The 72,089-nt window shown below is 32.0% G+C and overlaps 2 long non-coding RNA genes across 2 annotated transcripts; both read left to right on the top strand.

Moving 5' to 3' along the window:
• The first annotated feature begins 20,247 nt into the window (after nucleotides 1-20,247).
• On the top strand, nucleotides 20,248-29,728 carry LOC131621930 (uncharacterized). The gene is made up of 2 exons (XR_009289702.1): nucleotides 20,248-20,354; nucleotides 29,529-29,728. It is a non-coding gene; the product is annotated as an uncharacterized LOC131621930 (long non-coding RNA).
• Nucleotides 29,729-32,128: 2,400 nt separating this feature from the next.
• On the top strand, nucleotides 32,129-40,307 carry LOC131621931 (uncharacterized). The gene is made up of 2 exons (XR_009289703.1): nucleotides 32,129-32,235; nucleotides 40,108-40,307. It is a non-coding gene; the product is annotated as an uncharacterized LOC131621931 (long non-coding RNA).
• The last annotated feature ends 31,782 nt before the right edge of the window (nucleotides 40,308-72,089 follow it).

The raw sequence follows: 72,089 nt of genomic DNA on the forward strand, positions 1-72,089 counted from the left end.
AATCAACTATCAACTATCTACCCAATACTATAATGTTGCCCAATCTTACTAATATACCCTTCCTTCAAATATTTTTTACACTAACAAAAGGCTATCTAAGTAATTAACAAAATAAATATTGCTCAATGCCATTTGTGTGCTTCTCATTGGTCACTTCTAAAAAGTTTTGTACTTCCATTTCACTTTTGAGCACATTTCGTTTCCCTCCAATTGATAGATACCCACTCCTTTGCAAAACAGAGCTTCATCGTTTGCACTATGTCAAACAGGCCAACACTTGTCACTTTATCATTGGCCACATTGCTCATTTGAAAATTATCCCTCTCTTCTTCCTCCTCACTTTCGTTCTCTCTCTCTCTCTCTCTCTCTCTCTCTCTCTCTCATCTTCTTGTTTCCTTGAAACCCTAGAATCACAAAAAACAAACCCTAAACTCCTCTCTCTATTCTGATTCATATCTAGAAACATGGAAGAAGGATATCATTCCTCTCGCCGTCGCCACCATCGTGTATTCTGTCATCGTCTCATCGTGCCACCACCAATGGTTTTGCCGGCGTCATCTCTTCTCGCCACCACCACCGTTTTTGGCGCCGTCATCTCTTCTCGCCACCACCACTGTTTTTGTCCCTGGTTTTTGAAAAACCCTCTCTCTCTACGCTCTGCAGGTCTTCTTTAATCAAAGGGTTTCTTCATTCTTTAGCATGTTTTTGTTTGTTGGTTTTACTAGATTCATGTTTCACTGAGTTTAATTTATTATTTCCCCTCTCTCACATTTTATTGCAATTTGTTTTGAAAATATTTAGGGTTTTCGAAAATCTTATGGAAATGAAGTAGGTGCACAATTGAAGAGATATACCATGGATTAGAGATCGAAGAGATAAAGATTTCACTGTTGAATGGAAGGTTTTGTCTTAGTTCCTCTCTCAGTACAAGCTCACGGGTAGAAAATATGGATGATGGTCTCTTAGCTTTAACTTGATCTGGTTCCTTTTAGATTAACTTCACCTTTCTTCTTCTAACATATGGTTTTCTCTCTTGATAAACCTGTTATGTTTTATCAACTTTAGCTTTCTATCTCGCAGCAAAACCTCAGCCATTCTCAAGGTATTGTCTCTTTGTCTCTCTCTGTTACCCTAACTTTTTTAGCAGACTTTGATTGAATCTATGAAATAAAATCGTTTGTTTATCAATGTTGAAGAAAGATAAAGTTGAAAAACATAAACTTTGTTCATCTGCTACTTTGATGTTTCAGTTTAAGAACCATAAACTTTTTTCAACTTCTATTGTGTTTTCATTTCAAAACTTAAGAGTTCATATGGTTTGTTTTATATTAATCTAAGTTTTGGAAGTGGAAAAACCTAACCTTTTCATATGGTTTGTTTTATTCATTTAGTATAAGTGAATATCTTTTGAACTAAGTAACTCCCCGTCACATTTTAGTTACATTTGAACTATTGAGAACAATAGTTTCATATATACAGTATGTTCTACAAATTTTTTCGCATTAATTCATATTTCCCCTACATGTTTTTGGTGTGTCATGGTTGTCTGTTTGTGTTTTTGCCGCTTTTGTTTGCAATTCTGGATCTAATAAACGGTACTAATGAAGCTATATATTGTATTAACACTATAATATTCATTACTATAGTCAAAGAATTATTGTTGAGAAAACACTTAAAAGCACTTAATCAAATTAATGACGATACCAAATGTTAGTTTGTACCTTAGCTGTTGTGAATTTACCATTGATTTGATTTTATTGCAGTTTGAAAAAGCACTTAATCAAATTAACGACGATTCCAAATCGAATCTTGAATTTACCATTGATGCCATTTTTTTGGGCATGGCACTGAGTGCTTGGAATGGTTAATTTTTTCTAAACATGTGTTGCATTTGACTTAGATTTATGTATGTGACAATGGACAGGAACTGGAGGTTCTATGGAACTAAAGTGCCCACAAAATCAGAATCTGGTTCGGATATTTTCAGCAAGCGGGAAGTTATACAGAAACTGCGGCAACAATTGAAGAGAAGAGACGATATGATGCTAGAAATGCAAGATCAAATGGCTGAATTGCAAAATTCACTCTATGCTCAGCTGGGGCTTTCTTCTCATTTACAATTGTAGGTTGAAGCTGCAAACAAGGACCTATTTGACTCAGAGAGATCCAACAGCTAAGGAAAGCAATTGCAGATCACTAAGTTAGATATGTTCCTCATGACTAATCTCCCACAGGCACAACTTGGTTTGTGCAGTGTGGTGAACCTGAATACTTTTCATTTACAGTGTCTTCCCTCATGTTTAATCCCTAAAGTATATACATATAATAAATAGTCTCCTAAATATATGAAATTGGTGATGTTAATCTCTTGCATCTTAATAGTATGGAAGACATTTTATCATTTTCAAAGTAGTTAAATTAACAGATCCTAGAAGACATATATCAATTTGGATTGATTCTACTTGAACTTATCATTTTCAAAGTGGTTACATCTTCTATGGAAGTTGAGGTGCTGATGTATGAGGTATATACATAAAACATGATATAACATTCTTACTTAGATATTTAATATTATGGTATTTACATGTTTGAATTTTATCATGTTTTTAGCTTGAGAGAGGTTTATGTGAATTTGCATCACCGAACGCGCTGAGGAGTGCTATCGATCCTTCGCTCCACGGAACTTATGCACATGAATCATTGAAGACTGCAGTTCTGATCACCATCAACTGTCTCAGCAAGGTTTCCGGTGATCGACCTTCTATAGAATATATTCTCTGGAATCTGCAGTACTCCATGCCAGTTCAAGAAGGAAGGTCCAGCAAAGCCTCAACATGAATATGTATATACTTTCTGCCTATATATTTGTTTGTTGCAGTTTGTAAGATATTTGCTAAGATACATTTTCTTGAGTAAGGCCATAGGGAACTTTTATGGTGAATGTTTAAAATATTTGTTCCCTGCACTTTTGTTTGTTTGTCTCTATTATTGCTCCTTTAGAGAAGAGCCGCATAACTCTCTAACAGCTCTTCTATCACTGCTACAAAATTTAAAGATATGATTTTCTTAATCCTTTTGTGTTGCCTCTTTGAAAAATATAGATAACTTGAGCATTGTTGATCTTGTGTCTTTACTTCAAATTTAAAATTAACTGTTATCTTAAGTGCTGCTTGGGTAACATCGTTTTCCCATTTCAGCTGAAAACTTCTGGAGAAGCAGTGCAATGAACAATTGGTTCAGAGTTATTAGTATTATAAATAAGAAGCGAAACGCACTTACTAGCATGTTATTGGTCAAAGGGTTTCTGACAAGAGGGAGAGAAGAGATAAAAGTAGTGACCAAAGCAGCAAAAGAAAGAAAATATTGAGTCTGATAGTGGGAAAATATTTGTTCCCTGCACTTTTGTTTGTTTGTCTCTATTATTGCTCCTTTAGAGAAGAGCCGCATAACTCTCTAACAGCTCTTCTATCACTGCTACAAAATTTAAAGATATGATTTTCTTAATCCTTTTGTGTTGCCTCTTTGAAAAATATAGATAACTTGAGCATTGTTGATCTTGTGTCTTTACTTCAAATTTAAAATTAACTGTTATCTTAAGTGCTGCTTGGGTAACATCGTTTTCCCATTTCAGCTGAAAACTTCTGGAGAAGCAGTGCAATGAACAATTGGTTCAGAGTTATTAGTATTATAAATAAGAAGCGAAACGCACTTACTAGCATGTTATTGGTCAAAGGGTTTCTGACAAGAGGGAGAGAAGAGATAAAAGTAGTGACCAAAGCAGCAAAAGAAAGAAAATATTGAGTCTGATAGTGATTGTATTGTAGAAGAAAATATTGAGTTTTATTTCTAAATGTCTGATACTTGCTGCCAGTATTTAATGAGTTTAATGAGTGACAATGTCTTCCGAGTACCTGGTACCTACTGCATGTGCACTCAATGATGAATGAAATTTTTCTATGTTGCCTATCTTTTTGTTAGTTACGTTGCTTGATATGATATAGCATTTATTATTGTTCTCTTAAATTTAATTATTTGGTCTTAGTGATTTCCTTTATTTATTAAAAATTTATTTTGTGGTGCTCATGAATTTTGTTGAGTAAAACTTGGCCTTCTAATTAATGAGCTTCTATTTTTTTTTTTCCAGGTTGATCATTTTGTGGCAGAGAGTTTTGGTGGAGAAAGAAGAGCATCCATTACACCTAAAATTTATACCACATGAGAGTTTGTTGTTCTTTTGAAGCTATAACATGTTTTGAAGCCTATTTTATGCTATAATGTTTAGGTAGACAAATTTCAGTGTGCAGGCTTATGAATTAACTGTGGTAAATATACATTGCAGAACCTAAACAAAGAATATATTTTAGAACGCAGAACTTATAAAGAAAAAACAAATTACATTTCTTTGTAGAATTATCTAGCGTGGATGATATTGCAGAATGACTAAAAGAATATAATTTAAATTGCCAAACTTTTCCTATTATCTGATATGAAATTCCCAATATATATTGAGTGAGATATAATACGTATATCATATCTATTCTAAGCATCATACCTAACATCATATCTTCTCATTTGATTTAATAAAAATGTCTATTAGAGGTGTCTTTCAATATTTATTTTGACAGTAATCATTATTTCTTACTACTACTCTAAAAATTAATTGTTAAAATTTACCAATAAAAGAGAGTTTTAGAGGTGTCTTTCAATACTTTGCAATTTTTTATGATTATTATTCATTTATAATTAAATTATGAGAAAATGGTTTATACACTGACAGTCTAAAATAATTTTACACTGTCAATCAATCACAATTCTGTATCAAAATAAATCACATTTTAATTTAAAAGTTCTTTTAATGACAAATTACTTTGTTAGCTTTCTATTGGATGACAGTGTAAAATAATTTTATACTGTCAATGCATATAAATTAAACTCTTAAATCATTCATTTTAAATTTACATGTTTCTAAATATATTTTGTACAATATTAAATAAATTTATATGTTATTCAGTTGTATTTTACGGGTCACTATCAACCGAATACATATTTTATTTATTTTTTCAAATGTTAAAATTCTTTTTATTCTCTTTCCGTCTCATGGGTCAATTTTTTTTTGTATAATTCTTTAATAATTAAGTAATTAATTTCAAATTTATTTATATTTAAATAATAATATACCATATCAATTACATGATAGTATAATGTATTTTTTAATTTTAATAACATTAAAAATGTATTTATCTCACATGTCACTAACAAGACAATATTTAATTTAGTTTATTCAATCATTATTTTAATTTAAGAGATCAAATCTTTATTTTTAAATATTAATTTTTTCTCCATCTCACAATTATATATTTTTTCTTTGTATATGATTATTTAATACTATCAAAAATTTTACATTTGTATTTTATACTATCAATGTATTATGATATTAAGATTCATTCATGTGTTATCATATTAACAAATATTTTGTTGTTATTTTTTTATTTCATGATTATTATTTGAAGATTTTAAATTACTACATTTTTTATATTTTTTATAGTTATTTACACAATATCATAATTCAATTACCCGTGCGGGAGCACGAGTCTCTTACTAGTTAATACTACTACAAACTGTACAATCATTAATCATGATAGCGGTTTGGGGTAGGTCAAGCACACCTCATAGGCTCATACATATTGGATAAAAGCTGACTACGTAGGGTTAAATGAAGTTTAACTTTTAAAAACGAATCATCGATTAAGAATATTTAATAATTTTTTTTTTAAAAAGAATTATTAACATTTTTTCGAAAAGCGCTATTATAAGTCCAATATCTAATAGCATTTTTAAAAAAGTGATATTATAACCCTTATCGGTTAAGAATATTTAATAGCACTTCTACAAAAGGTTGTTTTTGGACTCATAATTAAATTCAAGTTGAAATAGAAAATGACCGTCGGATCCCCCTCACCGGTAACGGTTACTCCACGGAGGTGTTCTCCTTCTGCGCAACCCAGTCTCTCACCTTCTTCTTCTCCTCCCTTATACAATCATGGACGTAAACACACTCTTTCCCGAAGCTAATGCACATTTGAAAGTGGACAAAAAAGTAACTCAACAAGCATTTTCAGAGAAAAACTTGAATGAAGCAAATCATGTGAAATCATTTGCAGCGGTGGTTTCCAACAATGTATGCGACATACCCTTAAGCCAACTTCCAACTCCTTGTCTTAAAGGAGACAGATTAGCCATTACCATTCCAGAAGAAGAATATAAGCTAGGGGTTGAGGCCTGTATGCACAATCTCCATGGAAAAGTCATTTGGTCTAAAGGAACTGCTCCGTTAACAATGACAAATCTAAGAACCAAACTTCTGGAGATTTGGCCTTCAATAGGAAAATGGGGAATAACTTCTCTTGGTAAAGGATTCTTTGAATTTTCCTTCTCTTCTCTAGAGGCTGTTCAACGTGTTAGGTCCATGGGTGCTTGGACAATCCCCGAAGGTGTTTTGAAGCTGTTTCCATGGACTAAGGACTTCATTTCATCAACTCTTAAGCAAACGTCTTCTCAGGTTTGGATAAGAATCCATGGTCTCTCTCAGGAGTATTGGAGACCGCGAATCTTATTTGCAATCGCAAGCAGTATAGGAACACTAATATGCATAGATTCAGCTTCGAATAAGTCAGCATTTGAGTGACCCTTTGGTCACTTTGTAAGAGTTCTTGTTGATCTTGACTTAACCAAGGAGTTTGTCTACAAAGTTCTGGTGGAAAGAGTGGGCTTCGCCTTCTTTGTTGATATTGAGTATGAAAAAGTTCCTGAATTCTGCACGTATTGCTCGTGTATTGGATATAATGTCACTACCTGCAAGAGGAAAGAATCAATTCTGAAAAGAGCAGAAAGTGATAAGAAGAACAACAAGAGCCAGGAATCTAAGGGGAAAAAAGTGATAGAAGTTGTGGATATTGAAGCCTCAAACGAAGAAACTCAGGGCAAAGGTCCTGTTGTAGGCAAGCCTATGGATGAGAACATTCATAATGAGGGAGAAACATCTAATCTAATGCAGCTTCAAAATGTTGCTATTAAAAGCAATGCAGTTGTGAATTTTGTTACAAGACCATCCCCTGAAGAGGATATTCACTCTGAAAGTGAATATATTGATGCTACCCAATTGGAAGAGCTGGTTCCTGAGACACAAATTGATGAGGCTCATAAAGAACAAATCACCAATTTCCTCATGGATTCTTGGGATAACATGGTGGAAAATGACAAGGATAATGATGTGGATCTACCTCAAGATAAAGACTTTCAACTAGTGACTTCTAAAAGAAGAAAGGGAAAGAAAGCTTTGACTCTGGCGCATACTAGACGAGTGTCTAGTCAACCAAACCCTCTGAAGTGAACTGCCTCTATTGGAATATTAGAGGAGTAGCTAATAAAGCTTCTAGAGTGGCCCTTAAGAAGCTGATAATTAATAATTCTCCAGATTTTTTTTATAGCAGAGCCTTGGATGAATTTTGACTCCTTTCCTAAAAGCTGGATTTCCAGGTTTGATCTAAAACTTTTCTCTTGTAACATTAGAAATAATCTCTTGCCTAATCTTTGGTGTTTTTGTAAAACACACTTGGATCCTGTTTTGATTGACATTGATGATCAACAAGTCTCCTTTATTATTAATAAAAATGGTATAGATTTTGGTTTTTCTGTTGTGTATGCTTCCACTAATTACATAAACAGAAGAAGGCTTTGGACTAAGCTTAGTAGTGTCACTAATCCAAATGTTCCTTGGACATTCATTGGTGATTTTAATGCTATTGTTAGTACTGATGAATATAGAGGTAGACACAATCCTTCTAAGATTCCTATTACTGATTTCTTTAACTGGTCTGCTAGTAATAATCTCATCCACCTCCCTACTTTAGGAAATCCTTTACCTGGTGTAATGGTAGGAGAGGTAGGCTTAGGACTAGAAAAAGATTGGATAGAGTCATCTGTAACCTGAATCTTTTGGACTTATGCAAGCATGTTGTTTGTCACACTCTCCCCAAGGTTAAGTCGGATCATTACCCTTTATTTACTCCATAAACTTAGAGAAAATTTCTTTCCATTCCAGCTTCAAGTTTCTTTCTATGTGGACTCTTCAAGAGGACTGCTATAAAATTATTGAAGAAGTTTGGAACACTAAAGTGTATGGCTGCCCCATGTATGTCCTGGACAAAAAGCTTAAGCTTCTTAAAGCCAAACTCAAAGATTGGAACAAGAATAAGTTTGGTAATGTGACTCTTAATGTCAATAGTGCTAGTAACACTCTGAAGGAGATTTAGAGGAATATAGGTATCAATGGTTACACTAATAGCCTTCAGGATAAAGAATCAAAGGCTCAACATGACCTTGAGACTGCCTAGAATTTATAAGAGGATTTCTGGAAAGAGAAATCTAGAATTAAATGGCAAGTTAAGGGGGATAGAAACACTAGCTTTTTCCATACCTATGCTAAAATTAGGAGAAAGACTAATCTTATTACTTCCATGGTTATTGAAAATGAAATTATCTCTGATCATGATAGATTAGAGAGACATACTGTTAATCATTTCCAAAAGCTGTTCAATAATGATAAGACTATGCAGGATAATGACTTACCTAGATTGGTCATTCCTAATTTGATTACTGATTCTATAAATGACTTGCTTACCATGACTCCTAGCATAAAAGAGATTCATCAGGCTGTTTATAATCTTAAAGTTGACTCTGCCCCTGGCCCTGATGGCTTTGGGGGAGTTTTCTTTCACACTTATTGGAACATCATTAAGATGGATGTTATTAATGGTGTGCTGCAGTTCTTCAATCAAGGTTGGCTCCTTCCTAACTTTAATGCTAATACCCTAGTTTTGATTCCTAAAGTGAAAGAAGCTAACTGTCTTGGGCAGTACAAGCCTATTGCTTTAGCAAACTTCAAATTTAAAATTATCTCTAAAATTTTAGCTGACAGATTATCCACTATTCTTTCTAATCTTATTTCTCCTGAGCAGAAGGGTTTTGTACCTGGTAGAAACATAAGAGAAGGCATTTGTTTAACTTCTGAAGCAATAAATATTTTGAATAATAAGTGCTTCAGTGGCAATGTAGCTCTGAAAATAGACATAGCTAAAGCATTTGATACTCTTAATTGGAACAGTCTTATTCATACCCTAAAATGCTTTGGTTTTAATGAAAATTTTTGCCAATGGATTCTTGCTATTATGCAGTCTGTAACCATGTCTATTAGTTTCAATGGTAAGCAAATAGGATACTTAAAATGCACTAATGGTGTGAGACAAGGAGATCCCTTGTCTCCCCTTTTGTTTTGCATTGCATAAGAAGTCCTAAGTAGAGGTATATCTAATCTTGTTAATACTAACAGTATAAACCTCATCAAAGCTAACAAGCACACTTTGGTTCCTTCACACACTTTATTTGCAGATGATATAATGATTTTTTGCAGAGGTGATACTAAGTCTCTTAAAGCTATTGTTGATCTTTTGAAGGACTATGAGAAGTTTTCTGGCCAGCACTGCAACATATCCAAATCTCTTATTTATGCTGGTGGAATGTCTAATGCAAGACATAGGAGCTTGGCAAATATTATTGGCTTCACCCTAGCTAATCCTCCTTTCATTTATCTAGGAGTCCCTATTTTTGTAGGAAAACCTAAGGCTGGCTATTTTATGTATATTGCAGATAACATAAGGCTCAAATTGGCTGCTTGGAAAGCTAAGAATCTCTCAATGGCTGGGAGAACTCAACTGGTGAAATCTGTTATTTTAAGCATGATGGTGCACTGTATGAGTATCTATGACTGGCCTGGCAGCTTAATCAAGAGGATTGAAGCCTGGATCTGGAATTTTATATGGAGTGGAAGCTTGGAGAAGAAGAAATTAGTTACTGTAGCTTAGAAGACCTGCTGCATGAAATTGAATGAAGGAGGATTGGGAATACATTCTCTCAAAGCTTTCAATTTAGCAACAAACATTCTTCTTTGCTGGAATTTTGAGAATGCTAATCATTGTTGGTCCAGTCTGCTCAAGAATAGAGTTAAGAGAAATGGAAAAATCATCAAGTATGCCATCAAATCATCAATATGGAAAGGAATCAAAGTTGTTCATAACACTGTGATGGATAACTGCATTTGGAGCATAGGTAATGGTAAAAGCATCAATTTTTGGCCGGATAATTGGACAGGGGAACCTCTTGCTACCAAGTTTCAAATCCTTGAAATATAGCATCATACTCTTAAGTCCAAAGTTTATGATTGGTGGAACAATTCTTCTTGGCAGATCAGCACTAACACTGAAATGGCTATTCCTTTCCTGCCTGCCATTGTCTCTAAGTTTTCCTTATCTGAAGATGATGTCCAAGATTTGTTTGCCTGGAAAAATTCTAAAAATGGCATACTCACTTTAAAAGAGGCTTACAATCATGTAACCAAGCCTAATCCTCTTTCTTCTTGGAAATCATTCCCTTGGGATATTAACACACCTCCTTCACATGCCATGGTTGTTTGGAGGTTCATCCATAATAAAGTCCCAACTGATGAAAACTTGCACACTAGAGGTTTTTACTTTCCTTCCATGTGCACTTTATGCTCAACTTGCTCTGAATCTTCTACTCATCTTTTTTTCGACTGTCAGTTTGCTAGCAAAGTTTGGAATTGGTTCTCTAGCTTTTTGAATCTGAATTTTAAGATTAAGGGCTTGGAGGATTGTAAAAGAGCTTTAACTCTCAACTGATCCCCTCAAGTGCAGGCTGTTTTAAATGCTAGTGTGGCTGGAATATTCTACCATATATGGACTGCCAGAAACCATGGAAGATTTGAGGGCAAAGCCACCTCTTGGAAATACTGTGTGTCCATGGTTAAAGCCCAAGCCAAGATTGTGGGAAACACTTCTTCTAAAGTCTCTAATGGAAACATTATGAATTTCTCTATTCTCAAGCAGTTGGATATCACAATTCATCCTAGCACCAATGCTAGAACTAAAGAGATCATTTGGTCTCCTCCACTGTTAGGATGGATCAAGTGCAATGTTGATGGTGCCTCTTTAGGTTCTCCTCGTTTGCTAAGTTGTGGATTGAAACGGATTGTAGTTTTGTTGTTAATGCTTGCAGTAACCATGCTTTAGTTCCTTGGATGCTTCGGTCTCGTTGGCTCTCGTGTTGGAACTATATTTCAAACATTGATTTTAGGATTTATCACAACTTTAGAGAAGGCAATTTTTGTGCGGACACCTTGGCTAGCATAGGTTTAAAAACCAAAACTTCATCTGAATTTTATTTTGTCCATGAAGATATCATGAGAAATTACTTACTAGACAAGAAAGGTACCCCTAAGCTTAGGCTTTGTCTTTAAGGAGTTTTGGTTTGGTCCCCCCTTGTGTTGTATTGTTGTCTCTCTTTTTGTTTAATGATATCTTTCTCTTTTTGTTAAAAAAAAGCACTTTTTTAAGCCCAATTAGAGACCAAATTAACTTTTAAAAACAAATCATCGATAATAAAAACAATTATATGTCATCCCAATTATTCATCAAAAAAGAATATAACAACCAAATACAATTCAAACACCAATAACATGTATGATGTAACGCCCGGAAATTTGATTATTCGCTTAATCTAGACGTTCGGAGTGTTTAGTGAAGTTTTCGTATTTTTGAGACGATTTAGTTGGTATTAATTCGGGATAGCGGATTGATATTTAATCATGAGTTTTGATATTTTCAGTATTAGAAACATTATTGGAATAATATTTGAAGTTTTGGGAATTTTCTGAGTAATTAAGATTAGACCGGAAATATGATATATTGGTCGAATTTGGATTGTTGGTGTTATTTAAGGGCACATTTGGAATTATTAAATTGAAGTCGGAAAATAATATTAAGAATAATATTATTTACAAGTCGGAATTTATTATATTGTTGGAATATTATTTAAAGGTGATATAATTGATTATTTGAGTTATATATTTTATTGGGCCTAAGTTGGTTTGTGAAAAATAGTGTGAAGGCCAAGCCCAATTGCAAAGAACAAACTAGGGTTTTAGAGAGGAGGAAGAGTAGTGTTGTTGTAACACCCCATAAAATTCTTTATTTAATTTAATTAAATTTTTATTAAATATTAGAATTAAGTGGAATTATTTTGGAATAGGGATGAAATAAGGCTAATGGGCCAGTGTTGTAAGTAGCAGTTGGGGGGTGTATCAGTTGCAAAAGCCCTTTTTCTAAAATAAAGTTATATTTTCATAAAAATAGAAAAGAGGAGTATTTTTGTGAAAAAAGAACCAAAAGGGAGCAGAGGAGATTGAACGTGAAATTGGGAGAAGAGCAAGTGCGAAGAGGAAGAGCATTCAAGAATTCGACATCGAGGTAAGGGGGGATTCTTCTCATTAACCTCTATTATGGGATGTATGAATGATTCGATGGAATTTGTATGTTAGGATTTCGAATCGGATTATATGTCGGGTTTGGGGTTTTGGGGTTTATAGAACTTTGATTCAATTTAGGTTGTGAATGATGATTGGTGATGAACAATGATGTTAAACATGATTAGAAGTATGTGAAAACGTGCATTTTATGTCGTATGTGTGGTTTATTCTGCTGAAATTCGTACTGGTATGATTTGAGAGTGTTTGGGAGGCATAGAATGCTGTTTTCTGCAGGTTGGGATTTCTGAAATCACCGGTTCGCGCCGCGTGCACAGGGTAGCGCCGCGAACAGGTGGACTGAATGGTAAGATGTTTTGATACGCACAGGTCGCGCCGCGTACCTGTGTTGGCGCCGCGAAGGCGTAACTTTTTCCTCGCGTCGCGCCGCGTGTAGGTGTTGGCGCCGCGAAGGCGTAACTTTTCCTCGTTTCGCGCCGCGTGTGGATGTTGGCGCCGCGTGCTGTGCTGTTTGGATTTTTTTGTTAAAGTTTAACGATGTATAACTTTTTAACTGTTAGTCTGTTTGATGTGCCGTTTCGAACATAGAGAGACTAATTCAGTGAGATATGCAATGAAACAGTGTTTGAGTTGTGACTCGAATTTGATCTAAACACTTGATTTGATTGGTTATGGTGGATTATGTCGTTATTGCATTGGTTGATGATTATGACTGTTCAGTTGTTTGGTGTTGATGATTAGCATGCGGTATGTGATGCATGCATTTCATAATCATGTTGTGGGCTGTATCCCTTATGGTGGTGGGACAGCGGTAGCTAATTCCCATTGTGTGGAATTGGTGAGAGAAGTAGCCGAATCTTTATGGTGGTGGATCGGTGAGATGGGTTATCCCATGTTTGGTACCACATGCATTTAGTTGCATTGCATTAGGTTGATGTGTATAATTGTAACATGAATGGAAGTTGTCCAATGTTATGATTTGTGTGTATTTGGCATGAATGTTGCTATATTATCTGAATATAATTGATTTGGGTGAATAATGTATGGATGAAGTTGCATTGTTTATATACCTATAACATTTGTTAATGCGAATGAAACTCACCCTTACTGTTGTTATTTTTCAGATTGAGGAGTAGCTTGTGTACTTGGTGAGGATTAGCTCGTCAAGTAGTTCGTTAGAGTCAGTTGGGTCAGTGTCATGCTCTGGTCGTGTAACACCGGGAACGTTATTTTAGAATTGGCTGATAAACTTCTGTTTTGTTTATGGTTTGTGGTTGAATTATGAGTCTTCGACTCCAGATGTTTGATTATTCAGTTGTTAAGGATATTCCGTTGTGTTAACATGCTACCTGAATAATTTTTGGTTTATCGTTCCTTTATGGCATGACATGAATATTGTTTATTTTGTTGGCGTTGTAATACTCTTCTTCATGTTTTACTCTGATTTTAATGTTAAATTCCGCGGGGTTTAGAAGGGTGTTACAATAGTGGTATCAGAGCATAGTCAGTCGTTTGAGTCAGAGTCTTAGTGTCGGTTAATCCTTCGTATACGACTAGTGTAAAGTTGACACTGTCGATACTTCTTGTTCTAATGAATATTGTCTGATATTTAGCAGAACAATGGCCGGAAGAGGGGGAAGAAATGACGACGCGATCGCTGAGGCTCTGGGCATGATTGCTGGTGTGTTGGGAGGGAATGCCAATGGAGCTGGTATTGGTGCTGACAGGCAGCTGAATAGCTTTCAGAGGAACAATCCTCCTTTGTTCAAAGGCACGCACGATCCCGAAGGCGCTCAGAAGTGGCTGAAGGAAATTGAAAGGATCTTCAGGGTGATCGATTGTGCTGAAAATCTGAAAGTGAGGTACGGGACTCACATGCTGTCTGAAGAAGCTGATGATTGGTGGATGGCTAGTAGAGATGAACTTGAATCTGCAGGTGTAGCGATTACTTGGGCTGTGTTCAAGAGAGAATTCTTGCGGAGGTACTTTCCTGAGGATGTTAGAGGCAGGAAAGAGATTGAATTTTTGGAGCTGACACAAGGTAACATGACTGTGCCAGAGTATGCGTCCAAGTTTGTGGAGCTAGCAAAGTATTATGTTCACTATAACAATGATGAAGCGAGCGAATTTTCGAAGTGTGTTAAGTTCGAGAATGGTCTCCGTGATGAAATTAAGCAGGGAATCAGGTACCAAAGGATTCGTCGGTTTGCTGATTTGGTAGATTGTAGTAGAATCTACGAAGAGGACAACCTGAAGCTGAAGTCATCTCACTCCCGTGAGTTAGTTGACAAGAAAGGGAAGAAGCCTATGGACCGTGGTAAACCATATGGTAGAGGTAATTATAAAGCTGGAAGTTGGAAGAAGCCTAGTGGGGGAGACTCTAGTGCTCCTGTTAAGTGCTTTAAGTGTGGGGAACCTGGACATCGTGTTCACGAGTGCAAGAGTGAAGAGAAGAAGTGCTACCGGTGTGGTAAAGCAGGCCACATTGCTGCTGACTGCAAAGGAAGGACTGTGACTTGTTATAACTGCGGTGAAGAGGGCCATATCAGTCCACAGTGTCCTAAGCCAAAGAAGAATCAAACTGGGGGTAAAGTTTTCGCTTTATCAGGTTCAGAGACTACTCCGGAGGATCGATTGATTAAAGGTACGTGTTTTATCCATGGCACTCCTTTAATTGCAATAATAGATACTGGAGCAACTCACTCGTTTATTTCATTGGATTGTGCTAAACGTCTGAACTTGGAAATATCTGATATTCATGGAAGTATGATCATTGACACTCCTGCGTCGGGTTCAGTGACTACTTCGTTTGCCTGTTTGAACTGTCCAATTGATATTTTTGGTAGAGAGTTCGGAATGGATTTAGTATGCCTTCCGTTGGAACAACTTGATGTCATCCTGGGTATGAATTGGTTGCAATTTAATCGGGTTCATATCAACTGTTTCACGAAGACAGTTATTTTTCCTGAAGATGTCAGAGTCGAGGATTTAGCAATGACTGCTAGACAAGTGGATGAAGCCATGAAGGGCGGGGCCGCCGTGTTTATGTTGATTGCATCCATGGAAGTGAAGAAGAAAGCGGTGAGTAGTGATTTACCAGTAGTATGTGAATTTCCAGAAGTTTTTCCAGAGGATGTAAGAGAGTTACCGCCAGAGAGGGAGGTAGAATTTGCTATTGAGTTAGTCCCTGGGACTAGTCCTGTGTCGATGGCGCCGTATCGTATGTCGGCATCTGAATTAGCAGAATTGAAGAGTCAACTGGAAGAGTTACTGGAAAGAGAATTCATTCGTCCTAGTGTGTCGCCGTGGGGTGCGCCGGTGTTGTTGGTAAAGAAGAAAGAAGGCTCTATGAGACTGTGTGTGGATTATAGACAGCTGAATAAAGTTACTATCAAGAATCGGTATCCATTACCGAGGATTGATGATTTAATGGATCAACTGGTTGGTGCGAGTGTGTTTAGCAAAATTGACTTGAGGTCGGGATATCATCAGATTCGGGTGAAGACGGACGATATTCAGAAAACAGCATTTAGAACAAGGTATGGTCATTACGAGTATACAGTGATGCCATTTGGAGTAACTAATGCGCCGGGGGTTTTCATGGAATATATGAATAGGATCTTCCATCCTTATTTGGATCAGTTTGTGGTGGTATTTATCGATGACATTCTAATATATTCCAAGAGTGAAGAAGAACATGCAGAGCATCTGAGAGTGGTATTAGAACTACTGAAGGAAAAGAAACTTTATGCGAAACTGTCAAAGTGTGAGTTCTGGCTAAGTGAAGTAAGCTTTCTTGGGCATGTAATTTCTAAAGATGGTATTGCCGTTGACCCAACGAAAGTAGAAGCAGTATCTCAATGGGAAGCTCCGAAGTCAGTTTCCGAAATCCGTAGTTTCCTTGGTCTTGCGGGCTACTATAGAAAGTTCATTGAAGGTTTCTCGAAGTTAGCGTTACCGTTAACTAAGTTGACTAGGAAGGGTCAAGCATTCATCTGGGATTCGAAATGTGAAGAAGGATTTCAAGAATTGAAAAGGAGATTGACTAGTGCACCGATCTTGATTTTGCCAAATCCGGCGGAATCTTTTGTTGTATATTGCGATGCTTCATTGTTGGGATTAGGAGGTGTACTAATGCAGAATCAACAGGTAGTCGCGTATGCGTCGAGGCAACTCAAAGTACATGAGAGAAACTATCCGACTCATGACTTAGAGTTGGCAGCAGTGGTATTTGTGTTGAAATTGTGGAGACACTATCTGTATGGTTCGAGGTTTGAGGTGTTTAGTGACCACAAGAGCCTGAAGTATTTATTTGATCAAAAAGAGTTGAATATGAGACAAAGAAGATGGTTAGAATTTCTCAAGGATTATGATTTTGAACTGAATTACCATCCGGGTAAAGCAAATGTTGTTGCCGATGCATTGAGTAGGAAGTCCTTGCATATATCTATGCTTATGGCGAGAGAGTTGGATTTAATTGAACAATTCCGAGATTTGAGTTTAGTATGCGAAGACACTTCTGTCAGTGTTAAGTTGGGCATGCTAAAGTTGACTAGTGGCATTCTGGAAGAGATTCGAGAAGGTCAGAAAGTTGATGTAGAGTTAGTGGATAAATTGACTCTAATTAACCAAGGCAAGGGAGGTGAATTCAGAATCGACGAGAATGGTATTATAAGGTTTGGTAGTCGTGTTTGTGTTCCTAATGTTTCTGAATTGAGGAAGAGTATTCTCGAAGAAGGACATCGTAGTGGATTGAGTATACATCCTGGTGCGACCAAGATGTATCATGACTTGAAGAAGCTGTTTTGGTGGCCTGGAATGAAGAAAGAAATAGCTGAATTCGTCTATGCTTGTTTAACTTGTCAGAAGTCGAAGGTTGAGCATCAGAAACCATATGGAGCTATGCAACCGTTATTTATTCCGGAATGGAAGTGGGATAGTATATCTATGGATTTTGTTTCTGGATTGCCGAGAACGGTGAAGAACTATGAAGCCATTTGGGTCATAGTGGATAGGTTGACTAAGTCTGCTCACTTTATACCAATGAGAATGGATTACTCAATGGAGAAGCTGGCTCAATTGTACATTGAGAAGATAGTGAGTTTACATGGTATTCCTTCGAGTATCGTGTCAGATAGAGATCCAAGGTTTACATCCAAATTTTGGGAAGGGTTGCAGAAGGCTTTGGGTACTAAGCTGAGATTGAGTTCTGCTTATCATCCGCAGACGGACGGACAGACAGAAAGAACTATCCAATCGCTAGAGGATTTATTGCGTGCTTGTGTGTTGGAAAGGAGTGGTACTTGGGATAGTTATCTACCCTTGATCGAATTTACCTATAATAATAGTTTTCACTCGAGCATTGGTATGGCTCCGTTTGAAGCTTTGTATGGTCGGAGATGTAGAACGCCTTTATGTTGGTATGAATCTGGCGAAAGTGCGGTGATTGGACCAGAGATTGTTCAAGAAACGACAGAAAAGATTAAGATGATTCAGGAGAAGATGAAGGCTTCTCAGAGTCGTCAGAAGAGTTATCATGACAAGAGACGGAGAACTCTCGAGTTTCTAGAAGGAGATCACGTGTTTATGAGAGTTACACCTATGACTGGTATCGGACGAGCTCTAAAGTCAAGGAAATTAACTCCGCGTTTTATTGGTCCGTTTCAGATTTCAGAAAGAGTGGGAGAGGTGGCGTATCGTATTGCGTTACCACCGACACTTGCGAATCTGCATGATGTATTCCATGTGTCGCAGTTGAGGAAATACATTGCTGATCCGTCACATGTTATCCAAGTGGATGATGTACAGGTAAAGGATAATCTGACAGTTGAAGCTTTGCCTACGAGGATTGAAGATCGGAAGGTGAAACAATTGCGTGGCAAGGAGATAGCGTTGGTCAGAGTAGCTTGGGGAGGACCAGCCGGTGGAAATGTTACATGGGAATTGGAGAGCCAAATGAAGGACTCCTACCCAGAACTCTTTGCCTAAGGTATGTTTTCGAGGACGAAAACTTTTCTAGTGGGGGAGGGTTGTAACACCCCATAAAATTCTTTATTTAATTTAATTAAATTTTTATTAAATATTAGAATTAAGTGGAATTATTTTGGAATAGGGATGAAATAAGGCTAATGGGCCAGTGTTGTAAGTAGCAGTTGGGGGGTGTATCAGTTGCAAAAGCCCTTTTTCTAAAATAAAGTTATATTTTCATAAAAATAGAAAAGAGGAGTATTTTTGTGAAAAAAGAACCAAAAGGGAGCAGAGGAGATTGAACGTGAAATTGGGAGAAGAGCAAGTGCGAAGAGGAAGAGCATTCAAGAATTCGACATCGAGGTAAGGGGGGATTCTTCTCATTAACCTCTATTATGGGATGTATGAATGATTCGATGGAATTTGTATGTTAGGATTTCGAATCGGATTATATGTCGGGTTTGGGGTTTTGGGGTTTATAGAACTTTGATTCAATTTAGGTTGTGAATGATGATTGGTGATGAACAATGATGTTAAACATGATTAGAAGTATGTGAAAACGTGCATTTTATGTCGTATGTGTGGTTTATTCTGCTGAAATTCGTACTGGTATGATTTGAGAGTGTTTGGGAGGCATAGAATGCTGTTTTCTGCAGGTTGGGATTTCTGAAATCACCGGTTCGCGCCGCGTGCACAGGGTAGCGCCGCGAACAGGTGGACTGAATGGTAAGATGTTTTGATACGCACAGGTCGCGCCGCGTACCTGTGTTGGCGCCGCGAAGGCGTAACTTTTTCCTCGCGTCGCGCCGCGTGTAGGTGTTGGCGCCGCGAAGGCGTAACTTTTCCTCGTTTCGCGCCGCGTGTGGATGTTGGCGCCGCGTGCTGTGCTGTTTGGATTTTTTTGTTAAAGTTTAACGATGTATAACTTTTTAACTGTTAGTCTGTTTGATGTGCCGTTTCGAACATAGAGAGACTAATTCAGTGAGATATGCAATGAAATAGTGTTTGAGTTGTGACTCGAATTTGATCTAAACACTTGATTTGATTGGTTATGGTGGATTATGTCGTTATTGCATTGGTTGATGATTATGACTGTTCAGTTGTTTGGTGTTGATGATTAGCATGCGGTATGTGATGCATGCATTTCATAATCATGTTGTGGGCTGTATCCCTTATGGTGGTGGGACAGCGGTAGCTAATTCCCATTGTGTGGAATTGGTGAGAGAAGTAGCCGAATCTTTATGGTGGTGGATCGGTGAGATGGGTTATCCCATGTTTGGTACCACATGCATTTAGTTGCATTGCATTAGGTTGATGTGTATAATTGTAACATGAATGGAAGTTGTCCAATGTTATGATTTGTGTGTATTTGGCATGAATGTTGCTATATTATCTGAATATAATTGATTTGGGTGCATAATGTATGGATGAAGTTGCATTGTTTATATACCTATAACATTTGTTAATGCGAATGAAACTCACCCTTACTGTTGTTATTTTTCAGATTGAGGAGTAGCTTGTGTACTTGGTGAGGATTAGCTCGTCAAGTAGTTCGTTAGAGTCAGTTGGGTCAGTGTCATGCTCTGGTCGTGTAACACCGGGAACGTTATTTTAGAATTGGCTGATAAACTTCTGTTTTGTTTATGGTTTGTGGTTGAATTATGAGTCTTCGACTCCAGATGTTTGATTATTCAGTTGTTAAGGATATTCCGCTGTGTTAACATGCTACCTGAATAATTTTTGGTTTATCGTTCCTTTATGGCATGACATGAATATTGTTTATTTTGTTGGCGTTGTAATACTCTTCTTCATGTTTTACTCTGATTTTAATGTTAAATTCCGCGGGGTTTAGAAGGGTGTTACAGTTGTCATTTGGGAGAAAACAAATTTGAAGAGAAAGAGGCAAGTCTTGGAGAAGAGGAATGAGCTTGAAGATGTCCATTCATGGTGCCCAACCGAAAGTGCAATCGGAAGCTTCACATTGAATAAGGTAAGGGTGGGGTTCTCTTCCTATAATGGGGCTTATGAAACTTTGTATGAGAGGAATTGAGTGTGTAGATTTATTGCATTATCTTGTGTTAATCGTTGCTGGAAAAACTGAAATTTATACTATGAGTAATATGAAGTTAAGATGCTGCCTCCTATGATTGTCGTTGTACATGTTGCTGTTCGATTGAAGGAATTAGGTAATAGTGATATTTGGTACTGTTACTTGATTAAGATTTTGTGTGGAAATGAATAGAAAACGAGGGTAATGGTACCAGTCCCTTGACGGCCAGCAATGAGGCCTTTGACTGACAACAACCAAAGTCTATTAAGGGGGTGCCTAGCGGCACTCTTCCATGTTAGGCTGCTTCCATTTTTGTTGTTTTGCTAGTAAGTCATAAGAAGCAAAATTAATTGGGGATGGATGTCTTGCATTGTTCCCTTCATTATTTCGGTTTACTCTGTTTTTGTCTGGTATGGAATTGTTTCCTTTGCCTTGTCCCACAGTTTCATTATTCTATTTTGTTGTAATATTCATGAATATGTGTTACATTGGTAAAGAAATTATATAAATAACTCAGTAGTAATTTATATAACTAGAAACAATAGTAAGTGTATAACATTAGTGAATATAGAACTAATAATATAAAACAGTCTCGTTTGACCGAAAGAGACGAATTAAGCGGTATAATTAGTTATCTGGAATTTGATGAAAATTCACGTGGTAGCTAAGTTTAATTAGTAGATTAACGTGGTGATGTTATTTTGTTGAAATTGTGATATTTTACGAATCGATCGAAATTGTGTTTGGTTTAAATATATATATATATATATATATATTTTTTAATAAATGTTGGTTTTGTGATAGAAATTGACACACTCTAGGAATAGAATATGATGGATTATAGGTGGTTTTGGGTATAGATTTATCATTGTGATGTGTTAATTTTATTTACTATTTGAAAACTAGGATTTATTAATAAAGTAATATGTTATTCACCCATGGAAAGAGGTTTATAGTGCAGTCCACTCCACGCTTCAACGTTTCAATGTTCTTACTATTTGATTATTTTTATAATATCCATTACTTTTAATATATATATATATATATATATATATATATATATATATATATATATATATATATATATATATATATATATATATATATATATATATATATATATATATATATATATATATATATATATAACAATTATAGATAGTATGTGACATGGGTTTAATTATTTAAATCTAGTTAATGTTTATATTTAACATCTAGATAACTCATTACTAGTTGTTTTAGTTAATGTATATGTCTTTGGTGAAAACTATATATACTGGCTATTGTTTGGTGAGTTAATAGGATTCTACTACTTCAATTTATATATAATAGCTAATATATGAGAAATGATTTATGAAATGAAAATAATTGAAAATAGAATATTGAATTGGAATTAATATAATATGACTATTAATGGGTTGATTTAATTAATAGTTGAATTAATTTTAATAAGTCTAATTAATTGAAATATACTTAGACTTGGATAATTTATTCGGTTATCGGTAAATCATAGTATTTTGAGAATTTAACCGTAATTGTGTATTGGTGGAATATCTATGTTGAGAATAATATGTTGTGATGCCAATGATGTCGTTTTGATAATTAACATGATATCTAATTTAGTTAAATGTTAATTTGAAGTTGATTCGGTTTACTTGATAAATTAGCATGTTGAGATTACTCTACGAACCGACCGAAAATTGTGATTTCGGTTTGAATGACTTTGTTGCAAATAATGTTGCGATTGCCAATATGTTTATTAATGTGCATCATATGTGATTAGCCTTATGGCATGAACCCTAACGAGTTGTCGTTGGTTTAGTCAATTACGATGATAGTTGTGATAGTACTGATGAAGTGTGTATTTGTGATGACGTGCCAAACATGATGATAATTGTGATGATCTTGTTTATATGAGAAGTTGTATAATTGTGTCGATGTATCGAAACATGACGATGTTTGTGATGAATTTTAATACGTGATGTTATATATATTTGTGATGATGATTTTGTGACTAAATGAAGGTGAAATATTATAGTGACGTGAATTACCTCGAATAAATGGTAATGTGATTGTGATATAGGCTTATGCCTCGTGACGATTTGTGATTTTGATGAGTATGTTGTGTTGTCTTGTTTGTCGAGTCACATTCCATATGCATACTCTGTGACGGCCTGAAAACTATGGCAAACATGACGGCCTGAAAACTATGGCAAACATGACGGTCCAAATGGCAATTGGTGACGGGGGCTGAAGCTCCGATTGGTACCACATGCATATATATATATATATATATATATATATATATATATATATATATATATATATATATATATATATATATATATATATATATATATATATATATAACAATTATAGATAGTATGTGACATGGGTTTAATTATTTAAATCTAATTAATGTTTATCTTTAACATCTAGATAACTCATTACTACTTGTTTTAGTTAATGTATATGTCTTTGGTGAAAACTATATATACTGGCTATTGTTTGGTGAGTTAATAGGATTCTACTACTTCAATTTATATATAATAGCTAATATATGAGAAATGATTTATGAAATGAAAATAATTGAAAATAGAATATTGAATTGGAATTAATATAATATGACTATTAATGGGTTGATTTAATTAATAGTTGAATTAATTTTAATAAGTCTAATTAATTGAAATATACTTAGACTTAGATAATTTATTCGGTTATCGGTAAATCATAGTATTTTGAGAATTTGACCGTAATTGTGTATTGGTGGAATATCTATGTTGAGAATAATACTCCCTCCGTCCCAAATTATAAGAGAAAATCACTTTTTAGATTCATTGAAGAATTAATGTATCTGGTCTTTATATAGACCAAATACATTAATTATTCAATGAATCTAAAAAGTAATTTTCTCTTATAATTTGGGACAGAGGGAGTATATTGTTATGCCAATGATGTCGTTTTGATAATTAACATGATATCTAATTTAGTTAAATGTTAATTTGAAGTTGATTCGGTTTACTTGATAAATTAGCATATTGAGATTACTCTACGAACCGACCAAAAATTGTGATTTCGGTTTGAATGACTTTGTTGCAAATAATGTTGTGATTGCCAATATGTTTATTAATGTGCATCATATGTGATTAGCCTTATGGCATGAACCCTCACAAGTTGTCGTTGGTTTAGTCAATTACGATGATAGTTGTGATAGTACTGATGAAGTGTGTATTTGTGATGACGTGCCAAACATGATGATAATTGTGATGATCTTGTTTATATGAGAAGTTGTATAATTGTGTCGATGTATCGAAACATGACGATGTTTGTGATGAATTGTAATACGTGATGTTATATATATTTGTGATGATGATTTTGTGACTAAATGAAGGTGAAATATTATAGTGACGTGAATTACCTCGAATAAATGGTAATGTGATTGTGATATAGGCTTATGCCTCGTGACGATTTGTGATTTTGATAAGTATGATGTGTTGTCTTGTTTGTCGAGTCACATTCCATATGCATACTCTGTGACGGCCTGAAAACTATGGCAAACATGACGGCCTGAAAACTATGGCAAACATGACGGCCCAAATGGCAATTGGTGACGGGGGCTGAAGCTCCGATTGGTACCACATGCATATACATGAGTCATGTCCCATGTGTCTTATGTGATTCATAGTTGTGACGTTCTGTGAATATATTGTGATTGTATTTGGTGGCTTGTTAAATGATGGAAGTATGTGAAAATGTGAATTGATGATTTTATGAATATGTTGAATGCAGTATAGGGCAAGCAACAAACAAGATTTGGAAATATTGATCCAGGAATTATCGTCCACAAAGATGGAGAGATGCCATTCAACAGTTTCTACGGTTTCGAACTTTAGATTGAATGAGCAAAAAGTAAACAAAGATATAGACAGGAAAAGAATAAACACATTCTTAGAAGAGAAATAACTTATCAGGAATGTAAATATATCCACTCTTCACAAACATACACTTACCAACCCGTTATACTCAACCTACGATACTCATCTATGTCATCACGTATCTCTCACATAAGCGTCCATCTCTGGAGCACAAACGAGATCATCTCACAACTAAGGTTATCTCTAACGCGAAGCTGCGAGAACATCCGTATTCTCGCGTCGGCGATCTCTCGCGCGCCGCTCAAACACGAAAGCATTAAGTATAGATATCCACAGTGAATGCTAGATCTAAATCTATCTCTAGAGTTCAGAACCAACAGATTATCATCCTAGATAAGGATTCAAGAAGTTTATTTCTAAAGCACCCCAAATCCCCAACATAGAGCAAAAATCCAGGATAACATCAACACAGATTTGTAAAGCAAGTTAAACATAACAATATAATCGGTAAATATACATAAGATTCAAGTAAATATACAAACAAACCCAACCAAAGAGAAATACACAAAGAAGAAAAGAAATGAACCGAAGATCTCCCGGTTTGTCAGCTCCGTTCGACGCTCAATCCACTCCTGATCATCCTTATGCAACCTCCGAAGTTGTTTTCTAAGCCAATTTTACTCTAAGAATGAAGTTGATGGTGTTGGGACTCAAAAATACCCAACCCATGACCTAAAAATGTGATTTTGGCCCCTTTTAACGAGCTGTTGTCTTAGCAGGTCCGCTTAGCGGACCCCCTCCGCTCAGCGGACTCAAAATTGCTTCCGGACGCTGATTTGCTCCGCTGGAGCTCCGCTCAGCGGACCCCCTCCGCTTAGCGGAGTCTGCTAAAAATCAGATTTTGTTTTCGCCATAACTCTAGAACCGTAACTCCGAATTGCGCCCGGTTCGAAGCGTTGGAAAGCTTATTCAATGCTCTATCCAATAATGAATGAGTGGAAACCAAAATGATGATTTTGGTCATCCTTATTTTGAGTCTTTGGAAGTCCGCTTGATGGTGGCTAAGCGGGCTTGCACCAAAATTGCGAAATCGAAGCCGTGCCTTTGACACTTTATTCCTCAAGGCTCCAATAAGCATGAATACCTATAAAAACAAAGGAAAAACTATCAAATGGTATAAAAGTATATGAAAATATAACTATTTACAAAGTATACGTATTTATACACAAAACGGGGAATTATTCAAACAGTATTAACAAAAGTATCGATAAGTGCCACTATTTACGTACTCAAAATAAGTACATTTTGGCACTTATCAAACTCTCCCCAACTTGAAACTTTGTTTGTCCTCAAACAATGTCAAATAAATCAAAGAATTGAAAGTAATAAACCAAAGAATTGTGAATCAACAAGTTTTGAAAACCAAAAACAAATGTATGGCTCAATACAAAAACGTATAAACAAAGTAAATACTTACCACTATACTACAACGACAACATGAAAATGAAACTAATCCTAAGCACAAAAAGCATACAAAACATTCTAACACAATACATGCTCACATCATGAATCACACCTAGCAAAAATTCATCAATGGATGAAGAACACACAAAGGTGAAGGACTTTTAACACTCATCCAACAATCTTGCAAACAAAAGATTAAATTATGCATTCATCCAAAAATCACATTGAAGATACAAAAGCAAGAATCACAAGGACTTTTCAAGGTTGTAATGTGGCTTGGTTAACAAACAAGGGATATGTCCTAAGGCTAATCGGAACAAAAACTTGCCTAAACCTAAGGGAGTGATCATCCACCAAAGATTCAAACAACAAAACCTCGATTAAACTTCTTTCATAACCACAAGTTTCTCAAACCAATCACAATACTTATTAGCACAATTATTCACTTCTCTTTTCTTTTTGTTTTTCAAAACTTTTTTCTCCTTTTTTTTTTCTTTTTCTTTTCTTTTCACATTTTTTTCTTCTTTTTTTCAACCTCATAGCAACAACCAAATAAGTAGCAACCATTTTCTCCCCAACTTGAATTCAACCATACCATCATATGAATACTCCCTACTTCTAAGGCAAGGTAAAAATTCATACCAAAAATCATGGTTGAGGGTTCAAGAAAACAAAGAATCAATCATCCATGCAAAAATGAGAACTAAACACTCAAAGATAAGTATTTAGCAAAAACAACATGGACATTGACAAAAAGGTTCAAAAGGGTTAACAAATGATCACACACTCACAAGGTGAATTGACTATTTGGTTATGGTGGTTGTGCTCAAAATGAAACAAAATGCCTTGATCGTTTTCATGCTTTCATAAAATCAACATAAACAAAAGATTAAGCATAATAAAATCCAGTTAAAACAAAGATTGTGGCCTCCAGCATATGTAAACAATGGAAAGCTTCCTTACATTTATGGTTTGGGAACTAAAGTGATTCAATCAACAAGCAAGTAATGCAAAAGAATGAATGGTATGGTAATTGTACAAATGAAAAGTTTCCTAAACATCTTATGCTATAGAAAGCGATAAATGAGTACCTTGAATGATACGACTTTAAAAACAATATCCTACCATACATCCACAAGTTGAAACACTCAAGCTTTGGAAAATCACCTCAAAAATCTTCGAATTACCGACAAAATTTAAGTACAAACAACCAACAAAAGAATTAGAAAAACAAAACTAATATATACTACTAATTAGCCTTGGTGAAAGTGGGAAAAAGAGTGAACCAGGTGGAATAGGAGCCCCACTGGTACAAAGCATGAAAACAAAATTATGCTATGCTCGCTTAGCGAGATCTGCTCCGCTTAGCGGACACAGTAAAACTCAGAAAATTCAGAACTGCACCAGCTGTTCTAATCACTCACCACTTCACCTAAATTCCTCTTAAACATAAAAATAAACAAAACTTTACAACCGTTGGGGTGCCTCCCAACAAGCGCTTGTTTTACGTCGTTAGCTCGACGCCTTTATTGTTTTGGTGTTTGGAAAGTAGCTTCCTTCCGTCATGCCATGGTGACGTCTCACCGCACAAGCCTAAAGAAAGTGTCTAACCAACCACTTAACAAACGTTACAGGTACAAATATAGACAATGATTAAACGAACATAAAGAAAAACACAAGTATACAAATATGTACATGAACAAACACATATATACAAACATAAAACACATATAACTATTAACATACACAAAGAGAAAGTTGGTGAATGTTGGATGCACGAGTTGAAAAGTGAAGATTTGTAAGTAAAGAGCTAATCCGAGATCAACATGTTTCACCAACATTCACCAACAAAAGTATACTTGTATGTAACATATACAAGTAAAACTATATGGTGGACATAAACAAGTAAACATGTACAAGTAGGTATATATACAAGTGAAACTATACAATATATACGATATATACAAAGCTCAAAACCATGAAAACTATTGCGATGCAATCCACAACCATCCCCGGCAACGGTACCATTTTGTTGAATGCAGTATAGGGCAAGCAACAAAGAAGATTTGGAAATATTGATCCGGGAATTATCGTCCTCAGAGATGGAGAGATGCCATTCAACAGTTTCTACGATTTCGAGCTTGGGTTTGAATGTAAATATATCCACTCTTCACAAACATACACTTACCAACCCGTTATACTCAACCTACGATACTCATCTATGTCATCACGTATCTCTCACATAAGCGTCCATCTCTGGAGCACAAACGAGATCATCTCACAACTAAGGTTATCTCTAACGCGAAGCTGCGAGAACATCCGTATTCTCGCGTCGGCGATCTCTCGCGCGCCGCTCAAACACGAAAGCATTAAGTATAGATATCCACGGTGAATGCTAGATCTAAATCTATCTCTAGAGTTCAGAACCAACAGATTATCATCCTAGATAAGGATTCAAGAAGTTTATCTCTAAAGCAACCCAAATCCCCAGCATAGAGCAAAAATCCAGGATAACATCAACACAGATTCGTAAAGCAAGTTAAATATAACATTATAATCGGTAAATATACATAAGATTCAAGTAAATATACAAACAAACCCAACCAAAGAGAAATACACAAAGAAGAAGAGAAATGAACCGAAGATCTCCCGGTTTGTCAGCTCCGTTCGACGCTCAATCCACTCCCGATCATCATTATGCAACCTCCGAAGTTGTTTTCTAAGCAAATTCTACTCTAAGAATGAAGTTGATGGTGTTGGGACTCAAAAATACCCAACCCATGACCTAAAAATGTGATTTTGGCCCCTTTTAACGAGCTGCTGTTTTAGCAAGTCCGCTTAGCGGACCCCCTCCGCTCAGCGGACTCAAAATTGCTTCCGGACGCTGATTTGCTCCGCTGGAGCTCCGCTCAGCGGACCCCCTCCGCTTAGCGGAGTCTGCTAAAAATCAGATTTTGTTTTCGCCATAACTCGAGAACCGTAACTCCGAATTGCGCCCGGTTCGAAGCGTTGGAAAGCTTATTCAATGCTCTATCCAATAATGAATGAGTGGAAACCAAAATGATGATTTTGGTCATCCTTATTTTGAGTCTTTGGAAGTCCGCTTGATGGTGGCTAAGCGGGCTTGCACCAAAACTGCGAAATCGAAGCCGTGCCTTTGACACTTTATTCCTCAAGGCTCCAATAAGCATTAATACCTATAAAAACAAAGGAAAAACTATCAAATGGTATAAAAGTATATGAAAATATAACTATTTACAAAGTATACGTATTTATACACAAAACGGGGAATTATTCAAACAGTATTAACAAAAGTATCGATAAGTGCCACTATTTACATACTCAAAATAAGTACATTTTGGCACTTATCAGAATAGTATGATGATATCAATACCTGTGAGAGAAATTAACTGTATATATCTGGGTGACTTATATGTGATGTTTTTGTGACTAGATGTATAACTTATATGCGGTGATGTTTTAGGATTAGAATTGTGATTTATACTTATGATGAATTGTGACTTGGCTTGCAAAGTAAATGAAGTATATATATAATTGATGTGAATATGAAGTGTTGTGAGTTGTTGTGAGATGTACAGCATGTGAGATTTCTGAATTAGTGAAAGCATGAAGTGTATAACAATATTAATACTTGCGATGTGATGACTATATATGCCTGGATCCTAATATGCAATTTATCATGCGCTCAATTATATGATTTGATATCTCACCCTTTTCTCTGGTTCGCCGTTGCCTTTATATTGGTAACGTGCAGGTGTTCGAGTATAAAGATTTAGTTGCCGTTAATCGAGTCGGTTGTCGCTCTGATACGTAGCACTCGGGGGGTCGATTTATGATGTTGTTGTTTATTGTTTTAGCTTAGCTGAATAAGATGTTTTTGATTTAAAGATTGAGAACTATGATTCCGCCATGTTCTAATGAAAGAAGTTGTTCTGTTTTGAGAAGTATTATGTATTGAGTATTTGTTGATTGATTAAAGAAAGTGCTATGTATCCGCTAAATGCGATGATGTGATTTATTGTTATGAAGTGAATATGTGACGCCTCATTTGTTTGTCGAGAAATTTTTAAATACTCTAATATTTTCCGCATTATAATTGCCGGGTAGAAATGGGGTGTTACATTAGTGGTATCAGAGCAGGTCGGTCTGTCCGACCAATGTTGTCTAATTGTTGTTTATCCCTTGGTACGCGACGAGTGTGTGAACACTGTCGGTACTTGTTTGTTTTGATTTCAGGAATTGGTTTGACGATAAGTGGGGGAGAAGCCTTGCATCTCGAAGGGGTTTCTGTTGTAAGAAATAGTCTGGTATGCTGTCGACAAGCGTCGGTGCAAGCGTTGTTGAGAGTTTTGGAGGTTATCTGGATTCGAAGATGACGTGAAGTTAAGAATGATTTTGAGAGACGGAATTTAGAGAGCTGTGATGTTCAGCATGATGGAGGATTGTGAAGTTGTCGATGTAGGTAACCTTTGTGTGAAATGCCGATGTTTGAAAAGTGATAGAGTAATGAAATTGCAGTGGGCTTTATGTTGCACTCGCATAAGTAACTGTTAGATGTGGTCGATGCTTGGAGTTGTGAATCGCGAGTTTGAGTTGGAAACTCGAGAACGCACGTAGATTGTAAAAAGAATTGTTGTCTCCGTGATATCAAGACTGGAATTTCGATGAGAGAATGCATCTCTCGAGTTATAAGGAGTTATGCTAGAGGATGTTTGGGATGTGTTTGAGTCAAAGAAAAGTGAGTTTCGGAGTAGGATCTCCGTAAGCAAGTCACAGAAAATTTAGAATCATTGTGAAACTTTAAAAAATTCATAACTTGAGTTCCGGATATCCGATTTGAGCTCCGTTTGAAGCGTCAGAAAGATAATGAGATGAATTGTGAAGTACGAGTATAGAAGTAATTTTGGAGATGGAAAGACGTTTGACGATTGTGTGATGCTAAGTGACTACGAAGCAGATTTTGTAATATGCTTGGACGTTGGTGTCTCATCGACAAGATATAACGAGTAGGAAGTTGTTGGTATTGTAAAAACCCAAGGTGAATCATTGGATTATGACGTGTTAATGGATTTGAGTGAAAATTTGGAGATGGCGCTATTACGAAGTAACGACGATTTATACTCCACTATGGTTGTTGAATACTAATTGACAAATTGGGGAGCTGATCACCCTCAATCCATTGTTAATGGTAGATGACAATCGTACTGAGTGTTATAGATCTGTCTTGCTATCTTAATAGTAGAGAAAGAATATTGATGTTACATTGCGAAGGTAGTCGCTCACCAGTTTGTGTAACTTGATAATAGGAGTGGTGGAGTAAGAGTTTGACGAAATGAACAATTCGGAGTAGTGAGTATTTTACAAGCGCATGTCGCAAGGGAAAGATTTGGAAGTAACAGTGAAAACACGATGTAAAAATGAGTATTAAGGAAAGTCTGCATTGGATTAAAAATTTGTGAACCATACAGTTGACGGAGTTTTACCAAGGCAGTGACTTAAAGAAGAATTATCAGAGTTGCGCAGCGGAAGCATTGCGTTGCACTATTGTTATACGACTTGTAAGGAGTGAAGGACTATATGTCAGAAGTCGGTGATGTGGAGTTATCTTGATGTTTGGATTGATAGATTGTTGGAATAATTGCGATGAGCCAGATGTTGCATTGGGTCGTAGATTATTGTGAATCTGGTAAGAATAGTAATGTGTTTGTGTTCTTGTGGAATCGTTGTTGTGCCGAAGAAGTAGTGATTGAAGTGTTACCAAACTCGATTTGGATATTTGAGAATTGAATATGAGATTTGGTTACGATGGTGTTGTCAAGTAGATTTTCGAGGACGAATATATTCTAAGTGGGGAGAGTTGTAACGCCCGGAAATTTGATTATTCGCTTAATCTAGACGTTCGGAGTGTTTAGTGAAGTTTTCGTATTTTTGAGACGATTTAGTTGGTATTAATTCGGGATAGCGGATTGATATTTAATCATGAGTTTTGATATTTTCAGTATTAGAAATATTATTGGAATAATATTTGAAGTTTTGGGAATTTTCTGAGTAATTAAGATTAGACCGGAAATATGATATATTGGTCGAATTTGGATTGTCGGTGTTATTTAAGGGCACATTTGGAATTATTAAATTGAAGTCGGAAAATAATATTAAGAATAATATTATTTACAAGTCGGAATTTATTATATTGTTGGAATATTAATTAAAGGTGATATAATTGATTATTTGAGTTATATATTTTATTGGGCCTAAGTTGGTTTGTGAAAAATAGTGTGAAGGCCAAGCCCAATTGCAAAGAACAAACTAGGGTTTTAGAGATGAGGAAGAGTAGTGTTGTCATTTGGGAGAAAACAAATTTGAAGAGAAAGAGGCAAGTCTTGGAGAAGAGGAATGAGCTTGAAGATGTCCATTCATGGTGCCCAACCGAAAGTGCAATCGGAAGCTTCACATTGAATAAGGTAAGGGTGGGGTTCTCTTCCTATAATGGGGCTTATGAAACTTTGTATGAGAGGAATTAGGTGTGTAGATTTATTGCATTATCTTGTGTTAATCGTTGCTGGAAAAACTGAAATTTATACTATGAGTAATATGAAGTTAAGATGCTGCCTCCTATGATTGTCGTTGTACATGTTGCTGTTCGATTGAAGGAATTAGGTAATAGTGATATTTGGTACTGTTACTGTTACTTGATTAAGATTTTGTGTGGAAATGAATAGAAAACGAGGGTAATGGTACCAGTCCCTTGACGGCCAGCAATGAGGCCTTTGACTGACAACAACCAAAGTCTATTAAGGGGGTGCCTAGCGGCACTCTTCCATGTTAGGCTGCTTCCATTTTTGTTGTTTTACTAGTAAGTCATAAGAAGCAAAATTAATTGGGGATAGATGTCTTGCATTGTTCCCTTCATTATTTCGGTTTACTGTGTTTTTGTCTGGTATGGAATTGTTTCCTTTGCCTTGTCCCACTGTTTCATTATTCTATTTTGTTCTAGTAATATTCATGAATATGTGTTACATTGGTAAAGAAATTATATAAATAACTCAGTAGTAATTTATATAACTAGAAACAATAGTAAGTGTATAACATTATTGTATATAGAACTAATAATATAAAACAGTCCCGTTTGACCGAAATAGACGAATTATGCGGTATAATTAGTTATCCGAAATTTGATGAAAATTCACGTGGTAGCTAAGTTTAATTAGTAGATTAACGTGGTGATGTTATTTTGTTGAAATTGTGATATTTTACGAATCGATCGAAATTGTGTTTGGTTTAAATATATATATATTTTTTAATAAATGTTGGTTTTGTGATAGAAATTGACACACTCTAGGAATAGAATATGATGGATTATAGGTGGTTTTGGGTATAGATTTATCATTGTGATGTGTTAATTTTATTTGCTATTTGAAAACTAGGATTTATTAATAAAGTAATATGTTATTCACCCATGGAAAGAGGTTTATAGTGCAGTCCACTCCACGCTTCAACGTTTCAATGTTCTTACTATTTGATTATTTTTATAATATCCATTACTTTTATATATATATATATATATATATATATATATATATATATATATATATATATATATATATATATATATATATATATATATATATATAACAATTATAGATAGTATGTGACATGGGTTTAATTATTTAAATCTAATTAATGTTTATCTTTAACATCTAGATAACTCATTACTACTTGTTTTAGTTAATGTATATGTCTTTGGTGAAAACTATATATACTGGCTATGGCTATTGTTTGGTGAGTTAATAGGATTCTACTACTTCAATTTATATATAATAGCTAATATATGAGAAATGATTTATGAAATGAAAATAATTGAAAATAGAATATTGAATTGGAATTAATATAATATGACTATTAATGGCACTACTAGAAATTTGGCCTACGGCCACGCTAAAATTGTCCACAGCTCAGAAACTGTGGCCACATATATGATTTGGCCATGGTTATCAAAGCGTAGACGTATGTTATAAAATATTGAATCCGGAGTGTGAAACTGTGGTCTTTCCTTCAATTGCCACGGTTAGACAACTACAGATATTTTTAGCCGCAAAAGAAAAATCGTGGCCTTATAATTTTGACTATAAACTATAGCTCAAGCCCAAAAAATTTTACCCCGCCAAAATTTCCCCCTATTTTTTTAAGTTTCCCTCTAATTATTTTCTTTTCTAATTTTTTTAATTAAAAAATGAAAAAAACATTGAAAATGTAACTAAAATAATTTTTCCTCTCCAATTCCTCACAAAACATTTTCCCTTCTTTCTCTCCCAAAACCTTCGTCCCTTCTCTCTCACCAGAAACCCTAGTTCTTTCTCACCTTCAGCCGAAACCGCACATTCTCGAATCTCTGACGTTGTTCCGCCGTTGCCTGCTTCCGTCATCAGCGCCAGTTCATCGACGAACCACTCGCACACCAACGCTTCACCGATTCAACACCACGCGTGTCTTCCTCTCCAACAGATCTGGCCGCAATACTCCCTCCGACGACTCAATCGCTCCGGCCAGCCATCACCCCATTTGGATCCGCGTCTTCCTCTCCAACTCTGTGGTTTACGCTCTAGATTTCGTTATCCTTATCAATATGTGAATTACTGCTCTTTCAGATCTATGAGGTTCTTCTTCAATCTACTTCGTTAATACAGATCTACAATGTCTCTTTCTCTGTTCTATAATATCTATTGTGTGATTGTTTGTTAGGTACATGAAGGTGATGTGGAAGATGTGGCTTTAAATTTGAGGAATGAGTACTTGTTTGGCTGTTTTAGGAATCTTTACCAAACTTGATCTGTTTTCTGTTGTTCATTCAAGCAAGGTGTGTTGTTAATCTATCTAAATCACACAAGTAATTTTTGTACCCTAGTCCCTTTTATTTGAAAATTTAGTATTGATTCTTCCACACAGAGCCACCACCATCTTCGTTAAATCTTCACAACAGATTTGACTGTTGTAATTATGCCTTTATTTATTTCACATATTTGCTAATGCTTATAGGTAGGTAAAACCCTCTGTTTAAGTTTTCTCTTTAACCATATATAACCCGAGTGAAATATGCGGAAGTCTTTGTAAATTATTATATAGTGGAGAGATGGCTGTTTAAATCATTAAATTCCCAGGAGCTCTTCGCAAATGCTTATGATCATTATTGTTCTTTGCTAATGTTTATTATAATCTCTTTACTAAACTTGTTTGATTTTTCACTTTTATCTCTTTTACTTGCAAGTTCAACGAAGCATGTTAATAATTATAGATGACTTAATCATATTGTATAATGCTTGTTCCATATAAATCCCAAATTGCAATTTTCTTGTCATAAATCTTTTAGCATAAATTTATGACACAGTTGGAAAGTTCCCAACTCTTACTTTAATTTATACTGAAATCAACCTTGTAGTACTAATGCTAGGTCCTTAAAATTCTCTCAAGAGATTAGAATGGTTTTGCAAAACTAGAAAGTTTTCCAATGATTATGGTCCTTCAGTTCATTCATTTTTTCACTACCTTTGGTGACCCTTAATGTCTTGTGAAAATTATGTCATTATTGACTGGTCTACTTGTGATTCTCTTGGGTTAAAGCAGAGCAGCTGTGCGATGATATTTGATGCTGATATCGTGATAATCAGCATTTACTGTTGCTGCATTTGGTGGAAGAACTATTCATGCTTACCACAGTTATATGCTTACTTTGAAAAAAACTAAGCACGGGCTGCACGGCTGCTGCATGATTGTTATTTGTCAATTAATATTGTGAAAAAGAAAAAGATCCATTTTAATGTTATTTGTAAATTTCTTTGTATAGAAGTATTGCCAAAGTCAAATGGAGCTAATATATAACTTCTGTGGTAGAACACATTATAACTCTTCATTTATCTTTTAACTCTTCAAGAACTTTTATTTTCATCTGTAGGTGTATTGTCTAGGCTTATTCTCCAAATTATTATATTCTCATCTTATTCTTATCTTACCTGTTAGTTATGGCAATGATGTCTTTATGACATATATGTACACCTATTGCATTGAAAGATTGTGTTGTTTCGCATTGTTTGTGGAGAATCATTTCATTATCAATATGAATATATACATAGAGATTCTTAGGATGGTAGTTTGCTTTGGAACCTTGCTAATTATTGGAGAAATCTTCATTTAGCTTTTTAATTAGATTTTGATTCCATATTTAAGTTAGACTTGTTTAGGATACTTATTCTAACTAGAACATAACTTCAGTATTAAATTACATTGATTCAATCATAACTTGTTTAGGATACATGTTAAAAACATTGACTCAATCTTAAATTACAAGAAAAACTATCATTGTTTATAGTCTCAGAACTTTATAGAATAAAATGTAAGAAATAGGAAAAGAAAGTTAACAAATGAAAAAAAAGAAGACAATCAACTACCAATAGTAACAAGTATTACACTAGCATTTAACTACTTTTATTTTGCTAGGTTGGGGCCATAATGAAACAGAGCTAGTTTTTGTGAGTGAAAGATCAATGAATCTCAAACTTAGGTGCTTCGAATGTCCCTTGTGGTAGGATGTGAATCTATGATGCTATTTCAACTTTCAATTGACTAAATCTTATATGGTTAAGATATGATTCATTATGTCATTACTAATTACTCATGCAGCAACTGTTAAGCCATGTTTGTGCTTAAATGCTTCTTGCATACACAGAAAAAAAGAGCAGCTCATTGAAGGTCAAACAAGATATAAGTTTTTTAATATTCTGCTCTTGTTTATTGCTCACTTTCTCTTTGTTGTAATGTTGCAGCTACTGTGTTGCTGCTCGCTTGAAGTTTCATTACACGGTTCTATCATTCGCAATAATTTTGTTGATTAATTAATTATTTTCTTTTGATTTCGTATTATACTTCATAAAATTATTTGATAGAATGATACTCGATACTAATACTTGATTGAAAATGTAAACTAGATGTTTATAAACTTAATTCTGTGATTTAAAATGTTAGTAATTTATTTTGCTTCTAGAAGGATTATGGATGGATTAATGCATATTTGAGGAGGTTTGTATGACCCTGCTCGAGATCGGTATGATCATCATTAGAAAGGATTTGAGGAGGTTTTTGGGTTTTCTATTTATTCACATATTTGTTCATTCAATTTGTTAATTCTATTGACGAGTTGATTGAAAAGGCCGATGGATTTGCAGGAGTATTTCCAGGTATGTCCTCCTTGTTAACATTGATTTTTGGTTTAGTCAAAAGTCTTGATTGTCGAATTATTTTAATCTTTTTTCTTTATATGATGTGATAGAACACAAATATTAAATTGTCAAGAGGCTGCAAGATAGGAACCATATATGCGGCATGATAGGAGATCGCGTGAACGATGCTCCTGCGTTAAAGAGAGCTGATATCGGAATTGGTGTTGCGGATGCCACATATGCTGCTAGAAGTACTTCTGATATTGTCCTTACTGTTTGAGTGTCATTATTAGTGTTGTGCTCAGCAGCAGGGCCATTTTCCAGAGAATGAAGAATTATACCGTTAGTTTTCTTTGCATATCTAATTCAATCTTTTGATTTACCATGTTAGATGAATACTTGCTCAACATTTTTAGTTTTCTAATCACAAAATGTTTGATTATGGAACAGATTTATCCTGTGTCAACCACCATCCGTATCGTGGTATGTGTTGAAGTTATCTCGTATTCTTTATACCACTTCAATATAGTAATGTGAACTTTACCCGTTCCTGAATTTTGATCCATGTATTGTTCAAAATTGATATTAGTATTTTTTTTGATTTGGAGTACATTACAATTGGCCATTGAGAGCACATGCAAATGATACATTACTTTTGAAAACATGTTTGTTTGAATCCATTATGAAACCTCTATATGTACTAAATATCTATATCTATGTCCAACTGCAGGTGGCTGAAGAGTATAGACTTGTACCAGATTATTTGTATTTGACAGTAAACTACATTGATCGGTATCTATCTGGGAATGCCATGAACAGGAAACAATTACAATTACTTGGAGTTGCTTCTATGATGATTGCATCGTAAGGAAGCCAACAATTAAGGAAGAAAATTATCATATATGGAGTATGATTTATAATTAACCACTTCTAGAGATGATGATCTGTTTGTAGTGTTTATAACAAGTCTTTGTCACTCAAGTTTTTATATTTAGTTTTGGTTCAGGTTTATTAGATATATAATGTACAGTCAATCATATACTGATGCTATTGTCATTGATGTGTAGACAATAAAATAATTTGTATTCATAAAATTATAGTAATCAAATTTTAAATTCTTTAAAATTGGCACAAGTGATTGGTGTGTTGGATTAATACAAGCCACTAAATTTATTTACATTAAATTTATATTAAACCGTGGCAAGATAAATGGTTTAGAATCCATAACATATAACCACGATTTTAAATCTGTAGTCATAACCAAACCGTGGCTATATCTTGAACCAAAACTGTATGTTAAACATTAAATTGAAACCGTGGCTTTACCATATGGCCACAGTTTTGTAATCATGGCAAATACAAACCGCGGCCTTAATCAAACTACCTAAACCGTGGCCTAAAAAAGCCACGGTTGTCAAAAAGGCGTGGTCTATACCAAAAAACCGTGGACTTTACTTTAGGCCACGGCCGCATACTCCACAGTTGGATTTCCGTGGCCAAACCGTGGCCTCAGCGTTACGCCACGGTTATTTTGCATATAGCCTCGGTTTCTTGGGCGTGGCAGGAGACCTTTTTTTTTGTAGTGTGGGTTGATTTAATTAATAGTTGAATTAATTTTAATAAGTCTAATTAATTGAAATATACTTAGACTTGGATAATTTATTCGGTTATCGGTAAATCATAGTATTTTGAGAATTTGACCGTAATTGTGTATTGGTGGAATATCTATGTTGAGAATAATACTCCATCCGTCCCAAATTATAAGAGAAAATCACTTTTTAGATTCATTGAAGAATTAATGTATCTGGTCTTTATATAGACCAAATACATTAATTATTCAATGAATCTAAAAAGTAATTTTCTCTTATAATTTGGGACAGAGGGAGTATATTGTTATGCCAATGATGTCGTTTTGATAATTAACATGATATCTAATTTAGTTAAATGTTAATTTGAAGTTGATTCGGTTTACTTGATAAATTAGCATATTGAGATTACTCTACGAACCGACCAAAAATTGTGATTTCGGTTTGAATGACTTTGTTGCAAATAATGTTGTGATTGCCAATATGTTTATTAATGTGCATCATATGTGATTAGCCTTATGGCATGAACCCTCACAAGTTGTCGTTGGTTTAGTCAATTACGATGATAGTTGTGATAGTACTGATGAAGTGTGTATTTGTGATGACGTGCCAAACATGATGATAATTGTGATGATCTTGTTTATATGAGAAGTTGTATAATTGTGTCGATGTATCGAAACATGACGATGTTTGTGATGAATTGTAATACGTGATGTTATATATATTTGTGATGATGATTTTGTGACTAAATGAAGGTGAAATATTATAGTGACGTGAATTACCTCGAATAAATGGTAATGTGATTGTGATATAGGCTTATGCCTCGTGACGATTTGTGATTTTGATGAGTATGCTGTGTTGTCTTGTTTGTCGAGTCACATTCCATATGCATACTCTGTGACGGCCTGAAAACTATGGCAAACATGACGGCCTGAAAACTATGGCAAACATGACGGCCCAAATGGCAATTGGTGACGGGGGCTGAAGCTCCGATTGGTACCACATGCATATACATGAGTCATGTCCCATGTGTCTTATGTGATTCATAGTTGTGACGTTCTGTGAATATATTGTGATTGTATTTGGTGGCTTGTTAAATGATGGAAGTATGTGAAAATGTGAATTGATGATTTTATGAATAGTATGATGATATCAATACCTGTGAGAGCAATTAACTGTATATATCTGGGTGACTTATATGTGATGTTTTTGTGACTAGATGTATAACTTATATGCGGTGATATTTTAGGATTAGAATTGTGATTTATACTTATGATGAATTGTGACTTGGCTTGCAAAGTAAATGAAGTATATATATAATTGATGTGAATATGAAGTGTTGTGAGTTGTTGTGAGATGTACAGCATGTGAGATTTCTGAATTAGTGAAAGCATGAAGTGTATAGCAATATTAATACTTGCGATGTGATGACTATATATGCCTGGATCCTAATATGCAATTTATCATGCGCTCAATTATATGATTTGATATCTCACCCTTTTCTCTGGTTCGCCGTTGCCTTTATATTGGTAACGTGCAGGTGTTCGAGTATAAAGATTTAGTTGCCGTTAATCGAGTCGGTTGTCGCTCTGATACGTAGCACTCGGGGGGTCGATTTATGATGTTGTTGTTTATTGTTTTAGCTTAGCTGAATAAGATGTTTTTGATTTAAAGATTGAGAACTATGATTCCGCCATGTTCTAATGAAAGAAGTTGTTCTGTTTTGAGAAGTATTATGTATTGAGTATTTGTTGATTGATTAAAGAAAGTGCTATGTATCCGCTAAATGCGATGATGTGATTTATTGTTATGAAGTGAATATGTGACGCCTCATTTGTTTGTCGAGAAATTTTTAAATACTCTAATATTTTCCGCATTATAATTGTCTGGTAGAAATGGGGTGTTACATATGAAAAGGATATACTTCATCATAAAAGTAAAACTAACTATTTTGGCGCTTCATTCTTAAAATAAATTATAAATTATCAAACTATAATATAAAAATTTATTTTTAATAAATTGTGTCAAATTATCAAACACATTTACTTTTAAATATATAGTTTAATTGTTAAAATTTTTTTATTAATGAAATGCTAAAATAATTTGTTAAGAGTATTCCGCTACAGTGAAATATGTAATAAAAAAAATGAAATATGCACTCGCTTAATCAACTTGACACCCTGAATGAGAGACTTCAATGTTTAATTACATAGAGGTCATGTTGATATGTGATAATATATATATATATATATATATATATATATATATATATATATATATATATATATATATATATATATATATATATATATATATATATATATATATATATACACGCGCGCGCGCAAGAGTGCTAAACTAATAGCACCAAAGTATGTTGATTTGTAAAATAAAGAGAAGCGGGTATGCAGATTATGTAAAATCTAGGTCTCGAATGTTCAAAATGATAGAACATTCACAAGGTTATACCTAGCAATTTATGAAGGAAACTTGAGTACAACAAAAACTAATAGTTAAAGGACAACTCGACAGTTAATCAACAGCATACCATACTAAAATCCTGTTACAATCACCCAGGCCACCAAAAAGCTTGGACCTAACATGCATACATATTTTTCAAGAAATTTTCAGTGAAGTCAAAATTTCCAAAAGATCATATGGATGGAAAAGCTTGGAGCTATCACGAAGAAGGTTAAGAGTATGTATGGATGAAGCATTTCACGAAGAAGGTTAAGTGTGTTTGGATGAGATAATTGGAAATTTTAAAGGCATTTAAAATTCAAAGCAATTCAAATGATTCAATTGAAATTTATTCATTTTTAAATTATTTTGTTTGGAATGAGTATTAAGATAATTCCTTGTTAGATTTTTGGGGTCATTTATAAAATTAAAATTTTTGAACCAAATTTAAAATTGAAAACTAGGGACCAATTTGCAATTTTTAAAAATTTGAAGGACATAATTGTAAATTTTAAAAATTATTAAGGACCAATTTGCAATTTTTAAAATTTTTTTGGGGTCAATTGTGTAATTTTGAAAAATATGAGGGTCAAGTTGCAAAATTTGAAGAAATAATAGTAACAAATACATTCAATGGAGTATGAGAGGAATTTCAAATTCTTTAGTTTTTTGTGTAAATGATTAAATTTAACTTAGAAAAAATACTTCATAAATTTCCATCATTTTAACAATTCTTCATTTTTGTATCCAAACAATAAATTTTGTGCAAATCAATTTAAATTCCATCAAAATATTACATTATCTAATTAAAATGCTTCATCCAAACACATTTTTAGAGGATCAAACATTTGTAGGGGACAATAATATTATAGAATGGAGGGTGAGCATGAGAGGTTCTAAGTTTGATTAAGGTGAAGGTAGAAGGAGTTTGATGAGGATGAGGGAGTGAGAGACGTTGAACTATAAAGCAAAAAAATGTTAGTGAGTAATATTTTATTTAATTTTTTTCTAAGTAAAAAATAATATTATTTAGAATTTTTTGCTTACACTTAAATGAATTGTGGATTGACTAAAAAATGATAGCCTTATGATAGTCCCTATGAGCATCTCTAATAGGAGAAACTTTTTTTTTTTTTTGATTGTTTAAACTATTTTGTGTGAGATCAATTGTCACATTGCATTTACATCTAAACAATTTAAATCAATTTTACTTCAAGTGATTTGAATGAACAATTTATATGTGACTCAATCAATTTATATTTGACCCCATCAATTATCAAAGATTAATATTATTTAATACTAAACAACCTACTTTTTGGATTGCTTCATGATGTAACTGACACAAATATTTAAGCAACGAGAATGACAGATGTACCTACTCCAATAATAAAAATGTTAAGTTCCGGAACTTATAAATCCTAATGTGCATTAAGGAACCTCCATTGGAGATGCTTTAAGCACTATTATAGGAGTCTTGCCCTATAATAACGTCCGATAAAAAGCACTATTATAGGTCTCAGTTTGAAGATTTTAATAGCACTTAATAAAACAGCGCTATTAAATTTATGTTATTAAATATCAAATTCGTAGTAGTGGGTCTTGGTAACATGATAGACTATTTTCTTGTAATTCATTTGTAATATCTAGTAACAACTTTTGAAAATATAGTAAATTGAAGAACTAGTTTCTCCCGTATAATAGATTGGTTTGATGGAACTGTGTAAATAAGTTCTTTGTGTACTAGACTTTTACCTTTCTCTTACTTGTTGTAAATTTTCTTACACTTTTGACAAATTAATATTTTGTTACTTAATGTCATTTAGTTGATTTTTGTTGTTCTTTGTCTCATTTATCATAATTCTCAATGAAATTTTATGGGTTAATACCATTTTTGCTCTTAACATATAGATTCTCTTTTTTTTAACTGTCATACCTTAATTTTGACAATCACTTTTTATGCAATCTGACAATAAACACTTTAAAATCTATCTGATGCTATGATGAATAGTCCTTAAGTCATGGCTCCATTTATCAGTAATATTTTTTTGTTTTTTAACGACATGCATGCATCACTTCATATCATTCATCAATAAAGTTTAAAAGTTAACAAATTACAAAATGGGAGTTTGCTACATAACCTAATATGCTCATGTGAAAATTGGATGACTCATGGACCAAGTGCAAGTTTTGGGTCATTTCCTTATTTCAAGTACATGTTTTTTATATGGTACAAGATGCCCATGTCATTTTCTAAACCATACTTCATCATCATCATCATTGGATTGCCATTTAAAGTCAATATGCAATAGTTCTAAGTTGGAGTTCAATTGGTTGGCACACTGGTTCACTTCCTTAAACAACAAGCCAAAATCAACTTCAAATTAAATGTTGAAGACCTTCATTCATATATTCACTCACATTTTGATCATTGAATATCACCTTCATTTGCTTGTACCATCAATCTCAATTTTTGCCATGAAGACTCGGTAGAATTGTTGAAAGTTGTTGTATTCCACCATAACTTCAATTTATTTATGTAAGTACTAAAAGTCTCAAATTAATGTTAACTATTTTAATGATAATTACCTCAATTAAAGCTTACTTTTTAAGAAGATAATCTGAATCAAAAGTAGGGATGACAACGGGTCGGGTCGGGTAAGGGTTTCACACTACCCAAACCCGGACTCGAAATTGGCACCTGAACTCAAATTCAAATGTTGTTTGGGTAGAAAAATAACACTCACGCCCACACCCGTTGGGTTCGGGTTTTTTCACCCAAACCCACAACAAAATATAAAAAATACATTTTTCCTACAATTTTTTACAACTTTTCACAATATATATAAGCACTAATTATTGATTCTAATTAGTATGATTGATTCTAATCAGTATGACTATAACGAAATTCAAAATAGTTTAAAATAACTATATATTGATTAAGGATATACTCACGGTAGGGATGACAAGCAGACCCAAACACGCGGGGTCAACCCGCACCCGGATCCGAATATACGGGTGAAAACCCGAGTTGATTGAGTTTGGGTTCGGGTGCCACCCAATATTTCCGGTGTCAGATTTGGGTAGTGTGAAACCCACACCCGAAACCCGAAATCACACCCGCTTATATATATATATATATATATATATATATATATATATATATATATATATATATATATATATATATATATATATATATATATATATATATATATATATATATATATATATATATATATATATATATATCAATTTTTTAACTAAATTTTATTATAAATAATAATATGTAATAATAGTAATATTAATATGTAATAATGATATGTAATAATAGTTGATTTATGAATAAAAATATATTATAAAAAATTTTGGTAAAAATATTATTTGTAGATCGTTGGAATAAAAAAAATTGGTGGGTATGAAAAATTGGTGCTTTGCAATTATTAGTGAGCATTAAAAAAGGTAATACATAAATAATGATTTCGATGCAATTTTTATACGGTCAAGGTTGAATTCTGTCAAAGTTAATAAATATCAATCTAATGCTTTTAATTTTGGTACTATACAAATTTATTTGATTTAAAAAAATTATACAACTTTATTTAATTTAAAATAATTAATAGAATTAAAGTAATACAAACTTTCTTTATGAAAGAATACAAAGTGACAAACTTGCTAAAAAACTCATCTTGCATTATTCTATTAAATATAAATAGATTAACAAAATCAAATCAAATAAATAACAAATAATAAATAAAATAAAAAACAAAACTATCTTACAAAAGCTGAAAGGAATACCCCATTCCTTCAATTAAATACTATACTTGAAATAAAAATGAAAATTAATAGAAAAACCTAAGTCTCTTATTTTCCATCCTTACTTATTTATGGACCAAACACATGACATTTTTCTTTATCCCTCCAATTAAATCAATTAAACTCCATAAGAATAAATTAAATGTAATTACTATCCATTTATTGAATTTGATTAAAAAAATAAAATCTGAAAAATATAACAAAAGATACATGTTTCTCTCCAAAAAAATCCGATGGAGCCTCCTTGTTTATTTCATTAATCCAATTAATCTATGTTTGAATTCCAATAAAATCAAATCAATTAAAAAAACTATATAAATAAAACTAAATCCTCCCTCTGTTTGTAAAACCTATCTTCTCTTTTATATTCATAGCGCGCCCATTTCCTCTGTTCTCTGCCTTTTTCTCTTTTCTACTATTCAACAATCAAAACATCAAGTAAAATACCCTCAACCCACAAAAACTCTAGCCCCAATCCATTATATAATTTCACTGTTATAATTACATCACTACAATAAAAGTGTGTTATCAATTAGCTTTTCATTTACTCCTAGGCAAATTTAGTGACGTGATTTTCATGTCACCCAGTAATGACATGTAAATCACGTCACTAATGAAGATACACGGCTCTGACAGGATTTTGGCAAAGGTTTTTTTTACGAGAATTGCAAATGACTAGAAGGAAGTGAAGATATGGTTTTATAGTGTGAGGAATGAGTGAATTTGTGGCAGCTTTGCATTGATTGATTTTTGGCCCAGTAAATTCCAAATGATGGTTGATTGTTGAGATTCCAAATAGTGAAACCAATAACAACTTCATGTGTTTCAAAGATTCATGTTATATTATATTATATAAATAATTAAATAACCAAATAATTAAATAAATTAAATAAAAAACTAATAAAGAAGTATTCTCTCCGTCCCACAATGAGTGACCCAGTCCACCATTTCACACATATTAAGAAAAGTACTTAAAAGTAAGAGAGATAATAGTATTTTTACTATACTACCCATATTATGTCTTGGAAATGATGAAACTTTTATTAATTAGAGGATAAAATTGGAAAAAGTGTATTGGAAATTGAAATAGGCCATTCATTTTGGGACACCATTTTATTCCAAATGCAGAAGGAAGTGACACTTGTCAAACTTACCAAAATACTCATTTTGCTTTATTATAATCTATAATATAAGAAAGTTCTATCTTTTTGAACTTTATATGTGGTTCTGCCAAGTGGCTTCATGTGAGAAGAGAATTTTATCCTTCAACTTTGTTTATGGAGCCTCCACATCGCTGCTGATTTCTCAACTTCTCTCCCTCCACCTTCCACCAATTATTGATATTTACTTCCCTCAACCTTCCACTTTCCAGCAATTACACATGCAACCGTTACACAAATGAAAAGTTACAACTGCTCCACTTTCAACCATCCAATTCATCGTGACTCTAATATTTATAACCCTTCATAGTGTTTCTCTATATCATTTTCTTTAGCACAAAATACTCAAACATGGCCAAAAATGTGGCCTGTGTAAAAAATTAGGTATAATTTTTATAATCAGATGAAAGTGCAATTTTTGTAATCTGTTATTGTTTTGATTTTGATGAGTTTTTTTCTTATATTCTATTATTTTGGTCTTATGTTGTTTAGAATGAGATCAAACGACATCAGAACAAACCAACTGACATGTTAGTTTGATTTTCTACATTGATGCACTTTGCTAGGGTTTTTAGCAAAACTCATCAGGTATGTTTGTTTGTTATTGTTTTGATTTTGATGAGTTTTTTTTTCTTATACTCTATTATTTTGGTCTTATGTTGTTTAGATACGATGGTGGAATGAGATCAAGCAACATCCGAACAAACCAACTGACGTCTTGGTTTAATTTTCTACATTTATGTACTTTGTTAGAGTTTTCATCAAAACTCATCTGAACAAGGGAAAAACTATCATCAGTGTTTTCAAATCATTATTTTTATTTGATTTCTGCCATTTTTGTAAGTACAATCGTAGAGTACGTAAGAAATAGAGGTTAATACAGATGTAAGTACAATTTTTGTAATCAGAGTGCAATTAATTTTTGTAATAGGATGAAAAGAGAATAGATAAATTATACAGTGATTGTATGTCGTTCATTGACGTGGTTTGTTTGTTACTGTTTTGGTTTTAATGAGTTTTCATTTTCATTTTTTTATGTTGTTTTGATCTTATTGTTGAACGCTTCCGTTGATTTTCTACCTTAGAAATGATTCCACTTTTATAAATCTGGTATTTGCAACTTTACTTTTGAACGGTTCTTCTGGTTATTCTATAATTAAAAGTCACATCTTTCCAACTTTACTGTTCAACGGTTCTTCCGGTTATTCTGTAATTATAAGTTCCATCTTTCCAACTTTACTGTTGAACGGTTCTTCCGGTTCCAATCTTCCGGTTCTTCTGGAATTATAAGTCCGTCTTTTCAACTCACTCTATTGTTGATCGGTTCTTCCCGTTCTTCTGGAATTGCGGTGTGAAAAAAAAGAATAAGAGTAAAACAAGAATAAATAAAATTTAATCCATTATATCTAATGAATTTTGATTTGTTTTATTATTTCTATATATGTTTCAGATCAAAAAGAGAGCATAATCACGCTTTGATCATTAATAAACTATATATTTAGTTAATTTCAAAATATTTATTTATAAATTTTTTAACCTAAATAAATTATATTGTACTTTAAATAAATAAAATAAAAAATATTCTCCACAAAATCCAAATCAAAAAGAAAAAAGTGAAAATAAGAAAAATAAACGAAAAAAAGTATTGCTTTTATGTTATTATTCAAGTAATTTAAATTATAAATAAGATAGACATAAAATATAATTTTTTGTTTCAATTGTTAAGTTGAGAATTCTATTTGTAAAATTATTATTATTGCTACATTAAACTCTAAAATGGATAAATATTTATAAATTTGATTTTTCAAAAATATTTATAAAATTGATTTTTCAAAAATGTTACTATTGAAATCTACGTCATTGAAATAATGATTTAATAAATATGTACTACTTATCTAAATACGAGAAAAATATTAAAATTGTTATGGTGAGGATATCCGATAGAGCAAAGATACAATGAAATCTTGAACAGACCAACGAAAGGGAGACACAACATGATTTTATGAGTGGATGGAGATAAGATTGCAAATAACTTGCTATTATGTGTTATATTTTGATAAACAACTAATTATAAATTTTAATTTTTTATGCGTATTATTTAATAGTTATAAGATTTATTTTTATACTAAAAAATATTTTTTTAATATAATTATCCATATAGGTCTATTAATTTGTCTATATTTAGCATTTTATTAATGTAATAGTGTTATTAGACAGCAAAATCGACGAAACAATAATATAATATGCATTTGATTTGTTTCCTTTTTATTTTTTTATTTTTAAATGATAATAAATTTGTTATTTTTAATATTTTCTAATATCTACGATATATTTCATTTTTCTATTTTAAAAATATTAAATGTTACATTCAATTAAAAATAAATTATTAAACATTACATAAAAAATGATTTTATATAAAAAAATAAATATAGACAATGTTATTTTTATAAACGGGGAACAAATGTTTTTATAAAAATAGTGATCCAGATATTATTTAAATACAAAAAAAATTTATAGGCGCGTGTTTTGCTATTCAGCTAACCTTTCAACTTCTATATAATGCTTATTTATATATACTCTAATTTTTTTTAAAATAACCATATTAGTTATAAAATAAAAAATTACCATATTAGTTATAAAAAATTACTTACAATCATTTAAATTAATTATCATAAATATACTCTAATTTTAAATTTATATTTTTTAATATTTATTTATATTATATTATTTAAACTATATAAATATGTTATGTTAAGAGTCATAAATACTTATTTATTTAATTTTCCTTGCCCTTTTTTAGACATAACACCGACTTTTTACTCCCACTTAATTTTTTTGCAATGAAAATCAAGTTTAAAAGTCATCAAGTTATACCTCATATTTTTTAATAAATATTTCATTTTGAGAAAAGAAAAAGTCAATCATATTAATTTTAATCAATCATTGTTTTACATAATTAATTCTAATCAATCATATTCAATAATCTTTTAAGGAAAAATTTATCAATTAATAATATTAAATTATAGAATTGAATATATTTGTAATCTTTTAAATATACAAATTGAATTAATATTATCTTCAATTTTCAAAAATATTAAATTACTCAATTAATTTTAAACAATTATAGTAAATAGTTATTTCTTGACAATACTACTCAACTCATACACAACTTATCTTATTATTTTTTTAATTTCTCTTAAAAAGAAGGTTAAGTTTTTTATTAGTGTTGTTTAGTGACGAGTATAAAGTATATAACTGTTTTGTTTTGTTTAGTTTTTGATATGATTATAAAGTATAGTATTGTGATCTATAATAAATACATAAATAATTTATGAATTAAATAATATCCAAATTATATGATAATATGAAATATTATTAATTATTTTATTATCACTAATCATTGAATATTAAGGACAAAATAACGTTACTTATAAAAATACTGGATAACATTTTGACATTGACACATAACATTATATTTTCAAATGTTTAACCTATATTGACGGAAAAATATATATTTCTTTAAAAAATAATAAACTCTTTTGTTTATATAATTTTGTTTTTATTTCTATCTAAATACTAATAGAATGAGGCATAAAATAAGATGGGTGAAATGCATTAAAAATTTAAGATTACGAAAGATAATGTATTATATTATAAGAATTTGTAAGATTATAAAGTATAGTACTGTGATTTAGAATAAATACATAAATAATGTATGTATTAAATAGTGTCAAAATTGTATGATAATATGAAATATTCTTAATTGTTTTATGATTATAAAAAGTCATCATTGAATATTAACGAGAACATGAATTTACTAATCAAAATATTGATATTAATGGGATTATTAAATTACTAATCAAAATATTAAATTTTAACGGAAACATGAAGTTACCGATCAAAATATTGAATAATAACAGTAACATTAATTTACTAATTAAAATATCGAATATTAACGGGAACATGATGTTATTGATCAAACTATTAAATATTAATGTGAACATAAAGTATTAATCAAAATATTGAATATTAACGGAAAGCATACCAAATTATTGTTCCAATATTCCTATAACATGAAGTTATTGATAAAACTGTTGAATACTAACGGGAACATAAAATTATTAATTAAAATATTGAATATTAACGGGAACATGAAGTTACTGATCAAAATTAGGGGTGGCTAAACGGGTACATAAAATTATAAACGGGCACATAAAGTTACTGAAGTTACTGATCAATATTGAATATTAACGGGAACATAAAATTATTGTCCGTCTATTTTTTATTTAATTTTTTAATAGATTAATAGTTTTTTTTATCTTTCAATTAAATTTTTCCTATATTTTTTAAAACAATTTTTATAAAGCATCTTTTAAATAAATTTTACCTAAAATAATATTGCATATATTTACAAAGAAATATATAAAATAAAACCATCAAGAATTTAAATTACTAGAATTAACTAAAAAAGGAGGGCTTAAAGCGAGATGACCTTAACAAATAGGTGAAGCGCGCTTTAGCGGGCGGCGGGCCAAGCTTAGGCGGGCAGTGGGTTTTAGCGGGGCAGACTTTGGTGGATGGCGAACCCAAAATCTCAACCCAACCCGCCATTTTTGATTGCTGCGTGGGCCGGCCAAGCGGGCCACCACCCGTTTTGTCACCCCTAATTAAAATATTGAATATTATCGGGAACATGAAGTTACTCATCAAAATATTGAATTTTAACGGAAATATTAAATTACTGATCAAAATATTGAATATTAACGGGAACATGAAGTTATTAATCAAAATATTCAATATTAACGAGAACATGAAGTTACTGATCAAAATATATATTATTTATTCAAATAATTTTATATATTGAAAGAATTATAGGCACCGATTTATTATCTCTTTTAAAAAAATTATTTTATTATACTTTAAGAACAAATGCGCGTACCATACCGGTACCCGTGCGAAGGCACGGGTATCACACCTAATTTCTGTTTTTCACACACCAATTTTCATTATATTAAAGGGAACAACTTTGGAATATTAACGGGAATACGAAGTTACTGATCAAAATAATGAATATTAGCGGTAACATGAAGTTACTGAATACAATATTCAAATATTAACAACAACATGAATTACTGTTCAACATATTAAATATTAACGAGAACATGAAGTTACTGATTAAAATATGAATATTAACGGAAAAATGATGTTTATTGATCGTAATATCTCAAACTTTGACCCAACCTATTGAAAACAAATTTCCATATTTTACACCTCTGTTTTTAGGACATTTACCTCTGCAATAATATCTTTATTGAACAAAATAACACGGCCACAACGGGTACCCGTGCAGTCGCACGGGTATCACGCTAAATGATTATAATTAAATGATTTTTTGAAGTTGATAATTTCTTATTAGCTGTCAACCACTTAATTCACTGTATCCATAAACTAATTTAAATCATGGACACAAATCCGAATCTAAATTCCTTGGCCACACACCAAATTACAAATAATTTCATTATTCAACAACTAGTATATATCCCGCGCGTTGCGCGGTTGACCTGTAATATAATGTATATGAAATTTTAAATTTTAGATTATTGTTTTGTTTTATGGAGTATTTCTTAAATGATTTAATTTGAGTAATTATATGCAGTTTTATGACTTAATTTAGAGGATTAATTGATTATGTTTATAGGATTTTTTTTTCTAATAACTTAATTTGAATAATTATTATAAAAGAGTTTATTATAATATTTGAGAATATGTATTTTATGGAATAATAAAAAAGATAGATGTAATTGTATGTAATATAGGAATTACATTAAATTTTCTCAATTAGATTGTATCTTAAAAATTTAATGATTTTAATAAATAAATAAATAATATATAAAATAACAGCTTGATTGATTGTCATTTAAACAGTTAAAATTTCTATCAATAATTAGTAAAAATTATAATTTTAAAATTTTTAATAATGAAAAATATCAAAATTTGATACTAAGTGCAAAGTTAAAAAAATTTATTAGTAGATAACATCATTAATATATAGTAAAATGGAATTTTAATTTTTTTAAAGTTACAATTTGGATGGATAAATATCATAAATAGTGAGAAATATATTTTGTTATTTTTAATAACTCATTAATGGTTCAATTAGAATGTAAATTCATAGATTATTACAATTAAAAAAGAAATAAAACACAAAACTCTATAACAATTAAAATGAAAATTAAATATTATCAATATGCACTAATTATAGTGTAAGAATCTTGATTAATAGAAATAGTTTATCTAAAAGAATAAAATATTTATTTATATAAAAAATAACAACATCAACCATTCCATTTTCCTAAACCATAAAAACATTTTCAAATTGAGATAACGGAAATTAAAACAAAACAAAAAAACTTCCTAACAACTAAATGGAAATTAAATATTATTGATATGGTAATATTTGAAAGAAATCATAAGGGGAAGAAGGAAATTAAACAAATAATAATAATTTAATTAATATGATTGTATTTCGCCGAAAGCATGTGTATTATAGTTATAGAAATTTGATGATCTAAATTATTGCAAAATTCGTTTATTTCAATACTCATTCTAAGGTTGTTATTCGTAATATTAAAATAATAATTATAATTTATACTATAAAAAAATAAGAAGGAAATTAAACCAAAAAATTCGTTTATAATTTATACAAAATAAAACATAGTAGCATCATTCTAGAATTGTGAAGAAATAGGAAGGAAATTAAACCAAAAAAATTAAAAATCAATAAAAAATAAAAATGTATTAACATAAACACATGTATTACAACTTCTAGAATTTGAATGCTCTAGATGATTGTAACAGATATATATTTCAATTTTCCTTCTAAAATTGTTGTTTATAGAAGCTTGGGCTGATTAGAATCATTCAAATTGCAAAACCTGTAAAATAATAATTAGAAATTATATTACACAATATGAATATGAATATGAAATAAAGTTGAATATGATCAAAATAATACTTATAAAATAAATTTCAATATGATCAAAAGTAATAAAATAAAACATAAACAAAAATATGGACATGAAATAGATTTGAATAGATGTAAAATAAAAAGAGTGAATCTTCCAAGAGCTTTTGGATTAGATAAAAATAGAAAAATCTATTCTATTTTTTAATGGTGTAGAATAGTCCACCCATTCATCCCATGCTTGCATCAAATTCTAAAATATACGTGTGAGGAAAGAAATGAAAGGAGTTTATCTATTTAAGGAAGAGAATGGGACAATTTGATCCCACAATAATAAAATAGAATAATAAAATGATAACACGGTAAAAAAAATCAAAAATCACATTTATCTTGATTGAATTTATAACAACAACACAAACTACAAAACTTAATTTATATTAAATTTATAATTTAAATTTTTATTGAATGGGTCGTTTCATATAACACTTTATTTTCTAAACATTAATTTTTGCAATAATTAAAAATTAATCTAATTAGAAAATTGTAACTGATTTTTCTTCCAAAACTAAATTGTAATTAAATACAATATAATGATGATAACATTAAAAATAAAAACTAAATGCATTAGTGATTATTACTGAAGTACATTTTTCAATAAAATAAATCAAATAAAAATAAAGTTATTTTTTAATTTATATAAATTTTAAATTACTTATATAAAACGGTTATTAAAAACATTGTTGATAATAATAATAAAAAAAGAATATCATTTGTAACTTTTAAAAATAAATTAAAATTGTAAATAAAATTAAAATTAAACATGAAACAATATAATATCAATCGCTGAGGCAAAAACTCATAAAACATGAAACAATATAATATCAATCCCTGAGGCAAAAGTTCATAAAACATGAAACAACCTTTTCACCATACTAGCATAGACACATGACAAAATATTAATAACAACAATAATATAAAAAATGAATTAATTAAATATATAACTTAGAATAAATTAATTCGATATAATCATTATAACCCTTGATTGAATCAAAAACTCATTTGCATTTCATGCAATCAAACATATAATAAGATCTTGTAAAAATAGTTTAATTTTAAAAATTGAAATAAAAAATATAATTATAAATTGAAGACAAAAATACAACATATAAAATTAATTAAATATGAGATTAACTATAATAAAAAAATATGACATAATACTTTTTGTGCAAGCAAGAATATGAATGAGGTCTATTGGTAAAAACTAACCAAGACATACAACTGCTATATTATGGAGAAATTAGAATGTCAATGTATGGAACAAAGAAAGAGTTTAAATGATTGATGTGAATTTTATGGGACTTCATGTAAAATAATGCAAAAGGTAAGAATAAATATTGGCTTAGGCATAACAGATTGATTTATTGAGTTCTTATAACCATAATTAGTATTTATCGTATTTCTTTAACGGAAATAATTTGTAACAGACTGATTTATTAAACTAGTGGGATACCCGTGCGTTCGCACGGGTACCGATATGGTACGCGCATTTGTTCCTAAAATATAATAAAATTAAAATAATTTTTTAAAAATAGACAATATATAAAAATATTTGAATCAATAATATACATATTTTTAATTAAATATTATTTTTGTTTTAGAATTATTGGCAAAAATATTTAAAGTAAAGTTGTTTTATTATTATTCAATATTTTGATCAGTAACTTCATGTTTCCATTATTATTTAATATTTTAATCAGTAATTTCTTGTCTATGTTATTATTAAATATTTTGATAAGTAACTTCATGTTCCCGTTAATATTTAATATTTTGATCTGTAACTTCATGTTCTCGTTAATATTCAATATTTGATCAGTAATTTAATATTTCCGTTAATATTCAATATTTTGATGACTAATTTCATGTTGTCGTTAATATTCAAAATTTTAATTAGTAACTTTATGTTACCGTTAATATTCAATAGTTTTATCCATAACTTCATGACTTAGGAATATTGGAACAATAGTTTATTATGGTTACCTGTGCGTTCACACAGTACTAGTGTGTTACCCATGCACTCGCACAGGTAATGGTGTGTTATGCGCATTTGTTTTCAAAAATATGATAAAAATGAAATAAATTAGTACAACACAACACATTTTTCTCGTGTTTAGATTAATACATTATTTTTACTTTGTTTTTTTTAATTGTACACAAAAAATAATATGTGCGTTCGCACGTATTTTGATATGGTTACTCGTGCGTTTACACGGTGTTGGTGTGTTACCCATGCGTTCATGTTACCCAAAAAAAATGAAAAAAGACAAAATTGTCTGAATTTAAATTAATGAATTGAATTTTGAATAAATGAAAATTTTGGACTATTTAGCAAATGAAAATAATTTTTTAAATATTTATTCAATAAAAAAAATTAAATAGTTGGTTTGATATGGTGATGAATAATTTTTTAAAATATATTAAAATTAAAATAAAATAAAAGACAAAATTACCTAAGCAAAAGAATTTATTATTTTTAAAAGAGATGATAAATTGGTATCTATTTTTTTTGTAGTATGTAAAAATATTTAAATCAAACAATATATTTTCTCCTATACAAATATTATTTTTATTTTGACATTATTAATAAAAATATTTAGGTGAATAGTAAATTTATTCCCGTTATTATTTAATATTTTAATCTGTTGCTTCATCTCCTAGTTTCATATGATTTTTATATTAGGATAAAACAAATTTTATTAAAGTTTTTAATAAATAGATTTTTCTTGATTATCTATTAAAACTTCAAGCAAACATCAAATTTTAATATTTTAAATATCTTGATTGGATTATTTATAAGAAAAATGTGAATAAACATAAATGTTTTAAATGGATGTGAATATTTTTATTGATCAATTTAAAATAATTTGATGTCATAATAATTTTGAAAATTGAAAGTAATGATTTAATTGAATATATTTGTTGTGATGTAGAAGATATTTAGGAAGGGTATATGAATTCAAATTTCAAACATATGAATAAAGAATAATTAAAATCAATAAATGAGTTTAAATAGGAGACAACTTAAAATAGCTCAAATTTACTACTAAAATATTCCACATATAATGGTTTTATATGTTTTTGTTAAATTGAATAGTAATCTTTCACAATTTTCCACAAAAAGAATTAATAGATTAATTAACTCAATAAATTAGGAGTTATAACATATTAAAAATCTCATTAAATTTTAAAAGAAACTTTCTTTTTATAACGTATTAAAAAAATAATCTTTTTGCTATTCAATTAATTCATTAGTAACATTTTAGTACTTATTATTCATTTATAATTTTTTTTTAATAATAATATTAGTAAAACGTATTCAGTACATATTATTCCTTTATAATTTTTTTAATAATACTAGATAATATAAATATTCAATATATTCAAGGGAACATTTCAGTTGCTATTCAATTAATTCATTAATAAGTAATAACCCTATATCATATATCAAGGACTATATTATTATTATTATTATTATTATTATTATTATTATTATTATTATTATTATTATTATTATTATTATTATTTTATATTTTATTATCATACTAATTTATGCTAAATGCAATATTATATAAATGACGACAATTCTAAAAATCTAAATTTTGACCGTCAGCAATGTATGATATCAAACATTAAATTAGTAGCTACTGAGAAAACCAAACATTGAATTGGTTATACTCAAAGAATGATATTTGATGGTAAACAAATTCAAATAGATATACCAAAGTTTTTGATTCACACTTTTTAGATTAAAATATGAAATTAACACGGTTTCGAATTTGACCAGTACCACAGTTACCATCGAAAACTTGTTGTCGTCACCACATATCTACCACTTTGAAATAGCACACTGTTGAAAACACATTGTTTTGATCAGTTCATGATAACTAAAAAACAATAGATATACCAAAGTTTTTGATTCACCCTTTTTAGATTAAAATATGAAATTAACACATTTTCAAATTTGACTTGTACCATAGTCGCCGTCGAAAACATGTTGTCGTCACCACATATCTACCACTTTGAAACAGCACACTGTCGAAAACGCGTTGGTTTGATCAGTTCATGATAACTAAAAAACAGTCGAAAACGCGTTGGTTTGATCGGTTCATGATAACTAAAAAACAATATTTTCACTAGTTTCCCTTCAAAACAAAGAGATCCGTAAGAATCTGAACAATCCATATGAGTTTTTGAGTAATAAATAAATATCAACACAAAACAAATATAACAGGGTTCAATTTATTCATCCAAACCCATAAAATCGTATAAACTAAATCCTAAGCATAAAAAATAATTAATCAAAATGCAAGATTCTAAAACTGAAAGAAGCAAAATACCTTCCTTAGGTTAAGGGCCTTTAACTACAACCTCTTCGGAGTGAGGAACCGACATCTCAGAGTCCTCTTTATATTATATTGATGCAACAAAGACTATAAAAAAATTAGATCAGATGTCAGAGATTATCGCTTGTTTTTATTTCATTTCAAAAAGAAGAAGAGAAATAAGGAAGAAGAAAAAGAGGAAGCGGAAGAAGGAAGTAGTGAGTGAGAGAAAAAGAGAAGGAAAAAAAGGTTGCTTAGTAATGATGGAGAAACCGTTTTCGATATTGGAATAGAGATGGAATGACATATAACGGAAGGAGATGGAAGATCAATAATTCTTAACAGGATCAAAAAATTGATTGGAATAAAAATCATTTATGAATGTATTAATTTTGTGGAAAATTAAAAGTGGACCAAGGTTTGTGGGAAAACAAATAAAATGAATTTGGAAAAATAAATGAACTGAGCTATGAGGCAGCCACATGGCCGATTATATGATAGATTCTTATAATCATAAATTGTATTTGTCATTTTTTTTAATGGAAATAATGTGTCATTATGCAAAACTATAAATATTAGAGTAATCGTAACTGAACAGTTTATTAAATTATTATTGTCATAAATATTAAATTATTTCAAAAGTTAAAATTTATATTTTATTTTAAGTTTTATTCTATTCCTATTATATATTTTTATTAATTTTTCAAAGAATTGAAAAACTATTTTTAGACAATATTGTTAGAAAAATGGTTTAATAATATTGCTAGAAAAAAGTGGTATATAAATGCTAGTAATATTGTTTGAAAAAGAGTGGTATTAATAAAGGATATTAAAATAAATAGAAAAAGAAAGTTGTTACAAAATTGAAAATTGATTATTCACTAACGATGTATAAACAATAATAATATATAACCTTAAAATAAGTTTTCCTAGTGCTCTGCTAGGGTTTGTGATTTCTTCTCTTGTGAGAAGCGTGATTTTTTCTTCTTCCTGGTTTTGGTGCAATCAGTCTGCTATCCTTGGTTCAGCTGTTTCTCTCTTTTCATGGAATTAAAGGGATAGAGAAGTTACACGATATAGGATTTACAAAATTAAAGGGATATGAGAATTCTAAGAATAGAAAACTATAATATTTTTTTATTAATTTTTCAAAGAATGAAAAAATATTTTTAAATAACAAATACTAATGAAATGTTATGAGAATTCTAAGAGAGGGATAAAAATTGTCAAACAAAAATAATAATAATCTATGAGTATTATTTAAATTAATTTATTAAAAAAATTAAAAACTACTTATTAGAAATAATATTAAAATTTCAAAATTCCGAAATTTAAATTTAAATTTTATTTTCATTTATATTTCTATGAGCATATATTTGTATATATTTATTATAAAATGCAAAACTAATTTTTTGAGTTTTGTATATATTTTATTTTCACTCACTTAAAGTACAAACAGTTGTATAACAAAAATAAAAATAATATTATCGCCTTGGTGATCATATGCATTAAAATGTGTTTTTGAATCTTATTGATGAAGTTATTTTTCTCATTAAAAAATAATAATAATATTATAATTCCAAAATTTTTAATTTATGTTTTATTATACTATTATTATTAGCTAGATATTATATTATCATTATTAATAGTGGTGGTTTTATATTATTATATTATTTTTTTGGAAATAATGATTATATTAAAATAAAAAACAATTCAAGTACAAGCCGCGATCCATAGGATCCAGCGGAAAAACACAAAGAAAAACCAAACAAACAAAACCTTATGGCATCATCATTTGAGCTATTTGACCTCTATACTTAGGATAACCCCACATTCTATAAACTATGTTATCTATGACTTTTTTTTTTGAAGTATTTCTATCCCTGTTTTCTCTATTATGCACAATCATGTTTCTATCCCACCATGTCTCATATATCGTCTCCGCAATGGCCATCTTCATAATTTGCGCACGCCAATTCTTGCTCTTGCAAATCTTAACCAGCCACGTAACCTCCTCCTTCCAGCCTAGAGGCTCGTGTCTGACTTTCAGCCACTTAAGAACCTCCTCCCAAATTATTATATTATTATTATTATTATTATTATTATTATTATTATTATTATTATTATTATAATTTGAGAATTAAATATTTTTTTATAAAAGAAAGAGAATTGGAATATTAAGATATAATAGTGTTAATTAAACATATTATTATTATTATTATTATTTATAATTATGGTGGTCGGTTATTATTATATTATTTTATTATGGTTATTAGTTAGATATTATTTTATTATTATTATTAGTGATGGTTTAATATTATTTTATTATATTATTATTAGTGGTGGTTTAATATTATATTATTATTATTAATGATGGTTTAATATTATTATTATTATTATTATTTATTTTAATATGATGCCACGTAAGAATTAGGGTTAGGGTTGTGTGCAAGATTGTCATCATGACAACCTTGGATTTATATTAAGTACATAGATTATATTATTATTATTAGTGATGGTTTAATATTATATTATTATTATTAATGATGGTTTAATATTATTATTATTATTTATTTTAATATTATTATTAGTTGTGGTATTGAATTGGAGTTGGTGTGAAGAATTAAAATAAGAGTGATAAAAATTCTAAATTTTAATATAATGCCACATAAGCATTAAAATCCTAATATGATGCCACGTAAAAATTAGGATTAGAGTTTGCGTCCACAGTTGTCATCATGACAACCTTAAATTTATATTAAGTAGATAATAAACAAATTTTTAATCTTTTCTCTTTTTACCTTTTTCCTATTATTATGTGTGTGCCTAACTAAATATAGTTTGTGGTTGTGACCACACAAGTCTTGCTCAGGAAACAATATAATACATATTAGTACAATCATGTGAAGCTTAAAGTAAGGGGATAGGCTTGGTTGCCTTTTTACATACAATTAGGCTTATTGTTGATAGTTTAATAAATGGGTTAAATATGTTGGTCCCTATAAATATTTTAATTTTGACTTTTAGTCTCTATAAAAAAATATTGATTTTTAGGCTCTATAAAATTATTTACTTTTAGTCTTTATAAAAAAAATATTGATTTTTAGGCTCTATAAAATTATTTTTACACACAGTTTTGGTCCTTATTGAGAGACTAAAACTGTGTGCAAAAATAATTTTATAAGAACTAAAAGTCAATATATTTTTTATAGGGATTAAAAATCATGTTTAATAATTTTATAAGAACTAAAAATATATTTAACCTTTAATAAATTAAGATATAGGAAATAAAATAGAAATAGTTTATAAATAAATATAAAAAAAATAAAAGAGTGAGGAAGGAACAAAACTTTAATTTTTTTATTGGGGTTGCAAGTTATTTAGTGTTTATATAATACACACAATCCATCTTCTAATGTCCTTTCGGAGACATTCGATAAAATTGGAACAATACAGAGAAGATTAACATTCTCATTTTCGTTTTACCTTCTTCCTTTCATTTAACATTAGGTTTTCATTTAACATTAGGTTTAGGGTTGATCAAATTTTGAAAACTTATATATTTACTAGACGTCTACCCGTGTGATGCGCGAATATGTTATATTAAATTATTATCGATAAATAGTTAGTTAGATAATTATAAAATATATCTATATTGATATTTTATATTGAGTTTATATTTTATATAAAAAATTAACAATAAAAAATATATCATGTTAAGTACAATAAACTTAATAAGTGAATAAAAATATTTAATATCATATAATATAAACATATTCAGTATGAGAATTTATTAAAGTGATATTGAATATTAAAAAAAAAACTATTCTTATTCTTATACCATTTATTTTTGTTTGAAAGACATCTAAATAGCCCATAATATCTATTTAATCCATAATAATAAAAAAACTAGACCAATATAAAAAATTCTCTTCAATATTAATATTGACTTAAAATATGAATTAAAACCTTTAAATTAATGTATGATATAAATTCTGTATAAAATAACGGAAAAAAGAGAAGAGAATTACAATAGTGAGATGGCAAGATCTAATCCACGAGATTAAACAATGAAAGAATAAATACAATAAATAAAAAAACAAAACAATTCAAAATTGAAAAGATAAATTAACAATAGAAAAATATAAATTTGGGAGGTCAAATTTGTCATAGCATCTATTTCATACACGTATATATGGAGTAAATCATATTTAAGTTAAAGTGACTTACAATTTGACTATTATTCTTAAGTTCTAAATATTTAAGTTAAGTGACTTACAATTGACCACTAATCTTGAGATTCAAAGAAATTTATCTAAATATTTTAGGATAATTACTTCCCTATTGAAACACTTTTGACCTAGATATCCCTCAAATCTATTGCATGTGCTTGTTCTGAAGTAGATATAATTTATGTTTGCAATATATTGTCTTTGTTAAACCTGCAAAAATATATAATGTATTTTGACATGAAAATAGAATAATTGAGTATGAAACTTAATAGTAAGATAAACAAATATACAAATAGTTAATAGAAGAAAAAACCTCTCACTGATTGAAGTTGATATCAATAGCAGACATTGAGAAGAATCCTAAAAATATGTATAGGTGAAATGGATAGCAAAAATACTGTATAAATAATAAATGTAGGATTAAGGGTGGTTTATAAATATTTGTAAAAATAAAAAAGACAATATTTTATGATAGTATTAACATTTAACATTATTTCTAAAAGTCCATTCTACCAATTAAAAAAACTATATTAAGGGATAAATATAAATTAAGTATTGTATTAAGATAATATTTTAATGAGACCTTTAATGGAGTTAAAGAGATGGAATAAAAAATAAATTGTTATATATTTATAATAATTTACACTAGAATATATTATTATTATTAGAAACTAGTGTGATACCCGTGCGTGCGCACGGGTACCTGTTGGTGCCGGGTCATTTTGTTCAATATTGTAGTTTTTTTTCAGAAAAAAGAAATTTATGTAAAGATACATAATAAAATTAAAAATGAAATTGATAAAGAATAGAATATATATGTCGTAGTAGTAAAATTATAAGCATTCACACGGGTACTCATTCTGGCACACTAATATTGGGGAAATATAAAAATTAAATAAAATAATTTAAAAAAAGTTATTTTATAACACATAATACAAAGAAATTATTGTTTTTAAATAAAATAATAATGAAGTGTTATTTTATTGTTTTTGATATAGTGTTGATAGGACACTAAAATTTTCATTTTTATTAAATAGTAAAATAAAACAATTAAATAGAACATGTATTGCACCTCCCACGTCTTATTAATTTGATCATTTTCATTTTTATTAAATATAAAAATAAACTAATTCCATTACTTAATACATAGAACACCTATTGGTATTTTTCATTTTTATTAAATATACAAATTAATTAATTCCTTTACTAAATACATACATCGTGCCCCACTAATTCCATTATTATATAGAACACACATTGCTAATTCAGAAAATGATTTTCCATTTATTTATTAATAATTATTATTCCACAAACCTATTAACTCAGAACTCTCTTCTATAATTATATATACTTCTACTTTTTCACATTATTTCTCTTCGCTTCTTCATGTTGTTCTCTGTATATAACAATTTAAATGTTTTTTTTGCATTACTTTGACATTGTTTCTCTCTCTCTCTCCATTTCTTCGGGTTGATTCTCTCTATATAATCATATCAATGAAGTGTTTTGATAGAGAAGAGAAATTATTTAGAAAAATAATTTAGTTATTTAAATTAATGCCTAATTTATATTAGTAAGTACTTTTATTTGTATTGTTATGTAATTGGGCTTTTTATAGTGTTTGGGCCTCCTAGTTAAGTATCCACTATGAGTACTATATATGTAATCTTTTGAGACTTTGAAGAGTATCAAATGAAATGAAAAGTTATTTTTATCTCTATTTTCTTAGCCTAGTTTTATTTGTTTTGTAGTTTTTTTAGAGCTTTTATTATCTTTGTTAGGGTTCTTGAGTTTGCATCCTAACAATTGGTGCTTTCATTTTCGATCTCACTTCCGCTTAAATTCATGACAATATTATTGTTTGATGGGGAAGAAGATGCTTATTGGTGGATTCTTTGTTGTGATAAATTTTTCAAGGAGCATGAAACACCAGAGTCATTGAAGGTTTTGAAAGCTGTTGGAGCATTGAGAGGTTCTGCTTTCAAATGGTGGATATTGTGGTCTCGTGTTCATCGCAGATGTAGTTGGGATACATTTACAACAGCATTATTATGGCGTTTCAAGCCGGAGTGGAGACCCATTTTACCTCTGAATGATGAAGAAGAGGAACTACCATATGAATCAACGGAGTTCATAGATCCAATCTCGAAATCTGTTGAGGAGAATATTGAAGAAGAATCTGTGGAGCCTATAGCAGCTAGTTTCTTGCTTGAACAAGATGAGGGAGAGGAACACGTTATTGACAAATTCGTAACTAGGGATAAATCAAAAGATGGGTTTCATTTCATCTTCAATGGTTTAGACAACGTTTCTTCTGACTATAGCAATCACACAAATGAATCATCACAAAAACCACACTCTATAGATGAAAACCCTAATTTCACGGATGTCCTTCAAAAGCTCTCATTAACGAAGACACCGTCAAGCTCCGATCACACAACTCAATCTACATCAGTCTTTGATTCTTCAGCAGTGCTCATGGCCATGGCTCCTTTCAACGGAAATAGGTTTCAGGATGATGCAAATTTTTCAATTCCACCAAAACCTCCAGATCCAACCTTCTCAAAGAAGACCGTGAAACCTCGCGATGCAACGAAAATAACCCATCCTCGATCACAGTCTGATTCCATCGTTTTGAAGAGGATTCGAAGAACCGTGTATCAATCACTATTTCACGGTGACACTGACCTTGTGGTTCTACCCAAAACTTCTGATCAGATCGGCATTCGATCATCACCGCCATTCCTTTCATGTTGGCTAAAACAGCCCATTCAACATTACTTGGAGAAGGAAGACGAGGAGAATGGACTTGAAGAATCAACTAATGCTGAGGTTAGTGTTTCTTTGAATGAAATTTCTAACAATCAAGCTTATCCACGCCAAGATGCTAATGTTATTCCAAACATGTACGAAACCAACACTTCGAAACTAGGGACCGAATTCATTCACAGTACTTATGAACAGAAGACATATTGACAATCAAGAGAAAGCTTTCAAGAAGCCAGACAAGGTTCTTCCCTGTCCTTGCTGCAATAGTTTGGACACAAAGTTTTGCTATTTCAACAATTACAATGTTAACCAACCACGGCACTTCGGCAAAAATGGTCATAGGTATTGGACAGCTGGGGGAGCAATTTGGAACATTCCTATTGGAGCCGGTAAGCATAGAAATAAGCATTTGCTTTTGCAGAATGTACCTATCATACAAACAGATTCCGACCCTACTAGTCACAGGGGGGAAATTCCTCTTAGTGAACCTATAGAAACCGTGTTAAATCTCAAAGGTTGTAAAAAAATTGAAATGGACTTTTCTACTGTCGAAAACAATATTGAAGCCTTAACTAACTTAGTTGGAGATGAAGATAAGGCAAAGGTGATTGTAGAAGTAGCAAAATTCACCATGGGTCAAGAATTGTCCCATGTGCACTTGATAAATGTCCATCAGTTGGCTCAAAGGGTGATGGGCCTGCCTGGCTATAGGAGAAGGTTGTCTGATTACATAATTACCAAAATGAATGATATTCCACCAAAATTGCAATCTTTAGTTGGCGATAATGTTGGAGCTCGTTTAACTTCTCATGCTGGTAGTCTCACAAATTTAGCTAAGTGTCCCTCGTCAACTCTTCAGATTCTTGGTGCAGAGGTTTTATCATCATGTTTCATGTCATTTCCTATGATAGGAAATGAAAATGGAGATGAGGCTGATTCTGTTATACCGAGTCATATACGAAGTCAGGCTGAGGACGCGGTGAATCGATATCATGTGAAGATGGATTCCATGCCAATATTAAGAAGAATAGCGGACAAACATGGAAATATTGCTCGCAATTGTGTCACAGAATTGGCGAAACACATATTAGAACTGTTGGAGATCATCTACAAAATCATATTCGATTTCGAAAAGAAAGATGTTTGCAGTATTAAAGAAAGTTCCATGAGAAACAAGATTGCTCTTGTAGATGGGATAAGAAATGGAATTTCGAAGTTATTTGTTGTTGCATCAACTTACAGTGGGTTAGCATATAAGGGTTGTGGCGGCTCGGTTTTGTTGAACTCCACTGCCAATAACACTGATATAGCCTTCAAGGAAGCTGCCTTACTTCACAACTTTTATCATGGTTTCATCTATCATTATGGCTTAATTGGTAGTGTTGTAAGTGAGTTTTTGATTGCTGATATAGTATTTTATGGTTATGCTCAAGAGATTTTGGTTATATTGAATTCAACACTTATTGTGTTGTTTGAATCAAATACTGTTAATAATGAATTTATGAGGATGATGTGTGGCTTTCAAAGAATATCAATGTCTTGCTACCAAGAGGTAGCCTCTCTATCACTTGTTGCTGAACATTTCCTGAACATATTCCAGAAATGGCCCTTTGGTTCCACTTTTTCAATTAGTTTACTACTTGTTGGGAGAAGTCTTCAAAATGGAGCATCACTGTGTTTGATTTCAATAGATGTTCTTGTTGTTTTTTTTCAACTCCATATGCTCCTTATACTTCAAATTGTGGAATCCATATATATGGTTTACTTGTGCTAATTACAACCTTATGGAGAAATGTATCATGGAGGAATGGAGTACTTATGGGATTCTTGAACCACTTAAGGCTAATTTTAGAGAACATGCAGTCACTTCTTTTTACTTCAAGCAGTGGGATCCAGGAAAGTTATTGCAGCAATAAAGTCTTACAACCTTGAGGACAAGGTTGTTTTTGAAGGGGTTGGTAATGATAGAGAAGAGAAATTATTTAGAAAAATAATTTAGTTATTTAAATTAATGCCTAATTTATATTAGTAAGTACTTTTATTTGTATTGTTATGTAACTGGGCTTTTTATAGTGTTTGGGCCTCCTAGTTAAGTATCCACTATGAGTACTATATATGTAATCTTTTGAGACTTTGAAGAGTATCAAATGAAATGAAAAGTTATTTTTATCTCTATTTTCTTAGCCTAGTTTTATTTGTTTTGTAGTTTTTTAGAGCTTTTATTATCTTTGTTAGGGTTCTTGAGTTTGCATCCTAACATGTTTATTTAGGAGGTTTATAGAATGCATTAGGAAATATATTTTTTAGGTGAAAAATGGTTGAAAAAGTTGGACTTTGAAAGATGGAGGGTTGGAAATGAATGTTATCATGAGATTTAATTTGAAGGTGCTATAGGCTACGGTTCTGTCGTTTGACCAATCGTTATACAGGAAAGTAGGATTATCTTGTGACATAATTGTTGCAAAAAAGAGGAGGGTAATAAGGATACAGAAAAAGAGAGTTTTAGAATAAGCCATGATTATTCTTTTGAAGTTTGTTAATGGCAAGATATGAATACTGAATGAGTTAGATTTGCAATTACAGATATATGTACAAAGTTCACTCATATAGGACTTGCTATGAAAGAAAGGTCATGTTATGTTATGAGCATGACCGCGGTGGTAACTGTAGATGTTTTGATTGGCTGCATTTTGTGGGAAAACATTCATGTGTATTCTGTTGTCTTGACTAAGGTCATGACATGTTGTGTGTAGTGTTAAAGGTTATGCAGGTTCTGGTTGTGTAAGCTAATACATGCTGTGAGTTGGATGTCATGCTCGACGTCATGACATCAGTGTTTGACAGCAGTAGCTGCTACAGTTTCTATTCTGTTTCTATTATGTTTCCTTATTTATCTTAGTCTTTATTTTGGGAAACTAAAGATTATGTTGATTGTACATCAGTAATAGAACAAATCATGGGCTGTCTTTTTGGCATCCTGATATGTGAGAAGCAGAGAATTGAAGTGAAGAATACTGTTTGCTGTGATTTATGCAGAACAGGTACAGCATCAAGATGTTCTATGGAATGTCACGGCATGCTCTGTGACATCAGTATTTGACAGCAGTTACTGTTATATTTAGCTGTCACGCGCCTGCTGAGCTGGAATATAAAGATTCAGTAAGTACTCAAAAGATGCAGAATATTCTATGGAATATTATGCAATCCTATGTGGCGCAGGTTTAAAGGTCAAGAGAATCAAGATTAGAATATTCGAGAATTATGCAGTCTCTAATTATGAAGATAAATTAGGAAACTTATGATTGAAGACCTTGTTTGTAGCAGAAGAAATCTGCTGATTTGTAACAGCATGGAGTGCTGCGATTTTAAGCCCAAGTCCAACTAGGATCAGGTTATATATAGGAATCTTTGTAGCCTTGTAAATCTAACGATCATAATGTAGTCATTAGGGTTTGTTGTGTAAGTGAACCTCCCGGTTTGTGGGAAGGTCACTGATTTGTGCCTCGAAGCCTGTAGGTAAGAGGTTTGTTTTATTCACTCAGAAGCTGTGAAGCAACGAGTGGAGTTGTGTGCTTGGAGGAAGCTTTGAAGCAACTCTAAGATATGTTTATTTGTGTGCTTTGAAAGTTGGTGATTAAGCCGTCGATGCAGTGGCTGAGTTGTTGACTGCTAGACATCGTTGCGATGATTGGGAGTGGAATGGAGATATTCCATATCTAGGGAGAACCTAGGTAGAAGGGTCATTGGGTAGTGATTAAGTGAGGAGTTGTAAACTGGGAGTTTAGCTCTGAATTGATACTGCTAATAGTGGACTTCATCCCTGGCTTGGTATGCCCCCAGAGTAGGTTGATTGAACCGAACTGGGTAAACAATTCTGTTGTGTTGTTTATGTTTCTGCATTGTTTATTTGTAAGTTCAGTTTGGATGTCATAACATCGTGCACGACATCAGTGTGTGATTTAATGACTGTGCTAACACAGAATCTCTGCTAAGCAGATTTGTTAATGTTAACTGAACTGATATGGGATCCCAACACTTCCAGACTTCTGGATGTTAGATGTAATAAATAATTGAGGGATCTGTATGTACTGCCTCAGCCAAGCTGATGACAGACCAGATGTCACAACATCGTATATGACATCTGGGGTCTGTCTTACCAGAATTTCAATTGGTATCAGAGCAGGCATCCTGTCTGTTTCTGGATGAGATCCATGGAAGATACTTTCTGGTTGCTGGAGGTAGTTGATTGTTTGAACATTCATGTTCATATTGAATGGTCCCTAGAAGTGGAGGATGGACCTATGTGTGGAAGACTGGACCAAACTGACCATAACAGGTGTATTCTCTTGGCAAGGGAAGATGGTGTTACTGATATCCAAATGATTCATGCGGGAGTGAAGAATTTGGGGTGTTTTATTCAGCATATAGCAGGGTACAGAGAAGAAGATTGTCAAAACCTTCATGCGGGAGTGAAGTTAATGATAAGGTATTCTTTGTGCTTATCTGTTTCTTTCTGGTCAGAATATTGGTTAGGTCTTGTTGTGTTGCTTGAAGAAGAAGCAAGCATATTGATGAATTGTTCAGCTGCAATTCTTGGATGTCATGCTTACAACTGGTTCTGGAGTAAGCATTGTGTAATCTCTGTTGATATATGGCTATTTTCTGCTGCATAGCATCTGATGCATAATCCTATCTTTGAAAGAAGATCTCTAGGGTTATATGGTTTTTCAACAGAATTTGTAGCAGATTGTTTTCAACTTTAGTACAAGTGTCAAAGATACTTGAGATCTTTTCTCAAGTCCACTCATAAAGGCATGGTTATTGAGGTTGAAGAGGTTCAAATGATCAGTGTTCCTCATATTCATCTGCAAAGTTGTTTGATGATCTTCAAGATTGTCAAGAATTGTGTGTTCCAAGAAGAAGGAACTGATGGCATACTGGTTTGCAGCTACCAGTTGAAGAACAGATGTTCTGGTGCTGAACTTATGTAGTGTGAGTACATTTGTTTGGAACCTACTCCTGATCTGGAAGAGGAGACATCTGCTTTTTGTGTTGATTGGTCAGAATACAATCAATTGAACCTTCCATCCCAAATTTTAGTTTATTTCAGGCATAAGCTTATGGGAGTTGGAAGAAGAGCTCAGTGTAAGTGAAAGGATTCATTCAGGTTTTCTTTTCAAGACCTCTATGAAAATCCAAAGATGAGCTTGTATCTGGTATGTCCTTTTGATCAAAGGAACCAGATGTGTGAATTGTTTTCTTAACCATAGAACAGTTAGTGTTGAAAACTGAATACTGTGTATCGTGCATAGTGAAATATGGTTTTGAATATTGTGTGATGATTCAAGGGAGTCAGATTACTGTGTGGAATCTGAGGTATTTTCAGGAGTTATGTCATAAGTGAATCTGTTCCAGAAACCTTGTTGACATATGGCATATATTATCCCTTAATCATGAATGATGTGTAGCTGACTGATGCAAAGGTTATTGTTTTAGGCCTGAGGTTTATTGAGGATAAATTTTAGTTGTTTTCCGCTGCATGGTATCTCTGTTAACCATGGTTTATGTAAGTATAGTATCCTCAACTGGTGTATGAAGTATGTATAGGTATAACTCATGGAGTTAGTTGCCTCTAGTAGGGATGTTGTATAATGAGACTTTTATGTACAATGCATGGATAAGCTGTGTGGAGTTTCCATGATTGCTTGTTTGAGGGGGAGATTTGGTTAACCTCCCCACGTCTGATTCAGCCTTGTGTTTAGTTGGCTACTGAACGGTGTCACATGGGTTCTGGTTGTTGTGTGACACATTTGTAAGGAAAGATTCATCTCTCTCTTTCCTAAGGGCGAATCTAATTGGGAAAGGATTTAAGATCAATTGTTATTTGTGCAAAGTACAAGTATTTAATTGATTATCCTTGGAAGTTCAAGATAACTGATGTTCTAAAAGATGTTGGAACATCTCTTCTTCAAGACCATGTACAGGAAGGATAGTGCAATTGTTTTAAGATCTATCTCTTTGATGGCAACAGAAGCATATGATCACTGAAAAAGGTTTCCTGGCAAGAAACATGTTCGGTTTTGGAGTGCACAAGAAGAAGAAGACATCATAATCTTGATGGTGGTTACTTGGATCAGTTTATTTCTGATCTAGGTAAGGAAGTGCATTGGCTAATGCACACTGTGAAGTCAAGAACAAGTGGCAGTATTCTTGACATCATGGAAATAGCTTTGCTCAAGGAAGTGGCATCCTTGGTACAGCTAGAGGATTAGTCTCTAACTAGTCCTTCTGATGACTCATGCATCAGAGTGTCTGATGTTGTTGGAAAAGAAGCAGGGATTCATAAAAGTGTGAGCTTAGATGACATAACTGCATAACTGCAGGATGGAGGTTGCGTACTCAAACTTGGTTTCACAATCAGGTCTATGAGAGCATTGAACTCTGGTTCTGTAAAGGGAGGAAGTTCTTTCAAGTGGCAGAAGAAGGAGCTGAATTCAACAGCTAGATGTTAAAACACAATGTGTTGACATTTGGTTCATCTCAGAAGTGGGTTCGAAGGATCAAGATAATCAACATATGGCAGCTGATTATTCTTGAGGATAGTCTTAGACAAATTACTTTTGGGCAGAAGAGTAATAAGTTGAAGACAAAAAGGAGGTGTTTTCTACACACCTCTTGGAGCTTGTGGTAGAAGTTATGAGCTATCTATGAAAGAGTGCATCTTGTAATATAGATCTCCTATTGTGGGTGACTTATTGTATCCTAATCAAGCTGGTGGCGAAGTGGTATCTAAGGATTATCAGATGGTGTTTTTTTTGTGTGTCGTGGTCATGTCATGCAGAGTAACTTTTAAGGAGGAGCTGTACGTTGCTTTGGCAACATTTATGGCCAAACAGGGGGAGAAGAGATTGTCACCCCAGATCATATTGAACAAGTTATTTCTATTCATGGTATGTGATAGTGTAGCTTGTGGAACTTATTCAGCAGGTCTGATGTTTTGATGTGCTTTAGCAATTCTGCATAACTGGTAGTTTGCTAGTTGTTTTTGTGCTGCTGTGGTGACAGAATGTTTTAGCCAAAAATTTGCCAAAGGGGGAGATTGTAGATGTTTTGATTGGCTGCATTTTGTGGGAAAACATTCATGTGTATTCTGTTGTCTTGACTAAGGTCATGACATGTTGTGTGTAGTGTTAAAGGTTATGCAGGTTCTGGTTGTGTAAGCTAATACATGCTGTGAGTTGGATGTCATGCTCGACGTCATGACATCAGTGTTTGACAGCAGTAGCTGCTACAGTTTCTATTCTGTTTCTATTATGTTTCCTTATTTATCTTAGTCTTTATTTTGGGAAACTAAAGATTATGTTGATTGTACATCAGTAATAGAACAAATCATGGGCTGTCTTTTTGGCATCCTGATATGTGAGAAGCAGAGAATTGAAGTGAAGAATACTGTTTGCTGTGATTTATGCAGAACAGGTACAGCATCAAGATGTTCTATGGAATGTCACGGCATGCTCTGTGACATCAGTATTTGACAGCAGTTACTGTTATATTTAGCTGTCACGCGCCTGCTGAGCTGGAATATAAAGATTCAGTAAGTACTCAAAAGATGCAGAATATTCTATGGAATATTATGCAATCCTATGTGGCGCAGGTTTAAAGGTCAAGAGAATCAAGATTAGAATATTCGAGAATTATGCAGTCTCTAATTATGAAGATAAATTAGGAAACTTATGATTGAAGAC

Source organism: Vicia villosa, unplaced genomic scaffold, assembly GCF_029867415.1.
Source record: "Vicia villosa cultivar HV-30 ecotype Madison, WI unplaced genomic scaffold, Vvil1.0 ctg.000015F_1_1_1, whole genome shotgun sequence".
Lineage (NCBI taxonomy): Eukaryota > Viridiplantae > Streptophyta > Magnoliopsida > Fabales > Fabaceae > Vicia > Vicia villosa.